The sequence below is a fragment of the Amblyomma maculatum genome, chromosome 9 (assembly GCF_055883805.1).
Source record: "Amblyomma maculatum isolate TAMU_Amacu chromosome 9, ASM5588380v1, whole genome shotgun sequence".
NCBI classification, from domain to species: Eukaryota; Metazoa; Arthropoda; class Arachnida; order Ixodida; family Ixodidae; genus Amblyomma; species Amblyomma maculatum.
Window position 1 is genome coordinate 102,770,677 of NC_139352.1, and position 72,089 is coordinate 102,842,765.

At 46.2% G+C, this 72,089-nt stretch overlaps 2 long non-coding RNA genes and 1 pseudogene across 2 annotated transcripts; all 3 read left to right on the forward strand.

Moving 5' to 3' along the window:
- Nucleotides 1-8,707: 8,707 nt before the first annotated feature.
- Nucleotides 8,708-9,698, forward strand: LOC146180071 (uncharacterized). The gene is made up of 3 exons (XR_014700951.1): nucleotides 8,708-8,788; nucleotides 8,866-8,940; nucleotides 9,316-9,698. It is a non-coding gene; the product is annotated as an uncharacterized LOC146180071 (long non-coding RNA).
- A 15-nt stretch (nucleotides 9,699-9,713) lies between these two features.
- On the forward strand, nucleotides 9,714-35,647 carry LOC146180072 (uncharacterized). Its single transcript, XR_014700952.1, has 4 exons — nucleotides 9,714-9,744; nucleotides 15,599-15,677; nucleotides 27,641-27,795; nucleotides 35,358-35,647. It is a non-coding gene; the product is annotated as an uncharacterized LOC146180072 (long non-coding RNA).
- Nucleotides 35,648-70,278: 34,631 nt separating this feature from the next.
- Nucleotides 70,279-71,741, forward strand: LOC146180073 (uncharacterized; annotated as a pseudogene).
- Nucleotides 71,742-72,089: the final 348 nt, after the last annotated feature.

Consider the following 72,089-nt stretch of genomic DNA (forward strand, 5'->3'; position numbering starts at 1 on the left):
AGGGGCCGATGAGAAGCACGTCCCCTCCCGTCGGCGACCGCAGCGCCCTCCCAGTAACTGCAGCGACGAACTTTTCTTTATCAAGCACAACTTTGGTATACGAGATGGCGCTGTGTTCAGGATGGGAATTGAAGCGCATGAAAACTGGGTAGTGATCAGTAATGTCAATGTTCAGAATGCCGGTGTCGGGTGGAAATGCTAGGTTAGATAGCACGTGGTCAATTAATGAACCTCTACCACCAATGACACAACGCGTGGGCAGCGTAATCAGGGATTCAAAACCAAAACTTTGAAAACATGTAGCATAATTCACGGTATCAGAGGAGCTGGTATCAAGAAGATTAATATTAATATCACCTGTAATTATGATGTTCTTAGTTTCGGCAGTTAAAGTCGTCATGACACGATCAAGAGCAGTACAGAAGTCTGGGACAAATGAAGATGGGGAGCGATAGATGCAACCAAGAATAAAGTTTTTTTGGTCTGTATCTAGAAAATTGTTGGCAAGTTCCACCCAAACAGATTCACAGTTAGTGACACTGATTTCTAGGTCGTGCCTGCGTTTATATGGGATGTTGGACCTTATATATATAGCTGAACCACCATGGTTGGTCGACTGCCGATGTGAGTATTCCGATGCATAGGAAGGGAAACAGAACAAATCTTTATCATCGACGTTTAGCCAAGTCTCCGAAACAGCAATTATAGAAAACCGGGTATCCAATGATGAAAAAAGACTGTCAAAGTCATCAAAATGCTTGCGAATGCTACGCGCGTTAAAATGGATTATAGAAGGGGAATGATTTTGAAGAAATCTATTCAGCTCACTTGTCGTAAGATAGGACGCCATTGTTCTTTAGTCGGCAATGCAAAAGCTCCAAAAGTGTATCTATATGACTAGCAGATTAGCGCCAGATCAGACTCGTCAGAGATGCGATACACATGGCTGGTGGTTGTTTTTCTTGCTTTTATCTGGCAGTTGTCCGTCCACAGAAATTTCCAGCTCTTCGCTTTCTTGAGCCTCAGTGCTTTTGAGAACAGATCTTTGTTCCGCATGGTTAGGTGGTCATTCACGAAAAAGGGGCTGTTTTTAGGAGTTGACAAGCCAATATCATGCAGACCAAGCCTAGCTTTTCGCGCACCGCTGACGAACTCTGATTTTACAAAAACAAAACAATGCACTTACTCCACTCCAATTTATAATGGGCAAGGTTGCATCTATGCTACCACACTGCACTTATCACAAAACCACAAGCCCCATCTGCTTTGACCAATCACTTGATGAAGCTAACGGAGACAGATGTTGCACACCACAGACTGGTCGTCTCGCAACATATCTCTGCATATGTTGCATTTCAATTTCATGCCTTTCCACTAAGCTTCAACTGTTGCCAGCATTACTAGTAACCCATCTTTTCTGAAGTTCTTTTTTACGCTGTTGGGATCAGCATCCTTGTTAATAATGGTCTCTGGAATTTTCGATGCTATCATTTTCACATCTTCCTCATCTGGAAGAACGAAGGAAATGACAAGCTTTGAGCAGAAAAAAAATTAGGGAGACTCCTAATCTCCACCTGTAAGGGTATGGTGTGCCAGCATTAATGGTTCTTGTCTGCAGATCCCACTGTGGATTCCCGTTAAGTTACATGCGCTTTGCTACAAACATAATTACTAATTCCTTAATTCATGTCTCTGTTATCTCAGATGTACTCATTAGCATACGGTCGTAGGCTGCCCTGTTTTGTGATAGACAACCTGGCATAGACCTCTGTAAGCCTCAACCTTTCTAATTGGAGCTGAAACGTCCCAGAACATATTTCAAATATAACTTTGTAAGCTTGACTTAACAGCTCCTGCCATGTCGTGTGGCCTTGTGACATTTGGCACGTGGCACTTTTCGCTTGTGCACAGGGGTCATCTGTTAAATACTGGTTAACATGCATGAAAAATACATTTTCACACAAACTGGTGGCAAATGGTCAAGTGGTGCACTGCAGATTCTGAAATGTATACCTATATGCATGCAAGGATCGCATCATCACATATCATGATGAAGAGTTCTATCAGTACCTGTAGTTACATAGCATTTCAATGCCCATTAAAGGACCACCTCAGACAATGGTTGTTGCTACCACAAGACCTGTTCTAACAGCATACTGACACCATTCCACTGAGCGATGGACATGTATATGCATACCCTATAGCTCATGATTGTGGATCTCATTTATTTCTATGACTTCCAAGGAGTTCCTGTTGTCAAAAACCCTACACTTTATGAAATCGGGACAGTTGTCTTAAAAGGTGATGAAAAGAAATAACCTGGTTACCTTGACGCAATGCTAAATTACAGAGGGATTAATATGCTGCATGAAGATACCAAGAAGCTTGTACAAAGAAAAGTGAGAGTGAAATGGCAGGATTTTTGAAACATTGAAATAAACTACACACTATAGTTGTCAAACCTGTCATTAAGGAATGGAAATCATGCAGTAATCAAAAACACAACATGGAGGCCATTTTAGGTCATCTTCACAAAACACATACCCACACCTCACACACAGCTTCATACTTATGAAAGAGGACATACCAATATGCAAGGAGTGTGGAGATGAACTAATAATAAAGCATATCTTACACGTGCGCCAGAGTCAAAAAAATAAGAGGAAACATTTTGTACAATTTTGCAACAGATCCCTTTCCATCCCAGCATGATCCTAGGAGAGACGCGCAAATTTCCTGCATTTTTGGTTTCCTAAAATGTTCCTAAACAAGCTATATCCTAAAGAACATTTTAGTCATTACACACAAAATAAATACATTAAACCTTGTTCTTGGTGCATGGCAGCATTAGTCGCTTATGCACCATAAAAATCAACACAATGCTGTAAGGTAAACCTTGGTTAGCTATGTTATATGAGACAAGCTTTCGGTCTGGTGTGGTCCTTATTCACGTGACAGCGCTGTCATGAGGGTCTATGTCCCAGCGATCAGAAAGTGACCTATTCGAATAATTTTACAAACTGAAGGCGATTCTACAGATTTCTAAAGACTGGAGTGCTCAAATGTTTTATCAACGTCCGCCTGCTTTGACAGCCTGGAGTGAAACTGTTGAAGAGAATACATTTTTGTACACTTAACGCGTTTCTGAAGGCGTTGCTTTCAATTACGGAGCCCGCAAAAAGCAGCTGAATGTCAAACGCCGCCTAGGTAGGCTTTCTAGCAAGACAGCGGTGTAGCGTGGAAAATCGCCCCGCCAGTCCATCGCTGGCGCCGCTGACTTAATTGACAGGCGAACTGTTCAAACTTATAGCTACTGACCACACCTGAAACACTGAATTGCGCATAATCAAGGCAGAATTTCTCTAACACTGAGCACTGGTAGCTATCGATTTCGCGCCCAATATTGTGAAAATCTGTCCTCTCTTCGATTATTGATACGTCCACGGTTGAACATTTATGCGCCTCGGGGTAGGCCAGCCGTTGGAACATGGATGCGTGGTTGTAGCAACGATCGCTTGCTTGGCACACTCTGCAAAATTCCAAGAGTCAGCTTCTGCAACGAAATGTGCAGCGCACATTTTCTACCGCGTACCTAAGTCCGGCGATGCATGCATATCGATCCCGATCGTTTCAAAGCTGCGCGGCCGTTCAGTCCGGTCACGCTAACCTCGAGCATGCGGGGGTTTTAACTACATGTACGCAAAATTCAACGACAAAAGATGCAGGCTAAGCACTTTAGTCTAGTTTTCCCCTAAATACCAAAGAACATTGCTGTTCACAGGGAATTCGGATCATTCGTGCTTCCGGCTTTCCGGTTGTGCACTCTTACGGTGCGGTGCAGTAGGTCTTCGCCTCGACTCGATGTGCAGCTCGCCGCAGTAGCAGCGCAGGCCTCTAGTAGATTCGGCATGTTTTCTGCCACGGTTCTGAGGTAGAATTTAAACAAAAGAATTTAGCTAGGAACATCCTGTTTCCATGTCTGCATGTGAGGAACGAGCATAATGCCATTTCACATACATACTTTGGACTGCCGAATGTTCTGCACGGCGAGGTGTGTGTGTGTGTGTTGTGCCGGCGCTAATCTTCGGAGGTCGATGCAGGACCTAAGACAGCGTAAATGCTAGGAATAGCTCGCTCGCATTACGGGCAGATCGAGGTGATAGTTTTGTGCGAAGCGAAAGCTGCTCGTGAATGTGCGTATCTCGATGCCAGCTGGTGGTGCTGGTGCAGTACGTAGCATCGCCTGTAGCTATGTGCGTGACAGTGATGATTGCCGTACACAACCCCAAGCGAAGACCGTGATCTATGTTAGAACGGATGCACTCTTCGTAGCCCCTCATCGAGAGTCGCAGCTAGCTGATATCATAGAGGATAAGATTCATTCACGCGTAGCAAGCGGAATGTGGCCGCGTTCGACGTGCATATAGCCATGAGCTTGTATATCGACGTCCGCCGTATCTTTACGAGAATCGAATGGATACGTCGGACGTACTTTTAGACACTTCGAAAAGGAAAACCGCTATCGGCTAGCCTTCGCTCATCGACCAGGGAGGGTACCTGTGTTTTCCGCGAGTTGCTTTACGCTTCAGCCTTTCTTCCCTGAGATTTGCTTATAGAGAGAATCATAAAAAAAAAGAGCATTTCGCAGGTTGGTGAGGTGAGAAACGACTTCTCAGTATTACACTACCATGCACATTACGTCAATTTGATGTCGTGCAGGGATATATAACATTCCGGTGTAGATGTTTGAGCTGGGCTTCCAGAGAAGCTTTTATTCTGCTCTCTTAGCCGTGGCGCAGACCTTACTAATTGGTTGGCGCTGCACGTTGGAGACTAATTCAAAGCGCGAGCTGAACCCGCGGCAGCTCGCTTTTTTTTTGTAAGCGGCATTGATTGTACTAGCACTTCCACTCCGCGTGCATTGCACTACCGCCGCTCCCCTACGTGTCATATCTTCCTTAACATCTCATTCCCGAGGACACGTACCGAACTCTTCGCGCTTTATCTAATATCTGCGAGCGCTCCCTGTGTACTCCTTCACGAGGCCGGACATATTTTTTAAACATACACAACCGCGGTTTTCGCTTTTTTTCAGGACTTCCATGTAATGAGCTGTAGAAGGTTGTGATGGGTATGGATACGGAAAGAGCTTTTCACAAACCGCGACCACAAATGTCACCAGTTATTTTTTTCTATTATAGCTGGAAAGCTTCTTTCGTGAAAGTTTTTTTTTTACCAGTCCTTAGTTCCACTGCTGCAGGTACAATTTCATATATGCACAACGGCAGTATAAATAGTGCAAAGATGCAGTATGTGCAGGGTACTGAGCACCAAATGCATTCTTCTCCAGAGCTATTTATGCATGGCTTTAGTTATTAGAGCATTTCACAGCCTTCACATAACACCTGAATATAAATTGGCTCCCTAAACGGTAGGCGCAACCTGTGCCTCCTACGGCCAGTGTCAAAGAACTCATTGTTCATTTACTGTGCCTAGAATTTACTGGCTAGTGTGACGAGCGTCCGCGCTTCCCTATGGGCGAGGATGGCGCTGTTTGCATTGCAAGCCAATCGTTAGCGGCAGAGGGCGCTGCTTGTCGGGAGGGTACCTTTCGGAAATGCGGTTTTGTGCCTAAAATCAGAGATACAGTCGACATTAGAAACAAATCAGAGATCCGTTGGACGATTAGCACTAGGTGCCCACGGCAAAACTACAAATGAGGCGGTACAAGGAGATATGGGCTGGGCATCTTTCGAAGTGCGGGAAGCTCAGAGTAAAATATTATATGAGGAACGCCTGAGGAAATTGGACAGTAACAGATGGGCAGCTAAAGTATTTAAATACCTGTATCTAAAAAGCGTTGACTCACAATGGAGGAAAAGAACTAGGAAACTAACTAGTAAGTATGCTAGTAACAAGGACGGAGATATAAAGAGCATTAAGCAACAGGTAAAAAACACAGAAGGTAAAAATTGGATAAATTCGATGGAAAAGAAACAGAGTGTGGAATATACCGAAAGTAGAAAATGCAGATCAGGAAGGAAGATTTCTTTGATAACTCAAGAGGCAGTTCCCTACTTTTTGAAGCTAGATCAGGGTGCCTTAGAACACGCAGCTACAAAAAGAAATTTAACAATGGAGATGACGCATGTGCTGTATGTGGAAACTCCAGTGAAACAATTGCCCATATTATACTCTAATGTAATGGTATCCATCCGCAAGTTGGTGCAGGCGCAATCACTGTTCCTGAATCTCTGGGGTTTAGAGATAACAGTGGCCGGGTGAATAAACCGGCGGTGGAAACTAGCAAAAAACGACTGGAAGATTGGTGGCTTAAAAGCAGAGAAGTGACATAATGTTAGTAATGTAGGAGCAAAATTTAATAAATAGAATGATGGTTTAGTTAATCATTCTAAATCAATAATTAAGATATAGGGAGAAAAATGAGCATGATAGCTACTGCTACCACCCCGTTTCAAAGGGGACGCTCCTATATTCCATCCATCCATCCATCGTACCACTTGAGCAGACGACGCAGTTTTCTGGCTTAAGAATACGGGAATCTGTTGGTGTTGTGCGTGCGTGTTAAACCTGCTTCTGCGCGTCTTTTGCTTTCACGAAGGTGAAGCAGTTTATTTAGGGTGTAGGTGTTTACTCATGCGAGTCGTTCCGCACTTCTACCTGCTCGGCGACGATTGCATCGGTTTTTTTTTTGTTTTTGTTTTTGCGTTTTGCGCGCGGTTTCTGTGCTCGCCTGTATCCCTTCTTCTTTTTTTACTGTGTCGCCAATGATGAATCGCGGTTCCTGATTGTTGTTTCCCCAGTGCCTCTCACTAAACTGCGGAAAAAAATGCTTAAGAGAAAGCGGTGGTGCACAGAGAAGACTTGCTTTGTTGGCAAACGGGGCTACCGCTAGAACAAGGAGCGTACGTTACTGCGCTATCTGATGCTACGTAAGTACGCATTCTGTACAATGGGAACGAAGCATAGTTAGAAATGACGGAAGGTAAACGGAAACTGCTTTTGTTGGCAAGAAACATTTTTAGAGCATGCAGTTATATTCACAAGGATGGAAACTTGGGCGAGTCGGTAACGGTGCTCCATGACAGTGTGTAGCACGAAGGGTGTATACAATCAGGCGCTACAGACAGCACCTGTGTTGTGTACCTTTTCTGTGTCCCTCGATTATCCTTTTGCGCTACACATATGTCATGTGGATGCAGTTATATATTAGGAGCATGTTTCACTCTAAGCGCGGCATTACCAACGAGCTTCCTCGCGATGAACCGGCCGCGTCTCGTGCATATTGTGTATCTGAGAAAAAAAAAAAAAACTTCGTCAGCTTCTTCATTCAAAATATGGTGACTTCGGCAAAGACCTTGTGTGCAATCACAGGCCGCGATGTACCTTAGCCGCTGTAAGTAAAGGTTCCTCAACGTTTGTGCTCTGCGCTGTTCATGCAGTTCTGCCACATGTGCCTGTGTTTGTTATTACATATACATAAGAGGAGTGTTGCGTGACTTTGTTTCGTGTGTTGTTCGCATATACAATATATAAATAAAACTGCGCGTACGTGTTTACTCGTCAGCAAGTGTACAGTGCGCAGAAAGAACTATGTGTCAATAAAAATTAAGCATTGTTCCAGACATTACAAATATATTCTATATCAATAAATGCCTATGCTTTAATTGTTGTTAGAATAGAAATTCTGGGTTTCCCTTTGTGAGCACGGGATGTCCGTGACTGAGATGCTCAAACTTCGCAGAAGCCTTCGCAAGCAAGAAGCGTTAAATACGTGCACCGCTTCCAGTCCAAGACAAAACACACACCCTGAAACTTGCAGTCAGCGGCTTCAGTTATAGCTGAGGTCTGTTGCCACTTAATGAGAGCTGAAATGCTGTGCAAGTAGCCCTCTTGCCGAAGATGTGAGATCGCGGTAGGCAGCAGACAGCGCGGCTGGTACCCATCCAGTTTGCAGCGCTCTTGGCGGCGGCCGCCGGCATTCATCGCTCATGGTGCCCGGGAGGCCTCGGTCGGCACACTAGCCAATATATTCTAGGCACTATAGTTCATTGGATGCAGTGCTTGACAGGAAGCGCACAGATAATTCTTTAAATTAGTATTTTTTTTTTGCGAGGGAGTTCAGGTATAATATATATTTAAATATGTTGAACTGTACCAGGACCATTTGAATTTACATCTTGCTTGGCTTTGCGGATCATTTCAGGTTTGAGGCATGGTTAACATATGCTAACCTGCCGGACTTGCTAAAAAAGCCCAAAGAGCAAGTTTGCAAATCGTACAAACTGTGCTCCCAGCACTTTTCGAAAGATTCCTTCACAAGTGATGAGTGCAGAAGGCTGGTACGGGGAGCGATCCCCTCTGTAAAAGTGCGGGACAACCGACTGAGGGCCCTGGTTCATCCAGGTATGTAGAATTCTGTACCCTACAAATAATTCTCTGCCATGAGCACATAATAACTGTTTTTGCTCCCCTTTGCAGATTTCTTCGAAGTTGTACCTAAAGAAGGTAAGGGTGACTTATTTAAATAAAGGTGTTTTGCAAAAGCAATATAGGAGAGCACAAGGCTTTCATAAGGAATTGCACAAATATAATCTGTGGCATGAAAAACTTGTCATAATCACTGTCTTGTGACAACTATTCCCATTTGTTTCAAAGTGTGTGTAAGAAAAAAGAACTGTGTTGCAGACCCTGAACTGCTGCTGTGCTTTTTCTTCAATTTCTTCCGGCAACTTGCCTGTACCTCCTGTACCTCTTTTGGATCACGGTAAGCACAGCACTGTGCATAAACAGCTATTGCGACTGTGTTCTCCTTGGAAATAGCTAGGAATAATTCAAATGCAGACTACATCAGTGCCCAACCTGGGACCAGGCCAGCCAGCATTGGTGATCCTTGCATCTCTGAGGATGAAGAGGAAGGTAGGTACTCAGTTCAACCAGTTTCAAGTAATGCGGTTGGGGAAACTTGTCACTGGTTGCTACTCATGCTGTAATACTTTTGTAACAGATTTAAGAACGTAAAGAAATATTTGCAGTATTATTTTCCAACCATCACTAGTGAACACATTTATGTCATACTGAGAAAAATGTAGTTTAGTAACTGTGCTTTATAGCAGTACAGCAACTTCCCCCCTCTTGCTCCTTGCTCTACTGCGAATTGAAGAGCCATAAAGGTAGTGTTGGGGTATAATACCTGTTTGAAATATTTGGTGAATAATTATGGTATTTGTTTCGTGCTGTGTTTTCCCTTTTTTCATGGAGAGCAAACTTTAACACATTTCTCTTCCTTCCCAGGTGGCACCAAACCACTATATAGTCCTGCACCATCTTGCCTAAGTGAAGATCATGCATCTTCAACCTTTTCTGGTAATTCATGCCCTGCCTTACAATGTGGCTGACAGTGCCTTAGTTGTTTTTAAACACCTACTTGATAGGCACACATCTGTGTGTAGTTTACTCAACAAATTTTTATTTAGCTGGAATAGGTATCCAGCAATGTCCAAAGTACCAAGGGTTTGAGCAGATATTCTTGAGAAAATGCTGCACCAGCTTCAAGTTCTTTAAATGAAACATTCTGCATAAAGCTTGTACACTGAATTATTGGTAAGAGACTTTACACTGCCTCAGCAAAGTAATTTACTTGAGTACATTTCTTCATTTGTTCTGCAGACACTGCCACAGCTCAAACATCGTCAACAGAGCCGCCTTGCTTGCCTGATGATGGTAAGTGCACTGCACCAAATAACCTGTCAATATAACACTATACGCTTTTATCTAAAGAGCACAGAAGTGGCTCAGCATCCCACACGGCATTTGACATCCGACGGACGACCGTCGGTACGCCCGCTTCGGACCTCCGTTGGTCATCCGGTTTTTGCCCCGAAGTCATCTCTCGGACGTCCTACGGACCATCCGATGCAATACCGCAGAACATGTACAGTTAATCCAACGGACGTCCGAGTGCGGACATACGGACTATTCTCGAACGTTTCATAGTAGCATGCATACCTAGCAAATCCGCGTGGTTTTTACATGCATTTGTTTAAAAACGTTGGCAGGCCACTGCTTTTGTTAAAAGAACTAGTCATAAGTGAAATGAAAGTTTTATTTCACGATATGTACATACATCAAGAACGTGCTTAGATGAGCTCTTGCGGGTTGAGCTGACCGTTCTGATGAATGCCTCGGCCACGATTTCGCGACAGCCTCAGAGGTGCCCCTAGAGTCCGAGTGTAGGCTCCTCACTGCAGCTAGGAAAAAAATGCAGTTCAAAATACCACAATGAGAACTCGCCATTGTTTGGTCGCGCAAAACATTTGCACAGCGAATGACAATCATGGGATGAGATTACTACTACTACTATCTAAAATATTTAAAAAGATAAAAGCAGTGCCTCAGGGAGCAAACAGTAGGGACGTATGCGATTTTAACCAGAGCTGCGTTCTAACTGTTGCAACTTGTAACGATAAACGCGAATCGTAACATCTTTCTATAGGTTAATCCGCTCGCTTATTCGGCTGTTATTTGCCAGATAGTACAAAACTGTATCGTTTTTAATATCAGTTTCGGCAATTTACTTGCCTGATACGATTAGAATCAAGCTGAAACATGTGTCTGCAGCATCGGTGGTCGGCGACCCAGATAACGAGGCTTGGCTGCTTATGGGTCACCGCGGCAACGATGCTGCAGAAGGATTTCGAATGATTTGTGGTCGAATCAGGCAAGTACATAATCTAAACTGGTATTAAAAAAAGACAGACGGTTGTATGCTATACGTGTGCCGAATTTCAGCGTGAATAAGCGGGCGGTTTAACCGACAGAAGCATTTTGCGGTCCGTGTTGACCGTTGGAACACTCGTACCAAATGAACCACTCCCAAAACCAAACTTTGCGCTGTTAATTACTGGACAGATTGAAGAGCACTTAAATAACTCTGATGAGTGCATAAGGAGATGTTTAATTACCACGACACGGCTATATGCACCGGATTGTGAATCGCACGCCGACGAGCGAAGCTACGATGAGAACACGGCCACTCGTGCTGAGCGGCTAGCGGCTATGGCTGGCGTAGGCTTAGGCTGGCTTAGCCGATACTTTGGCCGAGCCGCCAGTAACGCATATATGGCATGTTACCCCATTATGCCAAAATAAAACTTCCAGTTAAAATTTTATTATGTCACAATAAATAATATGCAGAACTTTGTATTAAAATATTTTTTAACAGCAGTTTATTAATATTATTTGTACACTTTGAGTCAAGACAAGCCGAAGCCATCTATGATATGTAAACAAACATGGCGGATAAAACATCGATACAGTGCTCTAGAATATTGGACAGTGTCTCGTGCGAGGGCGGAGCATGGGCTCTTTTTGCGATGACTGCTGCGCCATCGGCCAGGGGGCGCTTCGTGTAACAGGTGGACTTCAGCGCCGTTAAGTCGGGTCTGATGATTTTCAACGGCTCAACTGATCAGGGTCTTAAAATACTAGGCCTTGAAATACCTAGAGTAGCAGAATATAAATATCTGGGGGTATGGGTAAACGAAGGATTGGCATACATTGGAAAGCATGAGCAATCACTTAAGGCCAAAGGCCAAAGGGCGAAGGAATGCGGGGATAATGAAGCATAAGGCATTGTGGGGATACAATAGGTATGAGGTTTTGAGGGGTATTTGGAAAGGAATTATGGTGCCCGGACTTACTTTCGGAAATGCGGTTTTGTGCCTAAAATCAGAGATACAGTCGACATTAGAAACAAATCAGAGATCCGTTGCACGATTACCACTAGGCGCCCACGGCAAAACTACAAATGAGGTGGTACAGGGAGATATGGGCTGGGCATCTTTCGAAGTACGGGAAGCTCAGAGTAAAATATTATATGAGGAACGCCTGAGGAAATTGGACAGTAACAGATGGGCAGCTAAAGTATTTAAATACCTGTACCTAAAAAGTGTTGACTCACAATGGAGGAAAAGAACTAGGAAACTAACTAGTAAGTATGCTAGTCACAAGGACGGAGAAATAAAGAGCATTAAGCAACAGGTGAAAAACACAGAAGGTAAAAATTGGATAAATTCGATGGAAAAGAAACAGAGTGTGGAATTATACCGAAAGTGGAAAATGCAGATCAGGAAGGAAGATTTCTTTGATAACTCAAGAGGCAGTGCCCTACTTTTTGAAGCTAGATCAGGGTGCCTTAGAACACGCAGCTACAAAAAGAAATTCAACAATGGAGATGACGCATGTGCTGTATGTGGAAACTCCAGGGAAACAATTGACCATATTATACTCGAATGTAATGGTATCTATCCGGAAGTTGGTGCAGGCGCAATCACTGTTCCTGAAGCTCTGGGCTTTAGAGATAACAGTGGCCGGGTGAATAAACCGGCGGTGGAAACTAGCAAAAAACGACTGGAGGATTGGTGGCTTAAAAGCAGAGAAGTGACATAATGTTAGTAATATAGGAACAAAATTTAATAAATAGAATGGTGGTTTAGTTAACCATTCTAAATCAATAATTGAGATATAGGGAGAAAAATGCGCATGATAGCTACTGCTACCACCCCGTTTGAAAGGGGACGCTCCATTATTCCATCCATCCATCCACCATCGTGCGCAGCGAGCCGTCCGCTGGCTGCGCCGCCGTGAGCGTCGGCTCATCGTATCTGCACTGCGTGGTGCGCTTAATTCGATATTTAATGCTTGGTGATCGCCTATTTGCTTAAGAATTCTAACATTTCAACCATAATGCATTGTTCCATGGTCTGCGCGGCTGTATGGCGCTGTAATGCCAGCGACGATATTGGTACAGTGAACTAGAATATTTCACTGTAGTATTGGTGCGGTGCGCGCTATTAGCCACGAGCTAAATATACAGCATAGGTCGCACTTCGCGTGTGTTATGAGTGCATCTCATGTTTCCTAACCTATGTGAGTCTATTGCACACACTTGGATAAATATGTTGCACAGAAAGAAATTCATTCGAAGCCTGCGGTGTTTCGAAACTCGCGAATCTTAGAATTCTGTCTGAATAGCAAAGCGTTTTAGAAAGCTCTTGCGTTGTGCAAAAACAAACAAACAAACAAACAAAAAAAGAACGTCATTCTGCAGACAGTCATTTATTCAGGCTCCAAAAATTGCACAACTTGCAAATCAGAGCCAGGCCGTACCGTCCTTGACAACAAGCGTACACTTCTGTGAAATGAAATTTCCACCTAACGACGAGCACTCACCAGCAACTATTTGTATGCCTGCACCAGTTAGGGCACTACTGTAGCCCACTAACATGTTCAATTAGTGCCTCCGCCTCTACAGGATTTGAAATGTCTTGCGAACAACTTTTTTCCTCTTATAGAAACTTCCGCCACAAGAGCCTCCTCACCCGATTTTGTGGCCGACGTATCATTTTGACAGTTTTCAGGGCCAATTTGCTACTGTCTCCGGCAGCATCCTGCAGCTCACATGCACTCGGCGTAGTGGAAAGCTTTTTCTCAGCGTGGCAAGGCGATCCTTGACCACATTTCGGGTGTTTTAGTAACCAGGCTACAGGATCTGCTTTTCAGCCATGTAGTAGTGGATTCATACTAAACTTCTGAAGCTCTAAATCTCAAATGTAAAGGCGAGCACCTGTCCTCACTTCTTAACTAGTTGTGATAAAATGGAAATCCTCATTGGCTTTTAATACAAGTGAGAAGCAAAACATGCAGCCTGGTTACTTTTGGCAAAGACGGCACATTCATTTTTCTTGGCAAAATCCCCCCTGTTGGGCTCCTCGGCACTGTCGCCGTCAGATGGCGGCTGCTCTTCATGAGCTAGCTTAAACACTGTCTCCACTTTGCTGCATGAATTGTCTGTTCACAGATGTTCCCGACTTTTATTTTCTTGGGCAGCGACTTTGAAACATATTTTGGTGCGTCCGGAAAAATGGTCGGAACGGCGTCATCAGTAAGCATATGTGACCGGCCGCTACTCTAGTTCACCGTTGATTGTTTTATACGTGCGCTGAATGAAAACTTGTTCAAAATAGCGCTCGCACACAACGCTTGCTTCGTTCAGTACTCTGTTTGCTTTCTTGATGTTCTGTGACCAAATCTTACAGCGATCGGCGTCGATGGATACACGGAAGAGAGAGGAACTCCCTTGCACAAGCTGTAACTGCTGTTGCAGCCCGGCACTGTCCCTTGTGTCGCGTCGTCTTTCCGTCGTCGTGCACGCACTGCTTAGATGTTCCAAGTGGAGAGCACAGATGAGGTTTCAACAACACACAAAGAAAGCGCAACAAATGGCGAAGAACATGCAGAACAACAAAATACGAATTCCTCAAATCAATACGCGAAGACGGTCTGCGCTCATCTTTGCATGCAAGCGAATGGAGCTCGGCTCGGCGCACCGCACCCCTTGGCACACCTGTTACTGGCAGCGCCCCCTGGGTGTCACGCGCGCTTTGATCGCGGCGGCGACCTCACTCCTCTATTGTTCCCCGGCGCGGACGACACACTGCCCGAGATTCTAGAGCACTGTAACGTCGATAATATATTCAATATGCCATAGTTATAGTGCGTTCGTAGCGCTGGATCAATGCATGTGCGATTGAAGTTCATGAACTTAGGACGTGTCTTTGCGGTTAGTGACATCATAAATGTAGGAATTAGGATCAGAGCGCTGTGAGCGCGTCCAAGGAGCGGTCCGAAAATGCCAGTGCACTGCTGAACACCACAGAACTGCCCTGACAGCCTTTTAAATTGATAGCTTTTCGCGAGAAAACGCGATCATTGATAACTTGATATAAATTGCAATGACTGGCAGGGGCTATTGGTTTTTTACTGGTACATTGATGTTATAATAAGTGCGTTCAGGTCAGAATTTCCTTGGTAGCCCATTCCACTAATGAGTCCCCACCAGACACTTTTATAGATTCCTTAATACGTTGATTTTATAGCACTGCAATAATCAATCCATTTAGGCAGTTGAAATGATGCAGTTTTACATTGAAGAGCATTGGAGTTCTCTTTCTGTTGAAAAGCACCCAAACTGCACTGATAGAAAGCACATTGCTAAATTTTGCTCGCACCCAACTTTCACTTCCTCATTAACATTTCTTACTGGGCTAAATGGCGCATACTTGCATTGGTGAAAAAAGCTAACTGCTCTGAAAAATGCGGACCACATGAAAGGAAGACTAGACAGAGGTGCTTGCGTCTGAGAGACTTCATTAGCACGTACAGCTGCCTTTCCCATTTGACAATCTTTTGGTGCCGGTTCCAATCCTAGCGAGACATTATTGCTTGTACCACTCTCATGGTGACTGAAGATTGGCAGGCAGTGTTGGGTTTGCCTGGCAAGTCAGCAATATATGATAAAAAGTCTACTTTCTTCCAGCAAAAATTGCATATTGCAGCCTAATTGACTCAATGTCTATCATAATTATTTTAAAAATCCAGTTGTACGTTTTGGCTGGGAGCTGGTGCCATCACTACTTCTTACCGCTTATTCCCCTCTAATATCACTGCTAAGAAGTAGTTGACTATTTTTCAATTAAAAACTGCATGCGAAGCTTAAAAAACACTTTTTTTTCAGCTGCACCTGGTTCCAGTGGCCTCTCAAGCAGAGGTATGACTAAGACCCTAGGGACACCGCAAGACACCAAAGCGTCCGGGTAGGCAGCGTCTCGCACATACCCCTAGAACAAAAACGAAAGTAGGCAAACTGACTGCACGAAAGCCTTGGGGAGATACAGGACAAAGCACCTTGCAGAGCGCATAACTCGGCAGGAGGCATTGAAGCAGATTGCACTGCTTTTACCAAGAGACCTTTTTGAATTGGTCAAAGCACAAGTCAAGCTCCAGTCTTTTCCTAAATCGAAAAAGCATTGGTCAAAGCAAATGAAGCAATTCGCACTAAATTTATTTTTTCATTCCCCAAAAGCCTATCGATTCCTCAGAGAGGTACTTCATTTGCCATATGTGAGAACACTGAGGCGCTGGCTGTCAGACATCCCAATGGCACCTGGTATCATTCCAGTTGCATGGATTCGATAAAATCAATAACAAAAAATTGGCCAGTACAAGACAAAGCATGTTGTCTCATGTTTGATGGAGTATCCCTGAAAAAAAAATCTAGTGTATTATCAGTCAAAAGACCTTGTGATTGGCTTTACAGATGATGAAAATTTGAGGACTTCTCACGTTGCAAACACTGCACTTATTATGGCAGTGTCTGGCATCTCGAGAAGTTTGATGCAGCCAGTTGCCTATGCAGTGTCTCATAACGCAACACCAGCTCTTGCCATGCGAAAGTTGCTATTAGAAGTAATTCAACAAACTGAAACAAAAGGTTCCTTGGTAAAATCCGTGACCAAGGGTCGAACAATGTCAGTCTATAAGAAATGCTGATTCATTCTATCTGTGAACCATATTTTATTGTCAACAACCGCAAAATATACTTCATGTTTTATACCCCACACCTTGTAAAATGCACAAGGAACAATTTGAGAAAACATAAACTCACAATTGGCTCTGCAGTTGTTGACTGGTCACACATTGAAAACCTTCACAGAAAAACTTGCAGCATAGATCAGGCTTCTAAAACACCAACTGAACATCTTAAGAGTCGATGGGCCAAAAAGCTCAATGATCAGCACATCTGCAGGATGCCCTTCACTGACATGAGAGTGAAGTATGCTACCCAAGTGTTCAGTGAATCTGTGTCGGTGGCACTACTCACTCTCATTGCCATTCGAGAACTTCCTGTAGATGCCAAATTTACTGCAGAGTTCACAGAAAGAATGGATAAGCTTTTTGATAGCCTAAACAGCTCAGGAACAAAAAAAGCAGGACGAGAAATTGTGGTATGCCATGAGCGAGGACTCTGAACACTGTGCCTTCCTTGAGACATGCTTGAATTGGATTGCCATATGGCACTTCGGTAGCCCTCAGGACAAGCAACCATGCACGAACAAAGGTTGGCAGATTACAATTAAAACTTTACTTCTGCTGTGGACTGATCTAAAAGAAGACTTCGGTTTTTCAAATCTTTGCACTCGCCGATTGCAGCAAGGCCCATTGGAGAACTTTTTTGGAATCATCCATCAGAAACATGGCTGCAATGAGGCTCCGAACGTTTACCAATTTGTAGCAGCTCTAAAACAAATTTGGATCGGCAAACTTTTGAAACTCTCCCAAGGAAACTGCGAGGTGACAATAAATGCGTTCCTCACCTACTTTGCGAGTGCTTCTGCATTTCTGTCCTCGCAGCACACCAATTCCAGCCCACAGCAGGCAGCAGAGCCTTGGTTCATCTCCCCTGCAAGTGCCTACTTCGGGTGCCAGTGACATGGTACTATATGAAAATGTAGTATACCATGTCATTGGCTCCCTTGTGAAGCACTTCCTTGACCTGAGGACTAGTGAGTGTACCTGAAAGAGCACTGTGCCATCTAAAGACGGTGGTTCTCTTCAGGGGCAACACCGATTCTTTGCATTGCTCAAGGAAGGCGGTGTCGGCGAGAGCCTCTTTCCACTCAATTGCCGCAACGTCGTAAGAGTGCCGCGACTACATTAAAAGATTGGACACTACCTTCAAAAATGAAATTAAATTTTGTGCTCATTTGACTAATGTATGCAAAAATGTAGTTGACCGGCTGCCGACAGCGCCACAGCTTTTTTGTTCGCTGTACTGTAGCAGCCAGTTTGTAAAGATCTTTTGCTACACAAGGCTGCAGTGGCACCTTTCATTTGTTAATCATAATATAGATGCAAAATCAAAACACAGTGCCCCTACCGGAAAAGTTAAAAAAATAGCTAAATAAATTCGTCATACATTCCGTGATAAACGAGGTGGTATGTGCTGTTTTGGTTTGGTTTGTGGCGTTTTAACGTCCCACAGTGATTCAGGCTATGAGAGGCACGTAGGTTTTGTTTTATGATCTCAAACTTCACTTTGGATATGACAGATGCAGCAGTGGAAAGTCTTGATTAATAGTGTAAAGTTAAGGTTCTTCAGCGTGTGCGAGGATCTCACTAAATTCAGTTGTCTGGTATTTGCCTTCATCAAATAATGCATGCTGCAGCTTGTTTCAATCTTACCACTTTAGCCCCACAAACAAACGCCATAGTCACTGAGCCATCTCAGCAGGACGGGGGAAAACAATTGACTGGATTTTATAACATGAGAGTTACGCTACAATATTATCCATGGCATTCAATCTGCATAAGCAGGGTGCACTTAATTACTGTTGCCTCTGTTGCGGTATTTGTTTTGTGGGTGCAAGTCCACTTGATAAAAACTGAACTTTCTTACTTTTGAAAAACTCTGTTAGCCTGAGCTGTCTTTGCCTGGTGGTGTCACAACAATGAATGTTGCATGTGTAGCTTAAAATCCAAAATCTGCCCCCTAAATGCTACAGTAAAAAGCTCTGGATCAGTTGTGAACACTTAAGGCCCTTCAGCTCCCATCAAAGTTGTGCTAAACAATTGTTAATTTTGCCTGTATTGAAGTGTGGTTCCTTGAGCTTGGATCACATACTGCCACCTTATGTCTGGCAGCTAAATGCCATAGTGACACAGCAATCTCGACAGTATTGCAAAAGGTGGCCAAATAGATTTTAGTGGCAAAAATATTGGGCATTCTACTGTGCATACCTGCTGTTATCCTTCTGCCTTATTTGCATTGCCGCTGCTAGTCCACTCGATAAACAGTTTGCTTTGTTGAAGAGTCTCAGCTTGAGCCCTGCTGTTACCCATTCTATGCATAGCATGTATAGCAATAATGGCTTTGACTATGAGTAAAGAAGAGGTGCAGAAAATAGCTAGCTGTGTAAATGCACCTTGAGGAATGGAGACTGTAATAAAAGCATGCAGACAGAAAGAGATATTTCAGTTCAGGGCTCTTCATTATTTTGACTCCCCAAGGCTATTTAGTGTGCCTCACATCACATGTCACGTGAAAATTTTAGCATTTTGCCCTCATTGAAGTCGGAGTATTTTGTCAAAGTGCGAAAAGTTTTATTTAATAACTGTCCAGTTTTGTCTAAACACAAAACAGGAAGCTTGCTTGATCTCCCAGCTCGATACTGACCAAAGAGGGGTATGCACAAGGATGCATTTCAGTTTTTTTGCCCATAACGAAAGTGCCACATTTTTATTTTGTCCCCATGTATGTGTTCAATTATGTCTGTTTACACTGCATCACATGTGGAATGTTATGCATAAGGTCATAAGTGCATTAGGTAAATTTACTACATGATGTTCCACTTGTAAGAGTGCCATATTTTTTATATGTTATCACCATGAGTGCAGTTGTGTTGCACTGCAACATGGATACCTCTGTCCATGAGCTAGCTGTTCTCATTGCACACCAGCCTCAGCTATGCTGCTTTAGCAAATATTCCCTGCACCTACTCTCGACCTGCTTCAGCAAGGTTTGCCTCCTTCTGTTATCACCCATAAGGAAGGCAATCATTGTTTTGGGTATTTGAGGCTGATGCTGTGTCTTCGATGTCTGTATGGACAAGCTATGTGATACTTGTGATATATAAAATTGGTCTCGTTATTGAAAGTCATGCACTTGTGTGCACAATCTCATTTTATTGTGTTGACTGTCCTTTGTCTGTGTAATGTAATCTGATTATATACATATGCGATCTAGCAAACATATCTGTGAATATACATGTGAATGCTGTGATGCAAAAATTTTTATTTTAGTAAAGCAGTATTTATGCAGAATTCTTGTTTTGTACTCTTGCTTTGCTAGTGTGCACCCTTAGTGGTCGAGCCACAGCAAAAGCAAGGTTGGTTGGTTTGTGAGGTTTAACGTCCCAAAGCTACTCAGGCTATAATAAGAGACGGAGTAAGATAGACAGGAGCGCCGACTACGCTCTTCGGAAGGGTGAAACCACGGCCGCTCAATGGAGGCGCACTTGGGTGCGGCCTGTCGCGTTGCCCGGAAGAGCCGTATTGCGCCTAGCTCTCATCGCCACCGCTCCGTGACAAGTCCGGGTGGAGAGCTGTGTGCAGCTGCCATGGCTGTGCTTTCGTTTCGGCGCCCACGCGGTCGGCGCTTGCTCAATTTAGGATTTATGAGCGGCGTTTCACACATTATGTGATGCTACGTGCAATTTTGCTATTGTTAAGGTGATAGCGGCATGTCATCGCTGGGCTTTTCCAAGTCATTCGTGGTCTTCCGTTTACAACGAGAATCAATTAGGCAGTCGTGTGCTTCGCTAAGTGGGCACCCATTTAATTGCGTTTCAACCACTGTAATAACGTGTTAGATCTTACAATCTTGAAATAGGGACAAGGTTTGGGGCCATTTATTCAGCGTGCACTTTTCTGAAAACTTACAATTCAGGACGTAGCGTTCAACATTAATGTTCAGCCTGTTCCTCCGCTTTCACTGGAGATAATATTCAAGTGGGTACCACCACCTAAACATACTAGCTAACACAAACTGTTGCAAAAGAAACAACACAAGACAGCCAGTTCATCGACACGCCCGCAGGCTCAGGCAATTTTTTTTTTTCGTTTGATTATAAAGTCGCGTGATGCACAGAAGGCACGCAAGCTTATTTTACGAGCGAAGAACGAAAAGGGTTTATGTGCAAACGTGATTTTTTCCACTGTCAGATTGATGTTGCCTGTCCAGTTGGTCAGCAGTGGTCGCATTAGTTTGGTTAGGTCCTTAGTGTGACGGCGGTATTCTCTCTCGCAAATCAACTCCGGAAATTGCACAAAATAGGGAAGAAGGGATGAAACTAACATGTTGCATAGCTTGCTGCTTCTTCTGACCTCTGGGCACTTCATCACCTTGCTAACAAAGGTGCATGGTGATTTTCAGATACCTTCGGCGTCCATCATCAAGAATTTTGATAAGTCCAGGGTTTTGCAGGAATCACAAGGCACAAAGTTAATAAAAAGATGGGGACTAATAAAATAAAGTTATTGACACTCTAAAGTAAGCACTAGAAGATATTTAAACTTTGGTGAAATAAAAGTAATGAAAACACGGGCAGGCACTGAAAACAGAATAAATAAAAATGTTTCATGAGATTCTGCAAAAATAATTATACTTTCTCTTCAAATGGACGTGCAAAGTAACCAGCCAAGAATGCAATCGGTGCTAACTCTATGTTAGCTGCTGGTTCACACCACACATGAATCAATCCAAGCTGACACGAAAACTCTCTCGCAGCAGTTGTGATCGCAGTTGGCAAGGTACGACTTTCATAATCACGAATGCCAAGTTTTATAGCTGCCTAATTGTCGATATGTGCATTTGCAGACTTTGATGCTTGCAAGATGCCAACCTGCACAAAGCATGGCAAAATGTGTATAATCTCAGTCGATATCTGTTTTTTTCGCTATTGGTACCTTCAGTATTTTTTCCGAGGTGAAAACTGCAGCCCTTGCGTCAACTCTGTCATTCCCGCCTTTGAATTGCCTTAGGCTGATGAGGGCCTGCTTTAGGGCGTATCGGAAGCTGAAAATAAGATTTGGTTAAATGCAATGCACTAGTAAGGCACACAGAAGACATTGTTGTCAGATACTTGATGTGATCAAGAAGGTGCTTAATTTCCACCACTGTGGATCTGGTTGTCATGATTGTTGCTTCGTAGGTTTGTTTGGTTATCCTTTGGTTCGACGTGCCTCCTTGGACCTGAATGTCTTCGATATGGCAAAGTCTAACTCTAACCAAGAGAGTCGCTCGTCATCTGACAAATAGAGCGGCTCCTCTTGATGTCTCCGTGACTTCACTTATGCGATGTTGTGCAAGGCACACCATTTTGATATCATTGTCGTAAAAGTGATTGTCGCGGAGCTATCGAGAAACACACATGCTTCAGGATGACACGGGGGGTTGTCCAGGAGCAAATGAAGTGTAGCTATAACAAGTGGGGAAAATGTATCGATTGGCCTGCGCACATTCATTTTTTCAAGGTTGTTTGGCTCAACATGAGCCCGCGTGAGTAACTTAACTTGTAATGTGGGCAGTTCGGGAACACGGAGGGGATGGCTGAAGGAAACAGGATCTTCAGTTTTATGTTCTTCCTGTAATCGTCATCTGTGAAGTGCAGTGACTATACCAGTGACTTGTCGCTCGGCTCCCACCGGCTTCTTTTTCCGTCCTAGCCCTCCCGAGATATGTTTTTCAGCCATGCTGCTCGACGTTGTGAATCGCACAGGAACTCATGGTAACCGATCTTTCCTTGCTTTCGTGGTGCACAGCGGCACTTAGCAGTTGCCTGGCATGGTGCTGCATAAGCTTAGGACGCTGTTGACACAGGCACCGATGACACGCATGCAGAACTATCAGAAACACGCGGTTATGCTGAGTAGCGAAAACGAAAACACGCGCCAACACAGCCAGTGCGCTCCTTCCGGGTCGTCTGATCGTCCGTGCCGGCGGCGCCTCGGGAATGGAATGGAATATAGGAGCGTCCCCTTTGAAACGGGGTTGTAACAGTTGCTATCATGCTCATTTTTCTCCCTATATCGTAATTTTCGATTTAGATTGGTTAACTAAACCATCATTCTATTTCTTAAATTTTTTGTTTCTACATTACTAACAGTATGTCACTTCTCTGCTTTTAAGCCACCAATCTTCCAGTCGTTGTTTGCTAGTTTCCACCGCCGGTTTATTCACCCGGCCACTGGTATCTCTAAACCCCAGAGCTTCAGGAACATTTACTGCGCCTGCATCAACTTCCGGGTGGATACCATTACATTTGAGTATAATTTGGTCAATTGTTTCACTGGAGTTACCACATACAGCACATGGGTCATCTTCATTGTTAAATTTCTTTTTGTAGCTGCGTGTTCTAAGGCACCCTGATCTAGCTTTAAAAAGTAGGGCACTGCCTCTTGAGTTATCAAAGAAAGCTTCCTTCCTGATCTGCATTTTCCACTTTCGGTATAATTCCACACTCTGTTTCTTCTCCATCGAATTTATCCAATTTTTACCTTCTGTGTTTTGCACCTGTTGCTTAATGCTCTTTATTTATCCGTCCTTGCGACTAGCATACTTACTAGTTAGTTTCCTAGTTCCTAGTTCTTTTCCTCCATTGTGAGTCAACGATTTTTAAGTACAGGTATTTCAATACTTTCTGTCCAATTTCCCCAGGCGTTCCTCATATAATATTTTACTCTTCCCGTACTTCGAAAGATGCCGAGCCCATATCTCCCTGTACCGCCTCATTTGTGGTTTTGCCGTGGGCACCTAGTGCTAATCGTCCAACGGCTCTCTGATTTATTTCTAATGTCGACTGTACCTTTGATTTTAGGCACAAAACCGCATTTTCAAAAGTAAGTCCGGGCACCATAATTCCTTTCCAAATACCCCTCAAAACCTCATACCTGTTGTATCCTCACAATGCCCTATGCTTCATTATCCCGGCATTCCTTCGTCCTTTGGCCTTAAGTGATTGCTCATGATTTCCAATGTATGCCAATCCTTCGTTTACCCATACCCCCAGATATTTGTATTCTGCCACTCTGGGTATTTCATGGCCTTGTATTTTAAGACCCTGAACAGTTGAGCCGTTGAAATTCATCAGACCAGACTTAACTGCGCTAAAACTGAAGCCTAGAGCATCCCCTTCGTCTTCGAAATACTTAACTAGAGTTTGCAATTCTTCCAGACTCTCAGCTAGCAGCACAATATCATCTGCATACATCAAACCGGGGAGGCGCTGCTCTACCGCCTTTCCACCTAATCTATATGACAGGTTAAAACCTAGGTTACTTTCTTGTGTCCTCCGTTCCAGGTTTATCATATTAAGCATGAACAGCACCGGTGATAGAGGACAGCCTTGTGTTAATTCTTTGCATACTTTGACATCTTCCGTACTTCTTATTCATTCGCATGTAATTTCTACTTTGTTATCTCGGTATATTTCCTGTAGGAACTCTATTCTCTCATAACCTATACCTTCTTCTTTTAATATGTTCCACAGGAGTTTCCTGTTTACATTGTCGTACGCCGAGTTTATGTCCAGGAAGGCCAAATACAAAGGTCTATTTTCCACTCTAGATATTTCGATGCATTTACCCAATGCATCGAAATATCTAGAGTGGAAAATAGAAAATAGCACGAACATGCTATCATCTAAGCGCCTAACATTTCTAAAGGCGTTCTGAAGTTCTCCGAGTATCTTGTTACTTTCTACCCATGCTTGCACCTTTAATTTCACCGTCTGCATGGCCAACCTGTACATAACAGATGTTATGGTAATCGGCCTTTAGGATTTTATGTGCATCCTGCCTCCTTTTCCTTTATAAATCAAATTCATTTTATTCTGCCGCCAGCTGTCCGGAATTTGCTTATTCATTATGACTGTGTCCAGAGCTTTTGACAATGTTTCCTTACTTTTTGGACCAAGTTCATTAATCAGCTTGATCGGAATTCCATCTATTCCTGCAGATGTGTTGGAGTGGTGGCGCCCCCGCAGAGAATGACGGCGGAAACTGTAACTTCTCCCAATACGCGCTTCCCCAGCCATTGAGGCGCGACGCGACGGGCCGCACCAAGTGCACCTCCATTAAGCGGCCGTGGTGAAACTTTGCTATGTCAGAGAAAGCTTGGTGGCGGATCCGATAGATGGCGTTAGTATTTATCACTGAATCTGCTGAAGCGGGCTGCCGCCGCGTCTGTCGTCTGCTGCTTCTCGCTGCAGTTGCATATCGCCTGCATCGCTGCGGAAATATGTATCGCTTGCATTGCCGCGGGGAATATATTCCTTGAAATTGTGTTGTCTGCGGCTGCGAGATGCACTGAGGTGTCACCTGTTGCCTGCCTCAGCGCTGGCATCTCTTTCAGTCCAGTTGCGCACACCTGCCTCATACAGCTCACCTGCCGCGTCCTGCTGACTCCTTCCTATTTGCGAAGATCCTGATGCAGACAGCGCGTTTCACGTCTCTGTGTTTTCTCTTGTGTCCTGTGATCCTGTGGATGATGATGTGAGTATTAAGATTAGAAAACGGTACGCCATGTTAAGTTCAGTCTCCGGCGCCTGCAGATAGATGAACAGAGGCCGAAGTGGATGGTTCTGGATCAATTTGGGCCACCTAGGGCTCTTGAATATGCATTAAGATTCCGCAGTGCGTGCATATTCTGCGTGTTTATTACATTTCCGCAATGTTGTAGATGCAGCATCGGTGGCATGCTTGTAGTTGATAAGGCCTTAATTGTCCTCAGGATTGTGCACTACAAGCGTCATTTCAAGTTTTCCCCCTGATTCGGAGTGCTCAACAGCTTTCGGTTCTTGATTTTTCTGAAATACTGTGGGAATTACGCCCTTGACTAGGTGAGCCCATTTTTCTTCATTAAGCAATACATTTCCTTTATAGTTGCTGAAGTATTTTAGAGAAACAAATTCGTCCATGAAATGCCGCGTTCATACCCTGTGCTTTTCAGTTAATTCCTGGCAATTCTGGGGAATGTTCTGGTTCCACTGCTTGAAAAGTTTTGAATCAGTTGGCGGCAAAATCAAGGGGACTTTTTTGTTTGCTTTGCCATACCCTGAATTACATCCAACAACGAAACATTTCTTTGCCTACCCTACCATCCACATATAAAAAAAAGCAGTCCACATTATGCGCTCCTCACACGTATGTCAGGCTGTGTGCCGTCCCGTCTGCGCACTGGTGATCTCGCGGCGTGGTTTGTCGTCTGCATGCCACTGTCGACTCATTCTCAAGAGAATATGCAGATGACAAAATAAAAAAAAAAAACACTGGCGGAGCTTTATCTTAAAGATCCTAAAAAAAGATACAGGTTGGTGATCACGATTCCAACCTTGCGTTTTCCGGCTAGCAGACGACGTGCAAGCTACCCCTGCATCTACTCTCCGTCCGTTGTATGCGACACTCGCGCGGTCGCCTGAATCGAGCTCAGGGGCATTGGGTTTCGGCCCCGCCGGGGTGGTGCAGTGGTAAGACGCCCAATTACTGTGCCGGAGCTCCCGGGTTCGAACCTGACCACTGCGGCTGCGTTTCGATGGAGGTGAAACAAAGTGGCGTTCATGTGCTGTGCGATGTCAGAGCACGTTAAAGATCCCCAGGTGGTCGAAATTACTCCGTAGCCCTCCACTACGGCTCCTCTTTCTCTCTCTTTCCACTTTCACTCCCGCCTTCCTCCCTTCCCTTACGGCGCGGTTCAGGTGTTCACAGAGCAAGTGTGACAGATACTGCACCTTTCCCTTCCTGGGAACCAATTATTATTATTATTATTAGCGTTTCGCAACATTGTTGAGAGGTGGCGCGCATATTTGTCTCTTTCTGCAAGGAGGATTAGGGAGGAGGAAAGCGTGACCAAAGCAGTGTTGGCGAGGAAAGGGGAGCGAATGGAGAGAGTACAGTGCGAAGCTGAGCGCCAGACGCGGGCTCGGCGTTCGTGTAGCAAAATTGGCCTACGCCGAATGTATTTCAGCGCGCCCGAGTTGGCGCTCCTATCTTATCTTACTCTGTGGTGGAGCCCAATGAACGGCACCATTTTGGAGAATTTGGATTGGTTTGATTTAACGCGGCTTAGGATAGTGCCGTCGTCACTGATTTTCTAATCATTTTTCTGTAACTTTCTTTTTTGCTTTCTCGGCACTCGTAACAAGCAGAAATAGATTTTAAATAATTACGTAAATGTGAATAATAAAAATGAAAAGTACCGAACGTTTATTGATTATTAAGCAGGAAATATTTTTTTGGCAGTCTTAGTATTTACCACTGAAAAAGCAGATGGCACAACTATCGCCAGAGACTTTTTGCCCCAGTTTGTGTTGTTCGCATCATGAACAACCCTGGAACGTCTGCTGCGGCTTAGGTAACAGAAAGGTTAGTGTCCGCTCTGTGAAAAGAGTTGTTCAGTTGGGAACAAAGCATGCCAGTGAAGGTGCCGCCATGTTCAAATTTTAGCTGCCCCTTTTGCGTGCGATGTTCGGGGTTGCTTACCATTCTCATTTGTCGCATACTGCAGGGATTTGTGCCGAGGTATGCACTTACAGCACGCGTAAATTTAGCACGGCTGAAGGCGAGCACTGCACTGTTTATGGAGCAAGGTTTAATGCTGGTGAATGTTTGACCCTGATGCTTTGTCTTTTTTAAAGGAGTTTGCTATCGGCCAAATACTCACGGCACATGCCATTGATTAGATGCTTAGGGCATTCTGTGATTTTTTTCGTTCTTGGTCCCGATTTTGCAGGTGCTGTTCGTTTTTGTCACATCTGGGTGAAGTGCTTACCTATGATACATGATACAACTTGAGCACCACGAGCTTGAAACTAGAGATACCGATTGAGCACCAGAAGCTCGAAAATAGTACAGAACCTTTTGTTACCCCCCTCGCTTAGTGAGAACCTTGGAAGCCCGAAGACAGACAGTCGACAAGGTTCAATGCAGCCAAAAGTGAAAGGTCCATGGATGATATATGTATGCGTACGCTTGGTGGAACTTTACCGAGTTAGTGTCAGATACGACAAAAAGATAAGCTTTGTTGAGACAGCATAAACGATAACGTAAATACCATTTAGATAACTCCCTAGTAGCGCATAGGCCACGCAGCGGATCTCCCAAGTAATGAACTCGCTGCTGAAAACTCTTATGTGTTCTTTTTTTTTTCTTCCTGCACCATTAGCTTCTTACACTTCATACTAGAGCACTGCATGGACCGGATTTTCCAGCCCCTGCCCTGGCCCACCGTTTGAAGCCCATCCCAGGCCCCTGGTTCCAATCACATGGGCAATGATTACATGGCCCAGGCCTGGATCGGGACCGCACGAAACCTGCAAAGTAAGTCTGAACAGACACCTTAAAAATGTATTGCATGACTAGCATAACAATAAATCAAGATGAGAGAAAAACGTTGCAAAATATTCTTCTCGGTAGTGAAGGACACAGTTAAAGTACCAAAAAAAAAAGCAAAGGCTTGGTAAAAATATTTTGGTAGAACATTTTATTTAAAGGTACTTAGCACAATGCACGTTTAAAAGCTATGGATTACGGGCATTTTAACTATGACTACTTTTTAAAAATTACCTCTTGGTGCAAGTTTTTTACTTAATCACATACAAAAAAAGACTGCCCTCAGCAACTTTGCCCCAACAACGTGGGTGGGCAAGAGCAGGAAAAACAAAAATATGTGAAGAAGTCGTGGCCACACTGCCACATCTCTGGAGACGAAAAGCAGATTTGCCTGTTTTTTGTGCATATATATGCATGAATATCCAAATATTCCTAAAGCATTAAGCTCTTATCTGATGGTCTTTCTTGTAGCATAGCTGGCAGTCGAAGAATTTTTTTGAAGTAGTGACTGCCTGTCTAGCACTCGATTGAAGGTCCTTCTCCAGGGGCTGTTATGAGGCTTCCGATGTCCAGTCGTTTGCGGTAACACAAAGCTGAGAAACTGCAAGGTTTCCTCTGCCAGGTGCTACAAAGATTGCTCACTGATTGCTGAGAAATCTTAAGCTGGTGGCGTTGAGTACTTTACTAGGCACGTGCTCATGCAAATGGGCCGTGTGTCATGCATTACAGGTTACAGCACTCCACAACACCGGCACTGCAGTACAGTGTGCTACTGCGTTTTGAGCTTTTTCTTTTTAACTTTTTGTCCGAAGTTACTTGGACAAAGCACTTAGTGGCACTGCTGATTAAACTCTGTTTACAAATGCGCTTTCTCTCATTTGCTGTCAACAAAAGTACTAGTGGTGTGTTTATTCATAAACCTCTGGAATTATTTTAGTGCTGGAATTGCATCATTTCCGAAAGAAGCCATACACAGCTATACCCAGTCTAATCTGGGTCCACAACTGCAAGTCCGGGCCTGGCCCAGGCCTGCGACGTCGAGCCCGGCTCAGACCCAGCAAAACAGCAATTTTCCAGCCCGTGCTCTACTCCATACTATACTCCATTTCATACATCAGGTGCAACGCAGCGAGAGCTACGCAAGTAGTCCGCAAGTAAAAAAAAGAGAGGCGTATCACTACACACTCATTTCATGGCTGAGTAGTTTCTGCGGAAACTGGCTCTATTCAGAGCATACATGTTTGCAATAATTTGCTTCGCGTGGTATTTGGCTGGAATAGGACAGCGACGAACTGTGGTGAGGAAGAGGAGAACGCAAGCATAAGGTTTGCGGGGATGGTGAGCGTTTGGCAGCACGAACAGTGACACCGGGGTCAACACGGGTCTGGTCGGGGCGAGGTGAGGAATAGCGAGGGGCATAGTGTATGCAGTGGTCGACGTAGATGAACTGACGAGATGGCGTGCACCAACGGCTACGGCAGTGACAGGAAGTGTCGCTGTACGCATGAGCAAGTAAAGCAGATGGGCCGATTGTCATGGGTACGCCATTCATTCGGATTGCGGTACTGAAATCGGGGCGAAAAACTGGCGTTGGACGAGGCAGTGGCAATCACTGGAGGGGCAGATCCGGAATCCACGGTGTCAGCAGCGCTGGTAGAAGGAAAACCCATATTCGCAACCTCTGGGCGAACAACAGCCTGAATGAGTGATATTATAGTTAGGGTGTTGTCGGGTGTATGCTATAGTGAGGCTGCAGGAGTTATTGCCTCAAGCTCTTGGCGGACGATGCGGGTCAAAGCACTGTCATTACTTAGCAGGCGGTCGAGGAGTCAGAAGATCGGCACAGAAGGAGCTGGCAGCCGTGTTTGGCAGCCAGTCGAAACGGTGAGATATGCGCCTCTCTTTCGCTTGCTCGAAACGTCGGTACACCTGCAGCACAGAGTCCATGGGGGAACAATACCTGCACAACAGGAGGTTGAAGGCATTGTCGGAAATGCCTTTTACTATGCGGCCGACTTTATCCTCCTCAGGCTTGGCTTGGTCGACTTTGCTGCACAGGGATAGGACGTCCTGGATGTAAGTGAAATAGGACTCTGTAGACGTCTGGGCATGAGAGGCGAGTGCTTTTTTCCCAGCGAGATGGCGGCCATTAGGCTTTTTGAACAGGTCGTGGAGCTTTTCTTTACAAATATCCCAAGATGTGAGGTCATCTTCATGGGTTTCAAACCACACCCGCGCGGTCCCAGTCAAGTAAAAGATGACATTCGTGAGCATAAGTGTGGGATCCCACCTATTGTGCTTGCTGACGCGTTCATATAGGGCCAGCCAGTCGTCTACAACAACATCGTCGGTCCCACAGAAGGTTCCGGGTTACGGGGATGAGTCATGACGACAGCAGGTGCGGTGGCCGTAGATGTAGCAGCGTCTGTAGCCATTGTGATGGTACCGATGTGGCGGCCGCTGCGGAGATCCAGCGTGTCACAGGTGATCAAAGGATTCACCTCCACCAAGAGATATTACGGGGAAGATTCACAGTCCGACAGCTGTCCGCACCCGTCTGCGTCGTCTTCTTCTCGGAGTCTGTCGCACTTCTTTATCCTCAGCACAACCAGCGAATACCACTAAGTAACAATATTATTCCTTAAAAGATTCCCAGAACTGAATTTCAAATGCTCAATTTTTTCCAGTGTGATGATCAATTTACTTCCTAAGGTGCTCGATTCTGCAATGGTTTTGTTGAAACTGCTGTAAGAACATTTTTACCAAAAATTTTTCTAGTATCCGTAGATATTTTTTCTTAGCATATATCTGATGTTGGTTCTTTTAAACTTAGCACCTGGGGTGTACTGTCAGGGACGGTGTATGTTGCTACGGAAGCTCCCTGGGCCAGAGGCGCCTTATCTGAGATCGTTTAGCAAAACTTGAATCTAGTGAGTTACGAGAAACAACTCAAGCTTTACATAAAGATGATTTACAATATTACTGTAGGGATACAAGACTGAACTGGCTACTAAGAAAACAGACCCTCCTCGGCATAGCCAAAGATGCGGAACACCTAAACCTTTAACGGGACACTTTTTCCTACTCTAAGGCTCAGTTTTACCCTCCTAGAAGCTCTGCCCACATCCTGTAATATTGAATCACTGTAAACATGCCACATGATTGGTTCGCAACGAAAGTCGCACACCTCTCTAATACTGGTAACGTACACAACCCTCTCCACAAAGTGCAAAACATGAAAGGAGCAACAAATTCGGTTCAAACAGATGAATTTCCATTGTGACAATCACTGCTCGATTGGCCCACTACATTGTGGGTCCCTATTAGCGGCTTTCCCAGTGCAGAAAACTCTCTCTGATACCAGGGACAAGAGAAAATACGTCTGGACAGATCGACCTGTTCCCATGCTTTCCGAATATTTCTTGACCCCATGTCTAACAGGATTCAGGCAGTTATCGCACCCACAAGACCAATCGTCATCACTGGAGAATGGCCATATCCCTTCTGCCTGGCAATGTTCGCTTCTTTGTGCCTTGCTTCTCTAAGGACGGCTGTCCCTCGTGCTTCTGGGTGCTAGAGCCGCCCAGTCTCGTGGTGTTTTCTTGTCTTAGTTCATGGTCGCTTGTCTCGTAGGAAATCCTTAAGATATGTGTTCTCGTCGCTGCGTTTCAGTCCTTAAGTTTTTTATTCAGTCGGGCCATCATTGAACGCTTCTTATAGCCCTCTGCCAGGGGCATCTGCCCGAGCCGTAATGTCTGCAGTAGTTTCTCCTTTGCTAAAAACTTTTCAAAGGGGTGCCCGCTGTGTGGTCTCTACCATCGGACCTTGCCAATATCTTCGCGCGGTGCCTTCTTGCATGCTATACCGCCCGTGTCCTTCTTCAAACGAGACCTGAATCCGCCTTTTGCGCGAGTATGTGGCGCCATCATGCGGGAGCGGGCGGGAAACACATTGAGCGGCAGTGTAGCAGACGACGCGAAAGCGCACCATACGAAATGGCCACGCCAACGCTGGTAGAAAGCGAAAGCTTCCCCCTTTTTTGGCCTCGGAGCGGAAAGTAGTGACAGCAATTGCAGCATATCATGTTCACGCAGTATGGGGGAAGGTAGAGCGTTTTCACAATCCACTCATAACGCACGTACGCATATACTATCTTCGTATTGTAAGAGCGTGTAGCGCGGGCCCTGTTCGACGTGACAGAATGAGACGCTCTCAGCGTGCAGGTTTTCGGCAGACAGGAGAGCGTGGGGGCAGAGAGAGAGAGAGAGAGAGAGAGAGAGAGAGAGAGAGAGAGAGAGAGAGGGATCTCAAAGGGCAAAGCAGCCAGGGGTTTGTTGATGCTGCAGAGCTAGGTGGAATCGTCTCCTGTGACTTTAAGCGGCGCATATGCGCGGGGTGTCTTGAGTTACCGAGCACAATGCGGTCACCGCGGCGCCGGCATGGTGCAATGGGCGTCGCTTCCTCCTCGCGTCATCTACGACCGTGCAGCTATAGGATTTCATCCACGAAGATCGGCAGAGAGTCACATATACACACCCCGTGAAAAGGGCATTGTCCCGGCCGGAATGCACACCTGCAGGAAACGCGCTGCATTTTTCTGGCAGTGGATGATTCAGAGCTGTAGCTGGTGTCTGGCCTCAGGAGTCAGAACGGATGCGGTCGCAGTGGTGAAAAGGTTCTCGGTGCGCAGAGAATGGTCATTCTGTTGTGAAAGGATCTCCAACGTTCATTTCTGCCTCCGCCGCGATTTCTGCGGAATCAACAACTTGGTGACACATGTGAATCTCCTACATATCGGATGCGCATCTCGGTCAGGAACCAACCCTGTTCTACGTCCAGAGCGATCCACTCTGCAAGTGAACGAGCGTGAACCCTCCAGGCTCCATTTATTGTGCCGGGAGGTTTCCTTGCCGTTGCAAACGGTTGGACGAAGACGACGATTATCAAGCTCCCTAACGAAGTGCATCTGATTGCGTACATTAAAGGAACAAAGTCCGGATGCTTTGGCGTGCACGAAGGCGAGCCTTTAATTAAAAAAAAATACTGTGCGTCGTGCAAGTGTCAAGTGCGTCATATGCTCCGAGCGGCAAAAACACAGATACTACAGGTATGTATGCATCTAAGCGAAATAGGCATGATGAAAAGTACCTACTGGAGTTTTCACCCAGGCTGTAGCGCACCAGTGATAGCTGCAATGAGGATTTCTTCGGTGCGTGATTGCTGCAGTTGCACCGGGGCCTGAAGGCGATATATTTTGTCCCTTCTTATCTTTATGTGCGAAAGGGCTAGGTAGCTTCGATATCACAGGTGGCTGTGTACGCTAGGCCGTAATATTTAGCATGTTTTATCGTGACTGCCACCTGACTAACAAAAAAAATAAATACGGCGTTTTAATGCACTGCCGTTCGCGAGCCTCATGACGTCAACCACTCGGCTCGCTAACGGCGGTGCATCACAACAAACACCCTTTTTTTTCTTTTTAGTCAGGCGGCAGTCGCGATAAAACATGCTAAATATTACGGTCTAGCGCATACAGCCACCTGTGATATCTGCGCTACCCGGCCCCTTCGCACATAAATAAAACAAACGACAAAATACATCGCCATCAGACGCCCCGAACAAATGCTCATTGCGGCTATCACTGGTGGGTTACAGGCTTGGTGCAAACTCCGGTAGATACTTTTCATCATGCACATTTCCTTTAGATGCATACATACCTGTAACGAAGTGTTTTTCGCACAGTCGAGAGCACGCAGTCGGCTGCCAAGGTCGCCCATTCACGTCTTGACGCTTGGTTGCCCGAATCCAAGCTTCACGTTGTTGCAGGTCGTGGCTCGCCGAAGGAAACCTAACAAAACGCGTCTTGCATCCCGGCACGCCTCGAGAGTGGCAGCCGTAAGCGGCACAGGTGGTTGGCATCGTTTTACCGAGGCTGTGAACGTGACCGCGCTTGCAGCCCCCGTGCGTTGGCTATGAGTGCGGCGACAAGAAGCGCCGTCGACGCCGCTCAGTGTGTTTTCATCAGTCGCCGCTGGGGCTTCGCGCATGCGCAGAAAACTCGCGCAAAAGGCGGATTAGGCAGAAAATTTAGATGTGTTGCAAGCATGCACTTCATTCGTTGTGGCGATTCAGAAACTCAGGACGACCAACCACCAAACAACGTGCTGTTGTTCGGGGCATTAGGGCGTAACGTGTGCCGATTCCATCTTTGGTCTCAGAGGCGGATTTCACACCCTTATGGCCAGCCAGCTGAGGCTAGCCTTTACAGTGGAGATTTCACGTTGGCAAAAGTGATGAACCAGGAACTAATACTGTCCTAGTTATACGATTTTAATTACAAAGTTTTACTATAGATTATGTACATTTTGGCTTCAACCTTCTATACCATTATGGCAGTGACATAAGCCTCAGTGACAAGAGTTTCAGCAGACCATGATATCTTTTCCAACCAAATATTATGAAACACTGTAGTTCCATTCAGTGACAAAATTTCACTGCACCTCATTTGTGTAGCGAAGGGAGCACTGCATTTCAATGAAAAGAGTACCAGAAAAAGGATACACTATAAGAAAATATGACGGACATACATGAAGTAAATATGCATTCAATAAAAAAGCAGGAGTATCCTATGAAGATGTGGTCACAGGGTAGGCTACACTCAATATGGTATGACAAGGTGTCACTGGAGGATAGCAGCACTTCAGGCTGTTTTGTGCGGTTTCCAATGTTAAATTAAGGTTGTAAATTCTGATTTCTTAGATACTGTAATGCTCATTTCTTATAATAAAAGGTAAGATCTTTTCATTTCTACCATCTTTCAAGACATAATTTGGCAAATTGTTGGTCCCCATAATAAGACAACAAAAAGCAAGTGCACAGACTTAGTGGATGCCTCTTTCTTGGAGCTCTTGAGCAGTCACTTAGAAAACAGTTATGTCTTGACACACCAAGCTCATCTCCATAGAACTGTTATCACAGAGGCTGACAGATGTAACTGCAATTGTAACATGACATTAACGCAGAAACTCAATAAGCAGATGTGGTGCCTTGTAGAAATTGCGAGAGGAGGAACCAAATGCCTTTCCTAGTGGCAGCACCCAATGTGGGCATTGACATTTTACAGTATGATGTAACAAAAAAGGTCGGTTTGGTTATTATATTTTTGATTATTATGGAGAAGTGTGGAAGAGAAAGGTCAATTCTTCCAAGTTTATGAATCACAAAATGTACTTACTCGCCACTTTGCTGCGTACCCCTAGAAATGCAAAGTATTTCCAGAAGAATTTTCATCGCTACTTATATTTGATGCTGCTTAGTCTTAACACGGGGTGCTAGCATAACTGCACTTCCCTGATGCCACACGGTGGATGGATGAATGGAACATAGGAGGGTCTCCTGAAACTGGATGGTGGCAGCTGCCATCATGCTCGGCTTCTTTTTTCTCTTATATATCTTGTATTTCGTTATAAATCGGTCAACTGCTTCATCATTTCCTTTACTATATCTTTGTTCCTGTACTTTTAACCTTATGTCACCTTTCTGCTTTTCAGCCATCACCACTCTTCCAATCGCTTTTTGCTGACTTCCACAGCACATTCATTTGCCCTACCAATGGTATCTCTAAACAAGCTTCCAGACGAGTGACTGTGCCTGCATCGACATCTAGATGGATATCACCACATTCAAGTATAATATACCAACTGTTTCTACGCATTTACCCCACACTGCACATGTGTCATCTTTTGGGATAAATTTCTTTTTGTAGCTGCATGTTCTAAGGCACTCTGATCTAGCATCAAGAAGTAGGGCACTGCCTCTTGAGTTATCCAATAAAAATTTCTTCCTGATCTTCTGTTTCCAATTTCAATATAGTCCTACACTCTGCTTCTTTTCCATCGAATTTATCCAATTTTTACCTTCTGTGTGCTTTACTTGTCGTTTAATGCTCTTTATTACTCTATCCCTCTACTTACAGGTCAGCTCAAGCGTTTTTCCTACTTCTCTTCCTCCATTGTGGGTCAATTCTTTTTAGGTATAGGCATTCAAATACTTTAGCTGCCCACTTCTTGCTGTCCAATTTCCTCAAGCTTTTCTCATATAATATTTTACTATGAGCTTCCCGTGCTTCAAAAGATGCCAAGCTGATATCTCCTTGTACCGCTTCCTTTGTAGTTTTGCCGTGGGCTCCTAATGTTAATCATCCAACAATTCTCTGATTTCTTTCTAATCCCGACTGTACCTCTGCCTTTAGCCACAAAACCGCATTCCCGAAAGTGGGCCCTGGTACTATTATTCCAGGGCTTACTTCAGGCGACTGAACGACGAGGTGACGGCGAGATACCAACTGTTGGCTTTTTTCCTTCATTTATTATAACGAGCACCCTCATTTCCCTTCATTTATCTGCTTGTAGCTTACGGGGGTCTCGGTTATGGCAGTCTTGAAGACATAGGTAGCGTAAGAGGGTTCTAGCACAGCTTTCGTCCTCGCTCTTGATCACGTTCTACGTGACGCTGGCGGTAACACAAGACGTTCAACGTCCGCCGTTATGGTTGAGGGTGGTGCTGGTGAACACTCTCAAGGTTCGTATACAGACAGCATAAATACCCAAGAAAGTAGCAGGGAGGACAGCGCCGATGTAGCTCAGTTGGAAGAGCACCGGACGCGATATTCGGAGGTCGTGGGTTCGGTTCTCACCATCAGCACGTTGTTTTTTCTTCTACTTTGTGTTTAATTATCTTTCCCCTAAAAAGCTTACATTACTAATTTCTGTGATTATCCATGTAAACATTAAAAAAAAGACAGTACAATTCCCAATGTTTTCCTTGTCCTCACCGACTGCTGGCTTCTTTCCTTCATGTATTATAATGAGCACCCTCATTTTCCCTTCATTTATCTGCTTGTAGCTTACGGGGGGTCTCGGTTCTGGCAGTCTTGAAGCCATAGGTATCGTGAGAGGGTTCTAGCACAGCTTTCGCCCTCGCTCTTGATCACGTTCTACGTGACGCTGGCGGTAACACAGGACGTTCAACGTCCGCCACTATGGTTGAGGGCGGCACTGGTGAACACTTTCAAGGTTCATGTTCATATACAGACAACATAAATACCCAAGAAAGTAGCAGGGGGGACAGCAGCCGATGTAGCTTAGTTGGAAGAGCACCGGACGCGATATTCGGAGGTCGTGGGTTTGGTTCCCACCATTGGCACGTTGTTTGTTCTTCTACTTGGTGTTTAATTATCTTTCCCCTAAAAAGCTTACATTACTAATTTCTGTGATTATCCAAGTAAACATTAAAAGAAAAGACAAAGTACAATCCCCAATGCTTTCCTTGGCCTCGCCGACTGTTGGCTTCTTTCCTTCAACTGAAAACAAGCCACTCTACCGCCGAGTATCGCCGCTTCATGTGGGTGCACCAGCAGCTGCAATAGGCAATGGCGTCATTGCGCGACGCATTGCCAAGGAACATTGCCTCATGTGGTTACTGCTTAAAGAGTGACCGGCATGTGTGGCATACTGCAATCCTTTGCACGTATCAAGCAATAATTAGTATGCTTGGAAAAGTAGCTGGCATGTTTTCAAAAGGCTCTGAGCATGCCAACAACGTGGAAATTGGCCTTGAAGGATGGCTGCATTGTAGAACCTATGGGTGCCTTTATGAATTCACAGATTCGCTATGAAAAACGTAAAGATGGACCGATGCAGGAAAACAAGCTCTGAGAAGTGCAGGGAGCGAAGACTGCACCATTGTATGCTCGGCTTTCCTTTTATCAAAAGACCTCGCATATCCAAGACTCCATGCGTACGTTAAACTTCTTTTCTCTGAATGCTTGCTTCGCATGCACAGAAATTGTTGCAAGCCATCAATATATTAGTCTCGCCTTCTTTGTACTCACACTTCAGCGAAAGGCACACAACACAAGAACGTACGTGCCGGTATTCACGTCTGGGTTCAAGAAACCCACACACGGCATCCGCTTATGCGCTGCCGTCAGCTTGCGGTTAAGCAGGCGACGGCTTGCCTCAGCGTCCGCCATGGTGAAGCACCGTGGCAAGATATTGGTCGTGAAAATATAACGTGCCACATTGCATGGGAGCTGCAAGACGAGGGTTTCAGTAATGAGATGGACAGAAATTGGACGCGTCGAACGATTAAGTATGCACTACTTACCTTGATGTTGTCGCATATCTCTTGCGGACTTGCATTAGGTCGGGTGAGATCGTTTCCTTTAACATAAACAATAATACAGTCTGCTCACTGGAGCTGTAGGTGGCTCACAGGGCTCACAGCATCTGTGAGACGCACGGCGTCGTAGCCACCGAAGCTGAAAGGGCAGGTCTCGAGCGACGGGACCGGCGGGCACAGCCGTAGGCACAATCGCTTTAGTGCGGAAAGGGATAGCGAAGAAGGGGTAGAGGAAATCAGAGATGAGCGATAGGAAGAAAGGAAAGGGTAGGTAAAAATAAGAAAGAAATATATACACTATAGAACAATACACAGTAGTTTTTTTGCGGGTGGGCCTCAAGCAAACTGCTGTATATTGTTCTATAGTGTATATATTTCTTTTTTCTTTTTATCTACCCTTTCCTTTCTCCATATTGCTCACCTCTTTGATTTCCTCTAACCCTTCCTCAGAACTGGGCATGGTCTTACTGATTTCATTTCATTTTATTACCTTAATGACCCCTCGCGGGGTATTACATAAGGGGTGGGATGAGCAGAAAAGGTACAAGACAATGCAATATATATGATCATGTACAAAAAATGTTGTTTAGATTGCTAGCAAACGATAAAGGGCAGGTGATGTCGACGATATGCTGGGGAAGGACATTCCGATCTTTAGCTGCACGTGGGAAGAAGGAGGCTGAATAAGTAAGAGTTCGGGCACGTGGGCGAGAAACTTGAAGCATGTGGCTAGTGCGGTGGGAAATGTAAGATGCTGGCATGATGTAGGGGGCACGGTTAAGTGATGAGTGAAAGAACTTGTGGTACAGTGATAGCGTGGCTATGCGACGACGAACGGAAAAAGGCGATAGTGCTGATTTAGCTTTTAGGGCTGAAACACTGACGTTGTACGAGTAAGAAGAATGAATGAACCGTGTAGTGCGTGTTTGAACGGCTTCTAGATTATTTACGAGGTTAATATGATGCGGGTCCCATGTGGCGGATGCATGTTCAAGTTTAGGTCTAATGAGTGACTTGTAGGCGAGCAATTTCACGTGATGCGAGGTGAGGCGAAGGTGAGATTTAAGAAATCCCAGAGTTTTGTTGGCAGATGATATCACGTTACCAACATGTGCATTCCATGTTAGGTCATTAGATAACGTGACGCCTAAGTACTTGAAAGATGATACAGATTCTATGGACTCGTTAGCGATTTTGTAATGGAAGGCATGACTTTTTTTGCGACGGGTAATGGAAAGAAGCTTGCATTTGCTAGGGTTCAGGGTCATAAACCAATTTTTGCACCACTGTTCAATTTGGTTAAGGTCCTGGTGGAGGGCTTCTTGATCAGCTATGTTTGTTACTTGGCGGTAAATTACGCAGTTGTCAGCGAACATTCGAGTTTGGCAGGATACATACTGTAGGAGATCGTTAATATATATTAAAAACAGTAGGGGTGCAAGAACGGAGCCTTGTGGGACGCCGGATGTTGCAGGGAGAGGGTTGGAAGAGTGGTTGTTTACAATGACTGACTGAAAACGATTTGTTAAGAAGGCCTTGATCCAGTTTAGCACATTAGGATGTGAGTTTAGAATAGAAAGTTTTTGTATTAGTCGCTGATGTGAAATTTTATCAAATGCTTTAGCATAATCGAGAAAGATGGCGTCAACTTGAAGGTTAGCGTCGAGGTCAGCATGTAAGTCGTTGAGGAACATGGCTAGTTGTGTTTCGCATGAATACCCCTTGCGGAAACCGTGTTGGGATGGATGGAAGAAATTGTTAGAGTCTAAGACGTCCATTACCTGAGAGTATATGACATGCTCCATGATCTTGCAGGGGACGCTAGTTAGAGAAATAGGACGGTAGTTTAGTGGGGAATTTTTGTCACCTGATTTGTACAGTGGAACGACCATCCGAAGCTTCCAGTTTTCCAGAATGAGACCTGTAGAGAGTGATTGCGAGAACAATAATTCTAGATACACTGCACTAATGCACTTCGTGTTCTTTAGTAGTTTAGTGTTTATCTCGTCGAGGCCGGCTGACGAGGAAAGTTTCATTTTCTCAATTAAAGACGAGATGCCAGTTGAAGAAAAAGTTGTTGCGTCCATCGGTGAGGTGGCATTAGTAGGAGGTATCCTTGGAGGCGGGTAGCGTCCCTGGGCGAAAACTGACGAGAACGCCGGATTGAAGATGTTAGCGCATTTTGTGTCGGAGGCTTGAATACCGGATGCATGAGTGAGGGTTATTGAGTGTGATGATCCGGGATTGATAACGCGCCAAAATATTTTTGGGTTATCGCATAGCATGCGCGGTAGGTCGGTGTTAAAAAATGCATGTTTAGCATTGGTGACGAAGGCAAGTATTCTTTTTCGGCTGAAAAATATTTCTCCCACGCTTCGAAGCTGCTTTTCAATTTGGCAGTGCGAAAAAGCCGCTTCTTTTTATTCTCGAGTCTTTTTAGTGTCTTAGAAAACCAGGGTTTAGAGCGATTTTCACGAAAAGTTATTCTAGGGATAAATTTTGTGTTAGTTCGTGGAGTTTATCTTATAATATTACCCAATTCTCGCTAACAGATCTCTGGTTATAACCGGCTTCGAAGAGTGGGAAAAAAATGCTCAGTTCATGATTAATGGCATTATAGTTACCCTTGTCATAGAGGGTGATTGTTTTCTTTTGTATTTCATGGCACTCGGTGTGGAAGGAAAAATCTGCTTGAATGACTTTATGGTCGCTAATGGGCTCTAAGTATGTAATGGATGACAAACTGTCAGGATGAGAGCTTAGTATTAAATCTAAAATGTTGCTCGAATCGCCTGCGATGCGTGTTGGGCTGGTTAATAGTTGGTAAAGATTAAAGTTCAAGCAAACATTTAGAAAATCATTTGACTCTGCACTGATTGGCTGTGAATGAGAGCGGTTGAGCCAGTTTATTTCTGGATAATTAAAATCACCAAATAGAAGAATATGCGCGTTCGGATAAGAGGTCGTGAGCTGTTTGAGGATATTGTTGAGTTTGCGGGAAAAGTTTGGGGTTGCATGCGGAGGCCTAACACACGCTGATTATGACTGAATGCGGTGAAGCACGGCACAAAAGCCACAGTATCTTTAATGGCGATTTCCACTGGTCGCTACGGAGCACGTTTTCTTGCTCCGGGACGACGATTTCGATTTCCACTGGTCGATCAAGATAGGTTGCGCGTATTCCGCTGGTCGTTTGGGGCAGCTCGGGACGCTCCAGCTCGATCCGCCGACCGAAGTCGGATCTCGCCGGAAGTCCTAGTGGCTGACGCGGTCACTTCCGGATGCTGCTGGATTCTTTTGGCTGTTTTTGACCGTTTCAGCGACATCGGCAGTGGACGCTGGATGTCACCGTTTTTTGCGCGAATATGTCGAAGTGCGTCTATCGAAAAACGTCTGCAGCGTTAAAAAAATGAGAAAGCAAGTTGTTGAGGGCCGCACTCCTGCCTATTTATCTACCGCAAACATTTTGGCGCTGGGATGCGGCTACAACTTTCGAAACCGGCTCAGCTTTACTTCCGCCGCGCGCTCTACACGTTCCGCTGGTCGACCAAGGCTGATTCGCTCTGTAGCGCTCTAGGTCGGCTCGGGCGCCCTGCTCTGATCGACCAGTGGAAATCGCCATAAGTTAGATGGTAGGCGGATGGGTGAATAAGATAATTCCAGTCCAGCAGCGATCAGTACACCACCCCCTCGAGAATCTGTGTGGTCCTTTCGATAAATAGAAAAATTTCGCAAATCGGCAATAATTTTAGCATCATTGATATCATTAGTAAGCCAGGTTTTAGTTAACAAGAGCATACTGCTGTTAGATGATGTGACTTAGCTAGACACGCGTTCTCGTTTCGGCATAAAACTGCAAATATTAGTGAAGGTTACAGAGAACGAAAGATGATTATTTGGTAACATACGGGGATGGGTATTGATTGCTTTTGGGGGAGGTGACCGCTATCGTATCTCTTGAACGGTCTGCGATGGGATATCGTACATATAACGCTTAGCACCAATGTGCATTGTCTTGTAGTGAAGTGAAAATTTAACTTTTTTTTATTTGGCGAAAGCTACAAGGTGGCTACGCGCGGTTTGGACAGAACGAGAGAAGTCTTCGCCGATGCTATAGGATGTGTTCTTTTGTTTCCGGGCATTTGAGAGAATATTGTCTTTAGTTTTGTATGACGTGAATTTGGCTATTATTGGGCGACAGCGGTCGTCAGACTGGCGTCCAAGACGATGTGCGCGTTCTATTTTTTTAGGGTCGATTGATATGTTAAGGCGCTCCTGGCGTGTGTGTGAGACTCAACCTGACCAAAGTTGATACAGTGCGGATCAATATGCCAGCTGTAAAGCCTGTTTTAATTTGGTGGGGTTCGAGTACGCTACACTCAGTGCGCCACCGAAAGTCTCTTACAGCATGCGGGAGATTGGGTGCAACAGGCGTCTCCCACTTCGCATACCTTTGGCACATATGTCTAGGGGCGCAGAATCGCAGAGCGCTTCGCAGAGATTAGATACGGCTATGGCTATCCATGCTCCGTCTACAAACGCTCTATGCGAACACGTATGCCTGTCTTTCCCCTGACCATGCACTACTGCAAACATCTGCCTTCTACTTCCAAGCCAATATAAAAGTTAAGGCCGCCCAACGTAACCTATGTGATCCACTAACTTGGATACCCATTAGCGCACAACAAAGGGCATAATGAAGACAAGGCGGAACCCAAATAGGCGCCACCACCTAGCCATAGTGAAAATATAATCGAAGTACATTGACTTTGCAAGAGGAATACAAAAGAAAACACGTGCTAAGCCATGCAGGGTCGTATCATTGGGAGGCTGGATCAATAAACAATCAAGGAACACAGATGTGGGAAAGTTGACACCTGTGTGCACTAGGCTTTATCAGAAGTTTCGCGCATACTTTAATTAGCTATAACTTTAGGATGAACAAGATGTCCGAGATTATTGAGTTAATAATAGTCTATCTCGACATCGGCACGAAGCCGTGTGTGACGCATGCGCACGCACGCACCTTACACGACCTTACACAGCGGTACGATGGAATAGTTAATAATAATTGAAAGAAGGAAATAAAAATTAGGGGGACGCTCAAGCTTCCCCTTAACATTGGACGGGATACAATGCCTTCTCATTCTTCTCTGTATCTCTCTATTTCGGTGGACAACCGCAGTTAATTGTAAATTGTTTATAGGAAAGTAAAGGCGCAGCATGTCACAGATCCCGGTGGGAACCTGAACCGCATCTCCATATTTACTACCATGTTCTGAATATTTCAGACAAAACTCGACAATACTCAAGTAAAAACCGGGTTAACGAGGTGGCTTTTGGACCAAATGAGCTGTAACGCTTCGCATATATAAATATATGCTGCACTCTCGATAGACGAAACTCGGGAATATTGCCGACATGAGGATAAATGGAACAGCTTGAGATAAATATTTGCCCGCCTCAGTTAAAACACGGGGATTAGGAAAGTTTTATTCCTGATATATCAATATGCTGAGGCGACTTTATCCAGAACACAAATGTGGTCCTGATAGTTTCGAAATAAAAATGAAAGGCACGCAAAGAGCCGATCGCCTGGACGATTCGCCTGTCGAACGCAACTTCCTGCGAATACAAGCATTGTGCAAGATGTAACCTTTGGTTCTTTCGAGAAAATTCAAAGGGGATTGCGTTTTGAGAACCCCGCGCAACATGACGAGGATCGATTGGCTCCTGCACCAGTGGCGGTCTACATTGTGTTAAATTCTTCAATGTCAGCCTCACACACAGAAATATGGTATGAAATGCCAGAATATATATAAAGTTCCTCGAATCCCCTTTTCCCCAGCCGCGTATTCACTGCTGCTATAATATATCATTAAACAACATTGTGCATATCAAAGTAAAGTTTCCTGCAATACAGCAGGTTTCCCCTCTACGTTCCATGAGGCAGTCGGCAAAGCAGGAGAAAAGTGGAAAATTTTTGTTTTGTTGCTATTTTTATGCAACACTGAATTAAACCGCGTGCATGATATATATTGACACTACATCATTTGAGCCTGCTCATATAATTATACATCGCGCAACAGAAGGTGAAATTAACTGTTATTTATACATATTTTGAAATAAAGCTTTAACCGCGCGCTAATTGAGCCGCGACGGGAATGGTACACTCTGTAGTTGATCACGAGTTGTCATGAACTTAGCTTCAATTTGTGAACTGGTAGGCGCTGATTGTCTGTTTGAAGCATACTTAGTATTAAGTGCCTAAGATTTGCACAGTAAACTGCTATGAACCTACGAATATAATTGTTCATTTTTTTATGGTTAAATGGTAACCTCTGCATTAAAACAACCTCATCATAAAGTTAACCTATAACAAAACCCTAGAAAACCCATGGTAAACGAAGAGATCACGTGCCTTTAAGGATTAGATGTTAACCGTCAATTACTTTTGCCAGTGCCCTCGAAACCTATCAATCATAAACGCCCATAAATTCGTTTTGCAGGTATAAGCCTCAGTGAGTTTACCTTTAGTACGGGGTCAAGAAAAGAGGTGGTGAGCTTTTATGAGCTTTCATCCGGATCCGGTGAACTTTGCCCTGCGACCTTCTACTGCTTTTCATGCACCCTTGAGCAAATGGTCAAAATATTTTTGTCAGAAACTTGCAGCAGTTACTATGTGGTTCAATTGGTATTTACCAGCTTGAGCTCGAGATCACAGGCTTTAGTCGAGCTGCAGAAGCCGCATTATGATGAAACCAAACGCGAAAACGGAAATGTAGTTTGCGGTTGATATTACAGCCCGAGGTGCTCTAGATAACCCACATACTGCTTTGGGAAGTATAAATCCTCTGCAAAAGCACTTATAATACGTGTTCTGCAACTTAACAGTCTTTGAAAATTTTCCGACAAGCGGCTCCTCAAGCTATGGGAGGCGAGACGCGGGCTTACCAAGCGGTGGAAGAGACAAAAACTCAACAGGAAGCTAAAGAGGAAAATTGCCGATATAACCAAGCAAACGGAGCAGTACGCGACGCAGCTGGCCAGGCAGGGGTGGCAGCAATTCAGCAACACGCTGAACGGCACCCTCAGCACAGCCAGAACGTGGCAGATCCTCAAGGCCCTCATGGACCCGAGCAAAAACAAATCCGAAGGCAGCAAGTCGATACAGAGGCTGGTGCACCAATACGAAGGCACGGACGAACAACTACTCGAAGAGGTCCGGATCAAGTGCTACGGCAAAGATCAGGTCGAGAGCTACCGAGAAGAATACCGTGGCGAGGAGAACCCGGCCATGGACCGACCCATCACGAGAGAGGAGGTCGTCGAGGCGATAAGATCGGCCACGAAGAACACGGCGGCGGGGGCGGACAAGATCCGGAACTCGCTAATAAGGAACCTCAGTGACGAGGCGATAGATCAGCTTACGACCTACCTCAACAAGCTCTGGCAAGAGGGAAGAGTGCCGACGGAGTGGAAACACGCCGTCGTCGTGATGATTCCGAAGCCAGGCAAAAAGCTGCAGATCGAGAACCTCAGGCCGATATCTCTAACGTCGTGCCTGGGCAAGCTGTACGAGAAAGTGATCACGAAAAGAATCCAGTCGCACCTGGAAAACGAACAATGGTACCCGGACAGCATGTACGGGTTCAGAGCCAACCTCTCTACGCAAGACGTGCTGCTCCAACTCAAGGAGGAAGTGCTCGAGACGATGCCGAAGGCGGGCGAAAACGTCGTCATGGCCCTCGACATAAAGGGGGCTTCCGACAACGTAAGCCACGCGGCCATCATGGAAGGCATCAACAACACCAACTGCGGGAGGAGAACGCACGATTACGTCAGAGCTTTCCTGAGCGACAGAACGGCGACCGTGGGGCTGGGCGAGCTGAGAAGCGACGTCTTCCCCACGCCGTGCAAAGGCACACCCCAAGGATCCGTCATATCGCCCGTCCTCTTCAACGTGGCAATGATTGGACTTGCAAGACGGCTCAAGGAGATCCAGGGCATCCAACACGCGATATACGCCGATGACATCACGATATGGGTCACCCAAGGATCACTCGGGGAGAAGCAAGAAAAACTACAGGAAGCGGCAACTTGCGTAGAAACCTACACCAGAGAGAGGGGCCTAAGATGCTCGACGGAGAAATCGGAACTCCTCAGGGTCGGCAAGCATCCCACCCAAGCGACACTGGAGGTCGTTCTCGAGGGCCAGAACATCCCGGAAAAGAACATGATAAAGATCCTGGGCATGTGGTTGCAAGGAAGCCGGAAATGCAGCCACACCATCAGCCTGCTGAGTAAGGCGGCAGAGCAGGTGGGCCGTATATGATCAACAGTCTCCCAAAAGAGATATGGAATGAGAGAAGAAGACACTCTCAAGCTAGTTAACAGCCTAATTGTCAGCCGAGTCACGTACTCCCTGCCGTACCACGCGACGACCAAGACGGAAAGAGAGCAAGCCGACATCATTCTCAGGAAGGCGTACAGGACTGCTCTGCACCTACCCAAGCACACGTCGAACGAAAAGTTGCTCCAGCTAGGCATCAGCAACACCTTCAGCGAGCTCGCCGAAGCTCTGCTGGGAACGCAAATCACGAGACTCAGAAGCACCCCCACGGGACGAGCGCTCCTAAGAAGGTTGGGTCGGGACACGAGCGGACTGGTAGACAGATACGCGGACATACCGGACCACCTTAGGAAAACCATTAACGTGGGACCATTGCCGAAAAACATGGACCCCAATCTTCACGAAAACAGACGAAAAGCGAGGGCCGAGTACGTTGAGAGAACGCTAGCCCAGTTAGACAACACCGTATACACGGACGCTGCCGTATATCTGCGCGAGAGAGAACGCGTAGCCGCGACGGTAGTGGTAAACAAGGAAGGAAACATGATCACGTGTGCCACGGCAAAGGTCGCCGGCACAGCGGAGGCCGAAGAAATTGCCGTCGCGCTAGCGGCAGCAGAAGGCTACAGAACGGGCCGATCTCTCAACATACTGACGGACTCGAAGGAGACGTGCAGGAACTACACGAGGGGCAGGATCAGCAGAACAGCCCTTAAAATACTCAGCGGGGCAACCTCCGCCGAGGAGAAACCCAGGCATAACCTAATCTGGATCCCGGGCCACACGGGCATAGGGGGGAACGAAAGAGCAGACAGCCTAGCTCGAGGGTACGCATTCCGAGCAGGGCAGTCAAATGCTCCGGAGCTCCGCCTACAGGCTTGCGAGGGGGGATACGCAGAGATCTTGCACTTGCATAGGGGAGCTAGAATTAGATATCCACCACCACACAAAGCCCTAACAAAGGAGGAAGCGACCGGCTGGCGCAGATTACAGACCAACTCCTTTCCTAACCTACACATACTTAATAAAATGTTCCCGACACAATACAGAGCCACCTGCCCTTGGTGCGATGCCACACCTACACTTTATCATATCACGTGGGAATGCGAACGCAACAAAGCATTCCACCAACACGAAGACCCGAGTGCGGAGCAATGGGAGAGTCGGCTCACCAGCGGTGAGCTCGTGACCCAAAGGGCCTTAGTGCAGCACGCGACTGATGCAGCACGACTCAGTGGAGCCTTGGAATAGGGGCCCACCCTTGCTGACGAGAAGTCTCAAGTCGCCAGCGCCAGAGAAGACGACGGAGACTTCACAACCGCGAAACCCTTAAAATATTCAATAAAGTTTTCACTCACTCACTCACTCACCTCGACCGGTGAAAACATTTTCCAAGACTGTTCTGATAAAGCTGCTGAACACTATATACGTAGCTAGGTCTTGCTATTTTGGCTAAATGAAGCTGCAGGTGTTCTACTGCCCCACACTTGGTTTGTGTGAATGATATTCGGTTAAAAGAACATTACATGCATCCACTCCAAGCCATATTTTTTTCATCCAAAGAACTACAGCCGCTGGTATCAAGACGAGGGTCTACAGAAGCCGTAGAAAAAAGAAAAGAAAAGAAACGACTTCGGCGCTTCTTGAACGATGGTCTTGAACGACGCGGGAGGGGGGAGGGGGCGTGAAGAAGAAAGGAAACTGCTTCTCGCTGCGCGGGACCGGCTGCCCACCGAGTCCATCGGTCCATCTCTTCTCCCTGCGGCAAAGCGGAAAGAACCACGGGGAGGCGAAAGGCATCGAGGCACCCTACCGCGGGGGCGACAGAAATGCCGAAGCGGAGAGAAATAGCGGCGAAAAAAAAAAAAAAGAATTGCATGCACCGCACACAGAGAGATTCTCCCTGTTTTGCCATAGCCTCCTTTATACTCTGTGCCTGTCAACGCGTCGCGCGAACAATAGAGCGGCGCCATCGGGTAAAGTTGCGCGGCGCTGCCGCTCCGGTGCCACTGACGTAGGTGCATAGCCTCCTTTATACACTGTGCCTGGCAACTCTGCGCTCCGCGGCCGCCGCCGCCGCTTCTCCTCCGTTGACAAGTTACGCCGCTGGCTGCCGAGAGATGGCGACAGCGACGTAGGGTGACCCATCTACAGGAAGCACATCTACAGGAATAGATGGAATTCCGATCAAGCTGATTAATGAACTCGGTCCAAAAAGTAAGGAAACGTTGTTAAAAGCTCTGGAAACAGTCATAACGAATAAGCAAATTCCGGACAGCTGGCGGCAGAGTAAAATGAATTTGATTTATAAAGGGAAAGGAGACAGGATGCACATAAAATCCTACAGGCCGATTACCATAACATCTGTTATGTACAGGTTAGCCATGCAGGTGGTGAAATTAAAGGTACAAGCATGGGTAGAAAGTAACAAGATACTCGGAGAACTTCAGAACGGCTTTAAAAATGGTAGGCGCTTAGATGATAGCCTGTTCGTGCTTACCCAATGCATCGAAATAGCTAGAGTGGAAAATAGACCTTTGTATTTGGCCTTCCTGGACCTAAACGGGGCGTACGACAACATAAGCAGGGAGCTCCTGTGGAACATATTAAAAGGAGAAGGTATCGGTTATGAGATAATAGAGTTCCTACAGGAAATATACCGGGATAACAAAGTAGAAATTACGTGGGAAGGGATAAGAAGTACAGAGGATGTCAAAGTATGCAAAGGACTAAGACAAGGCTGTCCTGTATCACCGGTGCTGTTCATGCTTTATTTGATAAACCTGGAACGGAGGATACAAGACAGTAACCTAGGTTTTAACCTGTCATAGATTAGGTGGAAAGGCGGTAGAGCAGCGCCTCCCCGGTTTGATGTATGCAGACGATATTGTGCTGCTAGCTGAGAGTCTGGAAGAATTGCAAACTCTAGTTAAGTATTGCGGAGACGAAGGGGATGCTCTAGGCTTCAGCTTCAGCTCAGTTAAGTCGGGGCTGATGATTTTCAACGGCTCGACTGATCAGGGTCTTAAAATACAAGGCCATGAAATACCTAGAGTAGCTGAATATAAATATCTGGGGGTATGGGTAAACGAAGGATTGGCATACATTGGAAAGCATGAGCAATCACTTAAGGCCAAAGGGAGAAGGAATGCCAGGATAATGAAGCATAAGTAATTGTGGGGATACAATAGGTATGAGGTTTTGAGGGGTATTTGGAAAGGAATTATGGTGCCCGGACTTACTTTCGGAAATGCGGTTTTATGCCTAAAATCAGAGGTACAGTCGACATAAGAAATAAATCAAAGAGCCGACGGACGATTAGCACTGGGTGCCCACGGCAAAACTACAAATGAGGTGGTACAGGGAGATATGGGCTGGGCATCTTTCGAAGTACGGGAAGCTCAGAGTAAAATATTATATGAGGAACGGCTGAGGAAATTGGACAGTAACAGATGGGCAGCTAAAGTATTTAAATACCTGTACTTAAAAAGCGTGGACTCACAATGGAGAAAAAGAACTAGAAAACTAACTAGTAAGTATGCTTGTCACAAGGGAGGAGAAATAAAGAGCATTAAGCAACAGGTGAAAAACACAGAAGGTGAAAATTGGATAAATTCGATGGAATAAAAACAGAGTGTGGAATTATACCGTAAGTGGAAAATGCAGATCAGGAAGGAAGATTTCTTTGATAACTCAAGAGGCAGTGCCCTACTTTTTGAAGCTAGATCAGGGTGCCTTAGAACACGCAGCTACAAAAGAAATTTAACTGGAGATGACGCATGTGCTATATGTGGAAACTCCAGTGAAACAATTGACCATATTATTCTCGAATGTAATGGTAACCGTCCGGAAGTCGATGCAGGCGCAGTCACTGTTCCTGAAGCTCTGGGGTATAGAGATACCAGTGGCCGGGTGAATAAACCGGCGGTGGAAGCTAGCAAAAAACGACTGGAAGATTGGTGGCTTAAAATTAGAGAATCAACATAATGTTATTAATATATAGAAACAAAAATCCAATAAATAGAATGATATAGTATAGTTAACCAATCTAAAACAATAATTACGATATAGGGAGAAAAATGAGCATGATAGCTACTGCTACCACCCCGTTTCAAAGGGGACGCTCCTATATTCCATCCATCCATCGACCCTCGCCAGGCGAGTGCCGGGTGCGCCGTGTTGCAAAGCGGTCCGGATATCCACGCGCTGCCTCTTTCTCGCTGTTTCGTGGACTGTTTTGCAGTGTGCAAGGTCATGCTTCTTTTCTCTGCCTTCAGGTGCTACAGGAATACAGCATTGCACCAACTGGTAAGTGCCAGCTTTGCTTTGTCCGTCCGGCGATCGCTGCGAAGTGTTCAGCTGCTTTGAGGCTTGTAAAAAATAGTGACAGCACCAAACACTCTGTTTATTATGCATCAATACTGCAATAGTAATGTTAGATGTGCATCTGTGCTTTCTGGACTGCAATGCTAATTGCTTCCCTGCCCGGCTCGTCATCGTAGTGCGTTAGATGTGCTCCTGCGAAGTTTTTTTTTTTTTTTCTTTTTTGCAGTATACATTGATTACGAAATTTTGTGATAAAATAGAAACACAAGATTTACCTATTGTGAAAATGACTACTTTAAAGTGAGTTAAACCGAATCGTGCAAAGCCTATATTAGTTTTCCTTGTCAACTAAATCGCTGTCCCTCTCTAGCATCGGAAACCGCAAAACTCGTACTCAACCGCATTAAGACCTGCGAAAAATAATGACAACACCAGAAGTGTGTTTATTATGCGTCAGTAAGGTAGTAATAATATTAAATGTGCACGTGTATTTTCTGGACTGCGATGCTAACTTCCTCTCTGGTTAGCTCGATCGTCTGTGTGGTATGTTGCATGTGCTCCAGCTCAGTATTTTTTGTTTTGCTAACTGCGCAATTCTGTGAAAAAATAAGACCAAAAGCTTTGCCTATTGTGACGATTATTTTGGAGTGATCTAAACGAAAGATGCTACGCGTATATTTGTCTTTCCTTGTTTTTCAAGTTAAAAAAAGAAAACGTTTGTAGGGGGCGCTGAATCATTGAAAGTAACAGCTGATACCAAAATTGTTCTCCTTACAGGTCTCAAATGCTTACTGCGATGCAGTTGTTCCAGTCATCTGTAAATCAAGCTGGCTTCTGAAGTGCTGTGACAGCAGTCGCCGTGAACATTTTTTCCTACTTGTGGCAACTATTCATCACACCACTTCTACATGGTACTCTTGTAGCACAATTGCTGTTGTGAAATGTGTAAATAAATGCTGGTTCCTTTCTTAAATTTGTTTTATTGCAGCGTAGACTAGCACTGTAATTTTTCTATTACCATTGGCGCTAGCGGAGCAGTCATGCAGTTTTTTGAGCCATGCGCTATTTCTGGAAACTGTCTGACATAAAATGTCATATAGCGTTGGTGTTATTGCCTAATAAGTATCATGATCACTTGTTGTGCTTAGTGGTTGCCGGCCTTACAAGTAAATATGCTGATTATGCACGATTCATGCTTAGGAACGGTTGTCAGGCTAGCGAATAACAGCGCTCTCGCCCCGTGCCGACGTTCGTACCCGTGCGATCCGTGCGCCTTGACTCCTACCATAGCCTCTATGGTTTTGCAGCTTCTCTCCCCCCCCCCCCCCCTCCCTTCGTTTCGAGGTCACGTGTCCAAATGGCAGGAAAACACTTCCCGCGCGAGCTAAGATGCGCAGCGCCACTCAGTCGACGGCCAGCCTCCTTGTGGGCGCGATGCCTACAGTCTAATTTTATCGTCCGCTTTTATTTCGCGCAAATTCAATCTGTCTCAACCTCCTGCAGCAGTCAGCATTTAAAAAGAACAGCCCATATATGCAGCTGATGATTGCAGCCGCTCTGTACAGATTCTTTGTGCCGAAGTTCACCAAAACATGCGTAAGTACATGATCTTTCGGTCTTGATCAGAGGAGCTTTTTGCTAGATTCGATATTATACTGAACATAATAATGTATTGTTTTGGAGCATATGCTCACCTTGTTATATACTCCTTGCATATTTCTTTACACACACACTCACACACAGATATATATATATATATATATATATATATATATATATATATATATACATATAATTGGTGTGTGCGCTGATCGCGCAGGAAGACGTGCTGAGCCGTTTGGAACAAGGCTGCGGTGGCAGAATTGGCTCATTTTGCTGCAGTCTGGGTCCTTGGGTATCTCCTGCCCCAAAAAGCTCGCCTTTTAATAAGGAGGGACACTCACTATACCGATCAGGTAAGTCCAATTAGCACAGATTTTGTTCGGTACGACAATATACTGCAATTGTTTCTGGAGCGTGTATATATATGCGCATCTTGTTACTACATACCTTTTTTTTTATATATATAATCGATGTGTGCGCATTTCACTCTGATTGCACAGGAAGACGTGCTGAGCCGACTTGGAAACGATGCTGCGGCGGGGGAATTAGCTCTTTTTGCTGCAGTCAGAGGTCCGATCTCCTCTGCCCCAAAAAGCCCGTCTTTCACTTCTTCATATCGAAGTGCATGCACTGACATGTATACCCATCAGGTGAGTCAAATTAGCGCTGATTTTCTTCTATACGATAATGTACTGCAACTAATTATGTATTGTTTTGAGACTTATGCGCATCTTGTTACTCTAAATGCATATTTTGTAATTGGTGTGCGCACCTTGCGCTGATCGTGCAGGGAGGCGACATCAGTTGATCTGGAATCTGGCTGCGACAGTGGAAGCTCGTTGAAGCTCGTTTCGCCGAAGTCCTTGGTCTCCTCTACACTAAAACGCTGGCCTTTCTCTTCTTCATGGCGGTGCACTTGCCGGACAGGTACTAGCTCTGATTTTGTTCGGGAAATTCGATTATCCGATTCACATCGATTGGACGCATGTAACCCAGGTAAATGTCAAATGCTATCACTGATATAAATATTGCAGCACCCCTCGCCATAGGAGTGATCAGAAGCTGTACAAGTATCATCGCTGCTGCCAAGCCGAAGCTCGTGCCAGGACTGAGTACAAGATTTATGCCGTGTTTTTTTTTTTGCTGCTGTAATGATGTCTATACGTGAAAATTGATGATTTGATGATTGAGTGATGTGGTATGCTGGCAAGGTAAGTGAGCCAGTGCGTTCATTTTGTGGATTTTGGAATTATATATGTGATGCACAAAGACCTGAGCCGTTTCACACTGCCATATGATTGATTTTGCTCTGTGCGCTTCCTTTCTGGGCAAGCAGTTGTATTTTCGTCGTGCGGATTATTTCCTGCTTCTCACATGCTCATGATGTGTTCAGCTAACTTGTTTCAAGCTTTAAAAATTTACAACGGGTTCTATAAGCTTCTACGAGTTGGGCTGTCTAAATAGTCGTCTTGGCTGATAAGGCAATCTTTTAAATAATGCTCGGTTGTTAAGTGACGAAAATAAATCAGATGACTTATCGTTAAATATCCGGTCGCTTTTGCTGTAAAAGTTCCATCTAGTTTAAGAAAATTAAGCTGTATTCTATGGAATAAACTTATTGTAGGTTTCATGTAAATATCGCGGAAACTGTTTGTTCTGCCGCGTTGGAATCCCTCATACGCGCTCTATGACAAGCGCGGACACTTGGTTTTGCTAGAATTATTAAATTGCAGCATTAGCATGCAAGAATGCGCTTCGGGAGGACGAGGTTTGAGTGCGCTTCCTGATTACCTATTACGGCTTTGCGCTAATTCGTTTTTAGTCTGGTCGCATGAAAGTCAGGCGCATAAAATATACTGGTATGACAGTGAAGTTGGTGGCAGTGAGCAAAGACATTATTTATTCTACCTTTCCACTCTATATTTGCCTGCAATGTAAAAGTCTAGGCGAAAATAAAATATTTAATTAAAAAACTTGTCTTCGTACAGCTAACCAAGATGGAACCTGCCGCAGATCCGACCAGTCGCAGATATCAAGTGATCGACAGGCTGCCAAAAGAAGAAGACCAAGCCTCAAGCCCATCTTCCATATGTGGCACACGCATGTTCTATAGTCAGTCATATATCCACGCTTATAAAAAAGCAAATTGCAAGCTTTTTTTGAACGCTGTTGACAAATACATTTTTTTCACTGAATACTGCAGCTTTTGTTTCTTCATGGCATCAGAAAAGCTACTGCTTTTCTTGATGCATTTGTGTGCGCTACCCCGTTATATATGCATGGGCCACGATATATTAAATGCATGGCATGAATACCTGCACGAGGGGCGATGCCGGACGCTATCAGCCGTCTAGCTGCCGGCCACTAACCGGCGTCGGGAAGCAACCGGCCGACGTACGGCCCTTCGTCAGCGCAATAGCTAGGGCAGACGAGCGGCAGACCATTCAGTAACGCTGGCAGATGACTGGCCCACGTGCGGCAGGTGGTCGGTCACGTCGGGCCAAGAGGTCGGGCCGTAGTCGATTGTCGAAAATTGGCCGACGTTAGGTCAGTGTCAATCCCCGACGCCGGTCCTCAGTCGGGTGTCGAAGGTCAGCCGGCCACTTTTTGGTCGGCGAGAGAGGTCGGCCCTACCTTTTGCCTCACACTTTTTTTTTGCTTGGGTACGGGGTAATTTCGACCACTTGGGGACCTTTAACGTGCGCTGACATCGCACAGCACAAGGACATCACTTCGTTTCGCCTCCATCGAAACGCAGCCGCCGTGGTAGGGTTGGAACTCAGGAACTCCGGCACAAAAATAATAAAATAATATTTGGTTCACAGGAAGGGAAAGGCGCAGTATCTGTCACATTTGTGTCTGTGGACACCTGAACCGCGCAGTAAGGGAAGGGAGGAAGGCGGGAGTTTAAGTGGAAAGACAAAGAGGCACCATAGTGGAGGGCTGCGGAGTAATTTCGACCACCTGGGATCTTTAACGTGCGCTGACATCGCACAGCACACGGACGCCTCTTCGTTTCGCCTCCATCGAAACGCAGCCGCCGAGGTCGGGTTCGAACCCGGGTATTCCGGACAGTAGTCGGGCGTCTTACCACTGCACCACCCCGGCGGGGGAACTCCGGCACAGTAATTAGGTTTTGGGGAAAGCAAGGCACAGTATGCATTTGGGTGAACATGAGATCGTGAACCCCGTCGGGGTGGCGCAGTGGTAAGACGCCGACTACTGTGCCGGAGTTCCCGGGCTCGAACCCGACCACGGCGGCTGCGTTTCGATGGAGTGGCGTCCGTGTGCTGTGCGATGTCGGTGCACGTAAAGCATCCCAGGTGCTCGAAATTACTCCGTAGCCCTCCACTATGCCTTCCCTTTCTCTCTCAACTTTCCCACCTTCCTCCCTTCCCTTACGGCGCGGTTCAGGTGTCCACAGAGCAAGTGTGAGAGATGCTGCGCCTTTCCCTTCTTGTGAACCAGTATTATTACTATGAAATCGTGGACACCCCCACCGAATTAGGTCAAGGTCGCTTGAAGGACAAAGTGTAGCACGTTTGACGGAGAGCAAGCAGGAGAGGAGAAAGTACTCTCTCACCAGATTGATTGAATGTCTTTTATTGAATGGGAAGGCTCATGGCCATGGATTGGGGTAAAGGGGAGTAGACAACCTTCATTGCTTAGGTCGTCACTCAAATCATATGGCTCTAACCAGGCCACTAAGGGAGCCATACTTGGCAAATATCATCTGTGTGCATCATCTGTTAGCCTGCAGTTTCTAGAAGGGAACGGTAGTTCAGACGGTAGGGTTTGATCTCGGAGCGTCCAGTAGAAAAAGCAGGGCAATCCCTGAGTAGATGAGATATGCCGCCGCGCTTTAGAGTTGTATACAGTGGGGGCACGTAATCATTTTCTCTGCATACTGACTCCAGCGGGCCATAATACGTGGCGAGTAAGCCGCATGGGCGATGAGCTTATTCAGACTTCTTGACTTCGCGTGAGGTGGGTTTCTCGCGTAACAGGTGAGTTTTGTGTAGCCACCTGCATGCGATGCTGACTGAGGCTACGAAGACTGGTCCGAGTATAGTGCATTGCGCCTGCCCATTGTTACCAGTACCGAGTGGGCTGTGCATTCGCACGTTTCATATGCATAGCAGAGCGGCCTTGCACCTCGGTTCATTCTCATTTAAGATACTTAAATACCTTTATTTGCGCCTTTTTTAGTGGTAATGCCATAGGGACAGCAATGCGTGTTCGTGGACTGCACAATCAAATAAATCACAAGATGATTGCCGAGAGCGTACGCGGGAAGCATGCAACGACAGTCCGAGTGCGACGGCGATATGTTTCTCCTCTACCGCTTTCTTCATCCTGTTTTTATTCGCTATGAACGTTTTCTGTAAGCCAGACAGACTTAGTACCAATGACGGACTCACGAATATGATGCCATTTTACTTCCCCCGCCGTAGTAAACACGCACGCCTGGCAGGTCGTGCCTCCCGCAAGCCCTCCGCGTGAACGATACGGTGGATCTCTTCCGTCAGCGCCATAATGTTGTGCTAAAATCTGTTCTTCACATAGACAATAAGCTGACAGCCAGCAAAAAAAAAAATTCTTCCTTGCGGATCTCTGACCCATACTGCGTTGTTTATAATTGCAATACAAACAAGTTTCTCAACACAGCCAGTTGCCGCTGGTGCATGCGCGGCTCATGGCCTGCACGCTGGCTACGCTGCTAAGGCGTCACCAAAATGTGCATCTTTCTTTTGCTGATAGAATGGGATCGGCAGTAAGGCAGTTCTACGTGAGACCATTTACTCTAGCGCTGAGCAATTACGAAGGGCAGTCGGATGTGCCTTAGATGCGAAACAATTTAGGTCTAGCGACGACTAGGGAGTAGCACCCGGTTAGAGGGCCGTCGTCCGCCCCGCCAGCGGGTGGTGCCGCTTTCGTAAGCGCTGCTGTATGCGCTGCGAATTTGTCGTATTCTGTCATGGTACAGACAAGAGCGCACGTTTTTCGACGTTGTGCTCAACAATTCGTCGTGCAAACGAGGCTGCTACGACGGAAGGGGGATACGATGTTGCTGCGCCGCCGGACGTACACCAAGGCGGCATAAAAACGTCGATGGATGGTACTTTAGACACTTCTTTTATGTGCCATTCTTGAACCGTGGTTTAACTTGAAAGTATACGTTGTTGATGCAGTTCAGCTGGATCGTATGCTTTTCGCACTCAGTCGCCGGCGCCCCACAACCACGCATGCATTTGCTAAGCTCGGTACGCGATATCAGTGGTTACCGGCGTAACCTTAGTCCGAAATTAAACCAGCGTAACATCTAATAAAAATATGCACTGTCGAGAGGAAATACACTTCAAGTTAAATCATCGCGGCGATGACTGGAAAGCATCCTTCGTATATCTTATTCCGCGTTCGGTAGCTGCCCATACGGTTCATTCGCTGTGTGTTTGTGTACGGTTACCATTGCGATTATAAAATATAATTAAAAATACATGCGTCGTGAAAGATACAATAGATGCACTGTCACAGTTGACTCTGACGAGTTCGGTCTGCGGAAGCGGAGCGCAGGATTTCGCAGTCGCCCTAGCCGCTAGTGGTGTTTCCAACGGCTGCCGCCATATGAAACGGATGGTATACGGTCTGCTGGCCCACTCATACAAACCACAAAAGAGCACCAAGGTGTCCGATAGCTATCCCGAGCACCGCAAACAGCACTTTTACTTTGCCGCATCGCAGCATCAACAAGCACACCACAGCCCAAGATGACGTCAAGAGGAGCCGGAGCGGACTTCCCAGTTTGGCTCATACGGGGCGCCACCATCAAACTAAAAGGCTGCGCCCAGGCATCGAAAATAATCGTCTATACCTAGCGTAGTGAAGCTTTCGGTTACGTTGTAAATTTGTTTAAACAAAGGAAACGCGCAGTATCTGCCAAGGTCATTTGAAGATAACCTCAGTGACGCTGACGGCTCGAAAAGCAGGCATAGTAAATTTCTCGCCTCAAAAACGCTGGAATTAGGCTATAGCTCAGGCTCGCCCCAGAGCGAGTCAGCCCCAGTTACAGATTTTAGCGAGCCGTTTTCATTTACGGAACTGTTTTGCTCATCTCTAGGTTTATTGAAGTAGCGAGGAAGGAAGGGATGCAGTTGGAACGGCTTAGCAAGATCAAGAGAAAATTGGTTGTTTCGACTGAAGGAAGAAGGAAAAGAAAAAGCATTAGCCTGCTACTCGCTTTGCAGCGGAGCCACCTCCACTGCCTCGTGCGGACAGAATAAAAATAAAAAATTAGTTGTGGTTTAACGCTGGCTAACCTTAGTTGAATTGCGATAGCAACGGAAGAAGCTTCTTTTGCCTTCTACATTATTGCCCTATTAAAACCTATAATTGTAAGGTGTTACATTATTGGGGACATTAGGCTCATCATTTAGGAGTATGATGCGAGAGCGTAAGTTACCAGTTTTCTTCTGTTCCTCGTCCTCCTCGGCTGTTCACGGTCAAGCATGGCCTCCGCCGGGACCACGTGACGGCTCGAAACCTGGCGCAGTATTGCTATCGCGAAAATATAGAAAGAAAAAGAAAAGGGAGAAAAAATTACCCATGATTACGTTACTTCCTAATGCTAAATTTGAGCGCAGCTCATCACGTGTTTCACCTTTTCGATAGATTGAGGCAAAGATTTCGAACAAGATACGTATGTATATTTAGACTTTTTTTTTTACTTTTTCACATGTATTCCTTCAAGAAACAGTCCACTAGCGGTTCTTGCCTGTCATGTGAAGGTTGCGGGAAGCAGCGCATGGGCCCATAGGAACGTTGCACGACGAACAGATAGCAGCGACTGACTGATGACGCTGACGCAGCTAGCGAGTGAGAACGGGATGCACGAACTGTGACCAGCTGATAGCGAGCCGGCGTTTCGGCAACCGGAGAGCACCTTCGCCGCCATGCAGGCAGACGGGGGACCCCCTCCTCCTGTTTCTACATGGCTGCGATGGTGTTCTACGCAGTCAGCCCCGCCGGGGTGGTGCAGTGGTAAGACGCCCGACTACTGTGCCGGAGTACCCGGGTTCGAACCCGACCTCGGCGGCTGCGTTTCGATGGAGGCGAAACGAAGAGGCGTCCGTGCGCTGTGCGATGTCAGCGCACGTTAAAGATCCCCAGGTGGTCGAAATTACTCCGAAGCCCTCCACTACGGCTCCTCTTTCTTTCCGCCTTCACTCCCACCTTCCTCCCTTCCCTTACGGCGTGGTTTATGTGTCCACAGAGAACAAGTGAGACTTTATGGGTCCACAGAGAACAAGTGAGACAGTTACCGCGCCTTTCTCTATCCTATAAATCAATCAGTCTACGGAGCCACGTTGTCGACTCGCTAGCGGCGGCAGCGGCATCAGTCAGTCGCTGCTTGCGCTGCCTCCGGCGACATCCCCCCTCCCCCCCTCCTTCCTTCCCTCGTGTTCTCCGATTGCTGCGCGCGCTCGTGCCCCCATCGTTCGCCGCTGAGTGTACCCCCCCTCCCCCTTCCTGCGGGGTTCCAGTTGCCGAAGCGCCGGCTCGAACTAGAGGGATGAAAGGGGGCGGAGCTAGTTACGACGCCGACGATGACGCGAAACCCAGGAACGGGCGCCAAAGAGCTGCGCTTATGCTTTCGTGCCCCCATCGTTCGCCGATGAGTGTAACCCTCCCCACTCTTCCAGCGAGGCTCCAGTTGCCGAAGCGCCGACTGGAACTGGGGGGATGAAAGGGGAGCAGAGCTGGTTACGAGGCCGACGCGGCCGAAGACGACTCTGACGACGACGTGAAACCCAGGCACGGGCTCCAAAGAGCTGCGCTCTAAAGGAAAACTGTTGTGGGTGCAATGACGGCTTACGAAAGAAGAAAATCCGGTGGCAGGCCAGCCCCCGCACATGCGGCAGTGACCTACCAGTCCAAGTACCGTAGGCCCAGGAGCAGCCAACCGCCCAAACGGTGCGGGATTTCGCCTAGAAAGGCTTTGTCTTAAAAGCAGTTCTCAAATATTGGAAGTGGAATAAGCCTTTGAAGAAATAACAATTAAGGTAAACGATTGTAAGAGGATTTATTGGGTACATACAAACAAAACGCACATTACTCACAGGCTAAAGCAGTATACAAAACACTCTATAGTACATATACATAAAAAAAACTGATTTATTTGTAGGAACCCAGTCGAACAAAACTACAGAACTGTGTCAAAAATACGACAAAATATCCTATAGTTCTGTCGTAACCATCAGATGTTTCTGTAGTTCTGTAGTACTTTTCTGTAGTTCTGTAGTTTTTCTGTAGTATATTTTTGTTGTCTGTAGTTCTGTAGCACTTTTCTGTTGTAACTACCGAAATTTCTGATGTTACTACAGAATGTTCTGTTGTCGCAACAGGTTTCCCGTCAAAAACCGCACAGAAATTCTGTCGTAACATCAGAAAATGTTCTGTAGTTGTTTCCGACTGGGAAGGGAAAGGCGCGGCAACTGTCTCACTTGTTTCTGTGGACACTTCAACCGCGCCGTAAGGGACGGGAGGGAGGTGGGAGCGGAAGTGGAAAGAGAGCAATAAAAGCCGTAGTGGAAGGCTGCGGAGTAATTTCGACCACCTCGGGATCTTTAACGTGCGCTCACATCGCACAGCACACGGACGCACTGAAAAACATGATTCCAAAGAGAGGGGAAAACAATAGAAAGGGGAGGGAGTGGCGTTTTAATGAAGGACGACAGGCATCTCAAGTCTGCTGCCCCGTACAAAATAGAAGCGCGTGTGCCAGTGCCGCAGAAACCGTGTCTTGCCGTCCGTTTCTAACTTTCCAGACAGATACTTCCAGACGACGAGGCGCAGCCTCTGCAAGGCTGGGTACATTGCGCGGACGGGAGTGCGGCGCGCCTCACCGAGGCACCTGCGACGCGACAACATAAACAGAACAGTGAACATAAGATGTTCAAAAGGCTTGCGCCGGCGCCTGACGCTGGGGTTGATGCGAACGTTAAACATTCTATTCGAGCCGCCACATTGTTCTCGCAATTACACATTCGAAAAAAAAAAAAACAACATGCGAGAGGCTCTCGGGAGCACTGCAGTTGGCACATGGGTCATTGGGTACAGTACCCCATCTGGCAAGGCGCTGTCTCGCGGGGAGGACGCCCCAGCGCCTAAGCTAGTCAAAATCTCGCACTTCATGTGGCAGCTGACAAGCTGCCCACGCTCGCCATTTGGGTACAGCGGTCTCTCGTTGCTCGTCAGCTGAAAGCCTGCAGACGGCTACTAATTCGCTGATGCGTATGGCTGGTAGGTCGCCTACACTACATCTGGCAGGTCTGCATCGAGAGTTGACCTTGTCTCGGCAACATCGCGGTAAAAAGGCAGAGGTCTGTCCGCCTGTGGACTGAGGTAATGTTCGGGTGTAAGCACACGACGCGCCGTGCTCATCCAGTACAGGGTGAGCGAGCGACCAGGTTAAAACTCGTCAGCCAATAGCCTCTCCACCAGCCTTAACGCGAGTACTCGAGCCACTGCAGGGATGCACGGCGGGCCAAGGCCTCCCTTGCTCCTCGGAAGGTGTAGGATGTGACGGGCGACTAGCGCTGTCCTGCCATCCCAAACAAAAGTCCCTATAAGGGACGCGAGTCTGTTCGTCACGCGACGCGGGATTGTCGCGATACGCGCCACATAAAAGGTGAAAACGCACGCTTTTCTCTTGACGACACTGACTTTAGTATTGAGCGTGAGGTTGAAACGCGCTGCGTCACAAAGGGCTTGCATTGCTCGCGAGAGAACTACGTCCCAGGTGCGGGGAGAAACCTCGCTTGGCTCAAACAGCAAGCCAAATACACGCACTGCGTCCGCAAACGGTACGGCGGCGGCTAAAGGGCCCCTGAACTGACCGAAGCGGAGTGCGATAATTTACTTCGGGGTGAGCTGCGCTCCAGATACAGCCGCGTATTCTGAAAAGATGTTAAAAAAAAAAACAATGAAGCTGTCATTGTCACGCACAAAGAGCGCAATGTCGTCCGCGTATGCAGATACAATGACAGTCTCCTGTACTACTGATGGAAAACCTCGAATGCGCCTCTCCGCCGCGACCATACGCAGCAGCGGGTCGAGTGAAATGGAAGTATGAACAGCACAGGCGAGAGCGGGCACCCCTGACGCACTGCCCGTGTCGTCGGAAAGCTGCCGGCAATTTGGCCATTCAGTACTAGTTCACTGCTAAGATCTGTGTAAAGGCCGCGTAGGAGCTGAACGAATTCGTCAGGAAAGCCAAATGAGCGGATCACGGCGAACAAGTAACCATGTTCTACGCAGTCGAAGGCCTTTGCCTGGTCCTAGGGAACAAAAGCTCCAGTGATCCGTTTGGCACAGGTGTATTCGAAGACGTCTCTTCGTCAGTGTCAGTGAAGCGAACACAGATCGTCTAGGTACCGAACAGGAATGGTATGGGCTAACCAGATCCTGAAGGTATATTCGCACCCTACGGACCAGCAATGTGGCTACAAGTTTATAGTCGGTGTTAAAGAGTGTATTCGGTTGCCAAGATGAGGGACTCGACGGCGTCATGCCCTCCTTCGGTATTAGAACGATACGGCCGACACTGAACTAGGGTGGCTTGGCGCCGCTCTCGAGGAAACAATTTACGAGCCTAAGTAAAGAAGGACCGAGGATGTCAAAGAATGTGGAATAAAAACCGGTTACAAGTCCGTCATGGACCGGGAGCGGTCGACTGGTTCATGGCGCTTAAGGCACAACGCACCTCCTCCAAAATTGCCGGTTTCTTAAGTGCCGAACATGCGTCTTCTGGAAGTTGAGGAAGAGGCCCACAGAAGGAGCCGACAGCTTCTTGAAAATGCTCCTTCTGGTCGAGGCCTTGCGACGAAAATAGGTCCGCGAAATGCTCGGTAAACGAGTTGCGGATGTCCGCGGGTTCCGAAGACGTCGTACCGTTCGCAAGCGTGACGCTCTCCACGCCGTTCGCAAGCGTGACGCTCTCCACGCGAGTTTGCCTGTTACTGCGCTGGCAACGGCTCGAGCGTGTCTGAGGTCCGCGCCATCCTCAAGCGGCACATTTGATGGTCCCGCTGAGAGTGATGCGCGTGAACTGTCTTCGCGGATGCGGTGATAACGCGCGCGCAGCGTCTCGAGATATTCGCGCATCGCGAACGTAAGTGTTTCGCCGCCACGTACGATGCGCATACGACGCAGAACTTCATTCAGCATGGTCGTAATGCGGACACGCCGCGCCTTCTCCGCACACACAAAAACATCGCACCAGCGTGTTTTCAGCGCGTCCCAGCTAGCAGGTGTTATGTCACCAACTGCGGCCACAGACAAGCACAAATCTCTGCGTATATCAGTGAAGCACTATTCATCGCGTAGTACCGCTGCATCCATGCGCCACATCAAGGGGCTGCTTGCACGGCCCGGCGCTGCCCGCAGAGTGACCGTGACCGGGAAGTGATTCTAGTTTAAGACCTGGTGGGAAAGGCAATACCTCACACTGTAGAAAGTCAGGTGCCATGGCGGAGGGGATGTAAACGCGATCTATTCGGCTCCCACTGTGGCCCCAGGCCCCTTGATGTCGCGTATTGTGTATTAAACAGAATTGAAATCCCGAGCAAAAAGCCATCGATGCAATAATAAAGCGCTAAAAATGGTCTTCAAGAGGATTGTAGTGCATGCATGCCATTAAAGAAAACCGGAATAGATGCGAAAAAAGATTGTAGGAATTTGCAGCGTGTATCACAAAGCGTGAAGAGTATATTGATGTTTATCAACCCCTCGCATCTTATTGCCTGATGATCGTTTGTCTGTTATCTGCATTTTTTTGCTAACAACACATAAAATACTTTTAATGGCCTTCGCCTGGTCCAAGCAAACGAAAGCTCCAGTGATCTGTTTGGAACAAAAACGTCTCTCGTTAGTGCCAGCGAAGCAAACACCGATCGTCCAGGTACCGCGTAGGACTCGTATGGGCTAAAAAAACCTGCAGGTAGATTCGCGCCCTACGAACGAGCAATGTGGCTACGAGTCGGGTAATCGGTCGCCAGCATGAGGAATACGGCAATGCCATGCCCACAGTTGCCAGATGGGAGGGAGGTTTGACACCCGAAGTGCCCTGCCCCAGAGCCACACATGACTCATCACCCCGTCATCCCTGTTTCAACACCTCCGGCAGGCTCCCTACTACGAACAGATCGACCACTAAAAAAAGGTCCCTCAAGAGAACCGGGTTGCGGTGCAAGCATGCCATTAAAGAAAACTGGAATAGATGCAAAAAAAAAATTGCGAACAATTATAGGCGTGTATCACAAAGCGTGAAGGGTATATTGACGTTTACAACTCCTCGCATATTATTGCCTGATGGTGGTCTGTCTGTTATCTGCATTTTTTTGTTAACAACACATAAAATACTTTTAATCCCACCCCTTAAAAATTTGGTGGTCTCTTATACCTCTCTTAGAGGGGAGACGCGGAAGCCTACCAGTCCTCTGTCATGTTTTGCCTCTCATCTTTTGCCTGAGGGGTGGTGAAGGGTGGCAGTTCCTGGCCCTACGGGGCCGAGACGGTAGGTCAACACCGCTTGCGGCGGGGGCTAGCCAGCCACCGAATTTTATCTGTTGTAGGCCATCATTGCACCCGCCACCGCTTAGGTGGTGGTGGCGGACGACGGCTGTTGTAGCGGCGCGCGTCTTTCTCTCCGTTTTCCTTTTTTTTTTCTTTCTTGTCTATTGTCTCTTCTGTCCGTACGAGGCAGTGGAGGTGGCTCAGCTACAGAACCAGTAGCAGGCCCGTGCATTTCTTTTCTTTCTTCCTGCAGCCACAACAACATCTTTTGCCTATTATCGGCGTTCGTTGCTGTGCTACATATAGTTATATTTGGTTTACAGGAAAGAAATAGCGAAGTATCTGATTGTCTTTCTCCGGCGTGTTTGGACGTACACCATCGCTTCTGCTGTGTGGCGTTCCTTGGAGCGCGTTCAAGTGTGGCAATGAAGACGGCAGGAACGCTAGACACGAACCAATCTCGTCGAATCGACGAATATGACAGATCTCGAGCACCGCCGGGGTGGCGCAGTGGTAAGACGCCCGACTACTGTGCCGGAGTTCCCGGGTTCAACCACCACCACGGCGGCTGCGTTTCGATAGAGGCGAAACGAAGTGGCGTCCGTGGGCTGTGCGATGTCAGCGCACGTTAAAGATCCCCAGGTGGTCGAAATTATTTCGTAGCCCTCCACTACGGCTCCTCTTTCTCTCTTTCCACTTTCACTCCCACCTTCCTCCCTTCCCTTACGGCGCGGTTCAGGTGTCCACAGAGCAAGTGTGACAGATACTGCCCCTTTCCCTTCCTGTGAAGCAACCAACCAACCAATCTCGCCCACAAATAGCGCACACAATTCTCGCCTGTGGGATTTCGTTCCATGAGTCTAGAAAGGCGCTCGTTCGATGGAGGCGAAACGAAGAGGCGTCCGGGTGCTGTGCGATGTCAGCGCACGTTAAAGATTCCCAGGTGGTCGAAATTACTCCGTAGCCCTCCACTACGGCTCCTCTTTCTCTCCACTTTCACTCCCACCTTCCTTCCTCCCTTTACGGCGCGGCTGAGGTGTCCACAGAAAAACAAGTGAGACAGTTACCGCGCCTTTCCCTTCCTATAAATAAATATAAAAAGAAAACAAGTGAGACTTACCGCGCCTTTTCCTTCCTATAAATCAACCAATCAGAAAGGCGTTCGTCTTAAAAGCAGTTCTCAGATATTGAAAGTGCAGTAAGCCTTTGAAGAAAAAATTCAGGTAAACGATTATCGCTTTCACATCTCCACAATCTTGAACTGTGTAGAAATCAAGCGCTAGTTTAGTCGCCCGATGACAATACCATGTTTCCGACCGCTTGAGCCTTGGCGACAAGACGTAGACTACTAGGGAAAGAAAGCTGCACCTGACGCGGCTGAGCTAAATAAGAGTTGCGGTGGCAGACGCGTGGAAGTCCGGTCGAGAGATTGCGAGGATGTGTAACCGCTCCTTTCGCTTCTCTCCCTATCTATGTGGGAAGACGTGCTGGAAACTTCACTGCAAGACTTCAGTCTCAAGCTTGTGGGTTGGCAACGCTGGCGTTCTTTTGTGTTATCTTGCCGCAACGTATAAACAGTTAAATGATTCACTGAAAAAAATCGAAACTCAACTTTCACAGTGTTGCACTTGAGAAACTGAAATATTTAATAAGTCAAGTAATCTGTTACTCGCTACAAAGCATTTCTGCAGTGTCGGTATTGATGCGTTCATTCTTTTGAATTAGTCCAGTGCGCGCACGCTTTTCTTATGCAAGGGGAAAAGCCGGAAATGTCCTGTTTTAATAAACATGGACTGTCGTCTAACTTGTCACTTTCTGGTTTATTGCTTTTCCGGTAATGTACAGAGTGACAATTCGCAGCAAGGAACACCCCCCTTCATACTTCATACGTGTGATAACGGCAAATTTGGTAATAAAAAATAGCCAGTGTGCACTTTTCAACAGAAGTGTTTCACGAGGCTCTAGCGCCGCCAACTCTCTGCTGTCGAAGACGAAGAATTCGCCATTCTGGCTTCCGCATGAGCGAAGTGGGAGGCAAGCATACAAAAAAAGCATCAGAGTTGCAGTGTTACAAAGTTACAGACTGTGCGCAATACCGGAGGTATGACAACCAACGATCCAGAGAATTCGACCCAATATCCGCCGAATACAATTTATGTTAACAAGCATCATAAGGATCGTTGTGTTCCTCAGCATATAAGGTGTACAACTCTAGCATCGCCCAAGTGTGTGTAAATGTTTCGTTTAGCACTGCTTGCACTTGCTGTAGCGAGCTGGTCGACCACCATATTACAGAGTCAGCGCGTGGACTAATGCCACAGGGTTCAGTTATGCTCTTTTTCTTGATTGATTTCAAGTCAGAACTATCAGTCACTCGAGGATATGGATCTAGCGGCTATGTGAACTAAATGAAGTATCAGTTCAATTCAGTTCAGTCATTCAGTCGTGTCCGACTCTTCGTGACCCTATAGACGATATCACGCCACGCTTTCCAGTCTCTCACTATCTTCCTAACATCCCATAACTTCATCTGCAGCGCCTCGAGGATGCCATCTAACCATCGCGTTCGCTGCCTACCTCTTCTCCGGTGACCCTCAACCTTTCCCAACATCAAATCTTTCTCCAGCGACTCCTCTCTTCTCATCAGATGACCAAAGTAGCTGAGCTTTAATTATTTAACTAATTTATTTATTATAACCTCAAAGGCCCCATTGAAGGGGTATTACATGAGGGAGTGGGTTTCAGGGCATAATATTGCTTCAAGTGATGGTTTGAACAGTGATGGGTCTGTATGGAGCACGACGTCGGCAGGCAAGTCATTCCAGTCTTTTGCTGTGGGAACGAAAAACGAATATAGATGCGCAGATGTACGGGCTTGCGGAGGATGGGTTGTCTTTTCGTGGTTCGTGCGGCTGGAGGTGCGGTATGCAGGGATGATAACAGATTCGTGCAAAAGATGATAATAGAATTTATGAAATGGAGATAGTCTTGCGATGCTACGCCGGTTAGCTAAATTTGATAAATGAGCATTGTATTTTAGTTTGGTTACACTTTCATGATAAAAATATGCAAAGAAGATGAATCTAGCGGCGCGGTTTTGTATTGTTTCTGGTGTGTTAGAAAGATTAAGTTGATTATTGTCCCAAATAACGCATGCATCTTCTAGTTTGGGCCATACAAATGTTACATAGGCTAGTGATTTTAATGATGGTGGTGCTAGACGTAGTGTTCGCCAAAAATACCCCAGAACTCGATTTGCTTCTTTAGAAATTTGAGTTACGTGGTATGTCCACTTAAGATGATGTGTTAAGTAAAGGCCAAGGTATTTATGTGTGGTTACAGCTGCAATTTCTGAGTTAGCTGTTAGGTACTCAAAAGGTGGTTCAGAGGGACGCCTGTGAAAAGAAAGTAAACAAGTTTTTTTTCACGTTAAGAGACATGAGCCATTTACTGCAGCAAGTTAAAATGCGATTTATGTCAGATTGAAGAAGTTGGCGATCACTGTGAGTGATTATGGGACGGTGCACAACACAATCGTCAGCAAACAGGGGTATATGTTAGAGCATATGTCAGTTGGCAGGTCGTGTATATAGATAAGAAAAGCAGGAGCCCTAGGACTGTGCCCTGGGGTACCTCAGATATAACCTCCAATGAGCAGTCAGGGTTTATTGTCGACAATATTGGCTGATTTGATCTTCTGGCCGTCCTAGAAACTCTCAAGAGTCTCCGCCAGCACCACAATTCAAACGCGTCAATTCTTCGGCGGTCAGCCTTCTTCACAGTCCAACTTTCGCATCTATACATCACAACTGGAAAGACCATTCCACGAGTTATACGGATCTTGGTTGGCAGTCTAATGTCTCTGCTCTTTACTAGGCGGTAAAGGCTAGCCATGGCTATCTTTCCCAGAAGCAGGCATCTCCTAATTTCATGACTGCAGTCTCCTTCCCGGGTAATCTTGGGGCCGAGAAGAGGAAATCTGTCACAGCTTCCACTTCTTGTCCCTTGATGCTCCAGGACTTGATAGGGCAACACGCCATGATCTTTGTCTTTTTAATGTTCAGTTTATGCCTAAACTTTTCACTCTCTTCTTGTACGCGCATCAGAAGTCCCCCGAGTTTCACTTCACTTTCTGCCATTAAAGTGCTATCATCCGCATATCTAAGGTTGTTGATACGTTTCCCAGCAATCTTCACTCCAGCTGACGACTCGTCCAGACCGGCCTTCCTCATGATGCACTCAGCATATAGGTTAAATAGGCAGGGCGACAGTATGCAGCCTTGTCTCACTGCTTTCTCAATCGGAAACCAATCAGTAAGACCATGCCCAGTTCTGACTGTGGCCTCTTGTCCTTCATACAGGTTCCTGAGGAGACAGATGAGGTGAATTGGAACTCCCATCTCTTGGAGAGCTTGCCATAATCTACGCAGTAAAACGCTTTCTCATAATCAATAAAGCAGAAGTAGATGGGTTTCTGGGACTCTCTTGCTTTTTCCATGATCCAGGGAAGGTTGGCAATCTGGTCTCTAGTTCCTCTGCCCTTGCGAAACCCAGCTTGCACGTCCGGAAGCTCCCGATCCACATACTGCTGCAGCCTACTTTGGAAGATTTTCAACGTCACCTTGCTAAGATGCGAAATCAGCGCGATCGGGCGGTTGTTTGGCCAATCTTTGGCACTGCCCTTCTTTGGGATGGGTATATAAACTGACCTCTTCCAATCCTGTGGCTACTGCAGGGTTGTACAAAGGTTCTGACATAATGTATAAAGAACGTTAACAGCGACGCCATGGTTGAGGTTTTGAAGCAATGCAGCTGGAATGTCATCAGTTCCGCTAGCTTTGTTCTTAGCAAGGCTGGCTAAGGCCCCTTCAACTTCACTCTTCAGGATGCCCGGCTCGAGATCAGTAATCACAACCGTCTTATGTTTGGTTTGCACATCTGGGTCCTTCTGGTACAGTTGTTCCGTGTATTCCTCCCACCTCTCCTTTATATCTGAGGCTTCAGTGAGGTCCCTGCCTCGTTTGTCCTTTATCGCGCCCAGCTTAGCACAGAAGCTTCTTACGGCCAGCGGAGCGGAGCGGGCGAGCGAATACACCAACGGAGAGGCGCGCGAGAAATGTGTTTTAACCGGGCGGATCGCCGATCTTCTCGAGCGGAGTAGAGTCGCTTGCTCTGCTGCTTCACCTCTCGGTCACAATTCGAGTTAGAATGAAAAGAATACCAATTAAGCCTGCTAATAATGCGCCGAAACTGTTTAGTAAAGGTAGATTCTGTGTTTTTAGTTAGTTATTTGGTATATTTTGTGTTTTATACGTACAAAAAAGCAGTCTGTTAAACAGAATATGTTCGCCAGTTCCAGTCAAATCAAGCCGAAACATAAGTCAGCTGTTTTCTCGCGCATTCGCGAATTGGCGGCTACTGCTGCTGTTTGACTCATGCAGAAGAGCACACTACAGGACCCGCTGCTGCTGTCGCAACTTACCTGGACCGAAGTTGGAGATGGGCAGTACCTGGAGGTATTTGGCGGACACGATGTGAGCCCTTTCAGCGCGCGGACTTTTGAACATTGATACGATAGACGATGGTGTCTTTAGGACGTATTTTAGTTTCGAGAAGGAGCATATACGCAGACTTCAGCGGGCCATGTGCATACCCGATAAGGTCGTAACTGCGCAAAGGGTTGCGGTTCCCGGAGATGAAGCCATCCGCATTACCCTTCGACGGCTGGCACATCCGAACCGGCTGTGTGGTCTTGAAGATCTTTTCGGGCGGCACAGTTCAACGATATAATCACTGACGAACGAAGTTATGCGCCATATCGACGAGCGGTTTTTCATTTGCTCGACGATGTAAATAGCCATTCTTGGCTCAGTCTCGAAACGCTGGAGAAATTCTGGCAGGTAAGTTGCAATTACAGCAGAATAAAGGTCAAGGTTGTGAAAAAAAATTTCTTAACCTAGAATTTCACTTACATTTTGAGGCTGTCCAGCCAAAGGTGCCCCACTGACAAACTACTGGGGTTTCATCGATGGTACAGCAAGGGCAATATGCCGACCATCAAGGAATCAGAAACTTTACTTTAGTTGCCCCAAGCGGTTTCATGCCTTGAAGCTGTACCGACAGAAGGTGCCGCATATCTATAACGCTAGTGCGCTTTTGGCGAACTGTCATACATGTTTGTATTATGCCCAGGTATCGCATTACTTCGGTCTTGATCCACCAGATCTTGAAACTTACCTTACTCCTCGGTACTTTTACCACTCACAAATCTTTCTGAAATGTGATTTATTTACGCACAAGATGTACAGTATTTTACCAAGACAGTTTTCTGGGTATTCATGTCATGCGCAGTTTGCGCTGAAGCAATCAAAAATGCTTGAGTCTGTTCTTTGAATATCCTCTGCAAGTTCTCTAGCAGCTTCTCATGTTCTCTGTTATAACGTCTCACTTCAAACTCATGCTTTCTGTCCTCCAAGTCCAATCTGCTTTCGTGGAGAGCGAGACGCCGCGCTTCATTTTCAACTTGTTATTTTTTAATTTCTTGCGCTTTTCTGCGTAGCTCATAGTCGTTTCTTTCTCGCATGGTGATCAGCTGAAGCCCGATGCTCTGCAACCCTCGGGTGCCTGCAAAAAAAGACAAACAGCTTTATACCAACCTTAAATTCTGTTGAGCTTCTCCACTGGAGCAAAATAGTCACAAATACATGTTTCTACCAGACGCAGTCAGTTGACATGTGACATTCGCGGATAACCGGAACTTTGTATACAGAACGAGTACCACAATATGTGCACGTTGTACAAAAATAAAATGGACTGTTATGAGGACAGTAAACAGTTTATGACCCTTGTGTTTCTGCTTGTGTGCCATTTTTGTTATGTCTAACAGAGTACCTCTTGATATGTAGCCTGTGTACTAATTAGCAGAATATTAATGAAGACATCATTTCTTTCGGTGGGTTTTTAGGATCCTATACAAGCCAGATTGCAAAGTACAGGTGGAAAGAGAAGTTTCTTGGCCGTGTGAGCAGAGGTGGGCATTTGACCTCAAAAACCTCGACCTCACCTCAAACTCAAAAAATAAGGGAGTAATTACTCATTGCATCCACCCAAGCGCAGCCATACGGCTACAAAGGGAAGCTATACAGCTTTCTCAGAAACTCGTAGTTAAAGAAAAATTCGTCTTGATCCGGGAATCGAACCCGGCACCACCGCCTTTCCGGGGCAGTCGCTCTACCGACTGAGCTAA